The sequence below is a fragment of the Malus domestica genome, chromosome 05 (genome assembly GCF_042453785.1).
Source record: "Malus domestica chromosome 05, GDT2T_hap1".
NCBI classification, from domain to species: domain Eukaryota; kingdom Viridiplantae; phylum Streptophyta; class Magnoliopsida; order Rosales; family Rosaceae; genus Malus; species Malus domestica.
Window position 1 is genome coordinate 27721914 of NC_091665.1, and position 70512 is coordinate 27792425.

General features: G+C 37.5%; 6 protein-coding genes, 2 long non-coding RNA genes, 1 other non-coding gene and 1 pseudogene across 19 annotated transcripts; 8 read left to right on the top strand and 2 right to left on the bottom strand.

Moving 5' to 3' along the window:
* Positions 1–2750: 2750 nt before the first annotated feature.
* LOC114824877 (FRIGIDA-like protein 3) lies at positions 2751–6737 on the top strand. Of its 4 annotated transcripts, none has more exons than XM_029102391.2 (5): positions 2751–3036; positions 3288–3383; positions 4126–5186; positions 5758–5927; positions 6136–6737. In XM_029102391.2, the coding sequence occupies exons 3-5, from the start codon at positions 4136–4138 to the stop codon at positions 6529–6531; spliced, it is 1617 nt and encodes a 538-aa protein (XP_028958224.2). In that variant the 5' UTR covers positions 2751–3036; positions 3288–3383; positions 4126–4135; the 3' UTR covers positions 6532–6737. The 4 variants fall into 4 exon arrangements, with proteins under 4 accessions (XP_028958224.2, XP_028958225.2, XP_070677179.1 ...); XM_029102392.2 differs by having other exon boundaries at positions 2841–3036; positions 3288–3357; XM_070821078.1 differs by having other exon boundaries at positions 2849–3036; positions 3295–3383.
* An 815-nt stretch (positions 6738–7552) lies between these two features.
* Positions 7553–11133, top strand: LOC114824876 (TPR repeat-containing protein ZIP4). 2 transcript variants are annotated; one of them, XM_070822508.1, is made up of 6 exons: positions 7553–9021; positions 9135–9324; positions 9428–9460; positions 9551–10165; positions 10249–10987; positions 11035–11133. In XM_070822508.1, exons 1-5 carry the CDS (start codon positions 7679–7681, stop codon positions 10882–10884), a joined length of 2817 nt encoding a protein of 938 aa, XP_070678609.1. In that variant the 5' UTR covers positions 7553–7678; the 3' UTR covers positions 10885–10987; positions 11035–11133. The 2 variants fall into 2 exon arrangements, with proteins under 2 accessions (XP_070678609.1, XP_028958222.2); XM_029102389.2 differs by having other exon boundaries at positions 10243–11076.
* A 631-nt stretch (positions 11134–11764) lies between these two features.
* On the top strand, positions 11765–14399 carry LOC114824878 (rhodanese-like domain-containing protein 4A, chloroplastic; the record flags this gene model as incomplete). Its single annotated transcript, XM_029102395.2, has 4 exons — positions 11765–12447; positions 12946–13048; positions 13625–13870; positions 14108–14399. Coding segments are annotated over 4 exons (1038 nt in total), but the record flags the coding sequence as incomplete, so codon positions are not given.
* Positions 14400–14880: 481 nt separating this feature from the next.
* Positions 14881–31666, top strand: LOC103436053 (ubiquitin-like-conjugating enzyme ATG10). 3 transcript variants are annotated; one of them, XM_070820964.1, is made up of 13 exons: positions 14881–15460; positions 15561–15629; positions 15762–15861; positions 15980–16077; positions 16339–16494; positions 16867–16931; positions 30181–30235; positions 30461–30561; positions 30657–30775; positions 30954–31023; positions 31168–31223; positions 31319–31386; positions 31473–31666. In XM_070820964.1, the coding sequence occupies exons 1-9, from the start codon at positions 15242–15244 to the stop codon at positions 30718–30720; spliced, it is 927 nt and encodes a 308-aa protein (XP_070677065.1). In that variant the 5' UTR covers positions 14881–15241; the 3' UTR covers positions 30721–30775; positions 30954–31023; positions 31168–31223; positions 31319–31386; positions 31473–31666.
* On the bottom strand, positions 17095–29184 carry LOC114824879 (uncharacterized). The gene is made up of 5 exons (XM_070821081.1): positions 28975–29184; positions 18111–18192; positions 17780–17881; positions 17502–17657; positions 17095–17234 (listed from the first exon to the last, which is right to left on the bottom strand). The coding sequence occupies exons 2-4, from the start codon at positions 18122–18124 to the stop codon at positions 17513–17515; spliced, it is 261 nt and encodes an 86-aa protein (XP_070677182.1). The 5' UTR covers positions 18125–18192; positions 28975–29184; the 3' UTR covers positions 17095–17234; positions 17502–17512.
* On the top strand, positions 21100–28450 carry LOC139195735 (uncharacterized). Its single transcript, XM_070821080.1, has 3 exons — positions 21100–22703; positions 27310–27376; positions 28197–28450. Exons 1-3 carry the CDS (start codon positions 21227–21229, stop codon positions 28201–28203), a joined length of 1551 nt encoding a protein of 516 aa, XP_070677181.1. The 5' UTR covers positions 21100–21226; the 3' UTR covers positions 28204–28450.
* A 77-nt stretch (positions 31667–31743) lies between the features above and the next one.
* On the bottom strand, positions 31744–37169 carry LOC103420349 (eukaryotic translation initiation factor 3 subunit C-like; annotated as a pseudogene).
* Positions 37170–40711: 3542 nt separating this feature from the next.
* LOC114824881 (uncharacterized) lies at positions 40712–48965 on the top strand. 5 transcript variants are annotated; one of them, XR_003773382.2, is made up of 4 exons: positions 40712–40911; positions 43851–44062; positions 44575–45154; positions 47831–48228. It is a non-coding gene; the product is annotated as an uncharacterized lncRNA (long non-coding RNA). The 5 variants fall into 5 exon arrangements; XR_003773383.2 differs by having other exon boundaries at positions 43925–44062; XR_011581422.1 differs by lacking the exon at positions 40712–40911 and adding an exon at positions 48683–48965 and having other exon boundaries at positions 40918–44062; positions 47831–48539.
* Positions 48966–58686: 9721 nt separating this feature from the next.
* LOC139196474 (uncharacterized) lies at positions 58687–64258 on the top strand. The gene is made up of 3 exons (XR_011581425.1): positions 58687–59980; positions 60444–61023; positions 63813–64258. It is a non-coding gene; the product is annotated as an uncharacterized lncRNA (long non-coding RNA).
* Positions 59921–60003, top strand: MIR535C (microRNA MIR535c). Its single transcript, NR_120975.1, has one exon. It is a non-coding gene; the product is annotated as a microRNA MIR535c (primary transcript).
* Positions 64259–70512: the final 6254 nt, after the last annotated feature.

A 70512-nucleotide genomic window follows, 5' to 3' on the forward strand; every position in this document is an offset into this window, starting at 1 on the left:
ATCTTTATAGCATATCAATAATATGAACGGTTCCAATCATAAACACAAAGTTCTATAAGTCGGCAACAAACAATTTTGAGTAAAAACCCTATTCATTTTTTGAGTGACCAAATATTGTTCTTTTCTTAAAACACGAGGTTTGAAAAAACGAGACTCTAAAATAGAACAAGAAAGAGAATGAGAATCGAATGAGTTGGTGCTCAAGGTTCATGCTCGAACTCAGACCACGAGTCCGACTCACAAGGTCTATAGCTTGTAGTTTCAAATTTTAAGCTTCAAGTTTTTATGCACAACTAAATTGAATAAACATATACGCAAACTAAGTAATAGGAATTCCCTTCTACATCTATTAATTTCATGTTCATTCTACCAAAAGCAAATATCAGTATATCACCCAATAGATCACATTTTTCTCGGTAACAAATTATTGTTGGATTATAATCAACAATCAATTATATATATATATATATATATATATATATATATATATATATTAAATAGATAAACTAAAGATTGAGGCTTGAATACTGCAATGTCCTTGAAATAGAAATTTGCCCCTACTTTGTGCTTGTAGTTCCGTAGGTGTTTGCTTCACCAAGATTTAATGATCTAAACTAGGATTCCAACATCGAAAAACTTCAATATGTCTTGTGTTAGAAGGAATAATGATTTTCGGTGATTTGAATGATATGCAGATGCACCCTAATTTTTTTTATATTTTGAGTCAAGCAATAACGTTAGTAAGTTAGATGTTAGATTAGTCACCGATGAGGTTCGAAACCATGCCGTCATGCAAAGACACAACACATTTTAGTGCCACTTGCAAATGCACCCTAATTAAATAATAAATATATATAATCACACTCCAAAGCCCAAATCCAAGGTTCAAACACAATTTTGCTCTCTATGGTCTATCTTTCCAATCACTTTATAAGAGAAACAAAATGTTATAAAATGTTATAAAATGTGAGAAACTTGTAATGGTGAGTAATATGGGATAATAAGTTAGCAACGGATTTCTACTAAAAAACTTCAACAAGTATTAGAAGGTGTATTTAATTGAGAATTTGAGAGATTTTAATGAAATGGATTTTTATGGAGTTTAATTGATTTGTAGAGATTCCATATAAAATTTTGATTCAATTCCCTTGAAATTTCATGAGGAGATGTGAGATTTGTTTATGCTTAAAATATATTACGAAATCTCTTTAATTCTCTCTAACTCCTCAACTTTCTCAAATTCTTTAAAATCAAATTCTAATTGAATACACCTGAAATGTTATAAACTTCTTTAAAATCCTAATTGAATACTTCCGAATTTCTAAGATTTTTAATAAACTATCTTAAAATTCTAAATTGAATACATCTTGAATAATCACGTAACGTTGTAATTATATCGAAGCAGTGGTAGAAGACCCGGTTAATCAAATGGAAGCAGCAGCCCACAAACTCGTTCCATATATTTCCTTGTCGGCCATTCACAATCTATTTATAAAATTCTATTTAATCTATTTAGTTTACTAATTACTGCAGTTCAAGAACAATAATTAATTCCATAAACCTTTTGGACGATTGTTATAAAATTGGAAAGAAATCTAGTCTCCTTTGGGTCACTAAAAATTCCATTCAAACAAGACATAATTTTTCTTGTTACTTTTTTAATGTACAAAAATATTCTCTTTTAAAATAAAGAGTGGATATAAAGTTAATCCACATAATAGGACAATTATTATTATTTTTTGGTCATAGGGAAAAACTTGTTTAGAGACTAAGCCCAAAGAGAAAATAAACAAAATATAAGGAAAACGGGAAGAAACAAATACACATAACAGAGCACCCAGATGGAAAAAGAAAACGGGGGCAACCATAAGATATCTCGCCCGGAAGCTATAAGACGGGGGAGAAGAGCAGAGCACGACACGAAGTGGGCTATATGGTCTATTTTGCAAGAGAGATTATATTCACACATTCTAAATTACTTCTTCCGTATTTTTTTAATTTTTTAATATTTTTCTATCAAGTGTTAGTGGTGTGTAGAAAATATTAAAAAGGTTAAAAAGTGTGAGAGAAATAATTTAGAATGTACGAATATAATCTCTCATTTTGCAATCCTCACCCATTTCATCCACCCAAAAGCTTAAGGAGGGTGGGAGAGACTATTTTTGGATAGAATGTGAATGACAAAGGATGTGGGTCTTATGACCCAAGCAGCTGAACACATTACTCTTTTATAATGCGAAGCAGCCTAATTGGCTGCAAATCTCTTGATGCGGATGCGGAATCCACTAACAGTTAATCAAATGAAAGCGATAAGTGAGATTCAAACCGACTAAACATTTTACTTATAAAAGAAATATCGTCGAACCGTAATGATAAAAATTTAATTAAATTGAAACAATTGATGATAAAACTACAAATCAAAACATGTGAAATTAAACGACCAAAATTTGAACTTCGTCCAAACGCTATCTACATTCATAAGCAAGATTTTAGATTATTGCTTTCTGACCAGCATTACTTAAACAAAAGAAAACAATAATCTAAAATCTTGCTCGAATGTAGACAGCATTTAGTTTCAAAAAAAAAAAAAAGAGAACACACAAAAACCTTTGTACGACAAAGATAATTTTCGAACACACAAAAACCTTGTACGACAAAGATAATTTTCATACTCCTATCCATAGACGGCACGTGGCACAACCCAAACACCACTCCCCATTTCACTAACAACACTCCCGCGGCCCAGGCCCATTAATCTCGTTACACCCTCTCTCCCCATTCCCGAACGTGGAAATATCCAAAACGAGAGTGTCCCTTAAAAAGCAAAAGAAAGAGGGCAGGCTGCGACATATAACACTCTCGCTTGCTTGTCTGAACTTTCCTCTTTCTCTCTCGTCTCGCTTTCTCTCTCATCGACTCTGTATGTAGGGATTGCCGAGAGCAGCAGCCACACACTCGCACATCGACCGCCAGTCTCAGCAGCCATGGATTGATCGCCCCTCGTCGCAATTTCCACAATTGCATCGGGGCTTTTTGGTAAAGTTCCCTCCTTTACTTGCTGATGAACTCATTCGTCTTAATCTCGTACTGTAATCTTCAGATCGGCGCCGTTTCCTTTCCGCGGAAATTTCTCTGTTTTCCCGCGAAAATTGCTCGATTTTCCGGGAAAGTCGGGGAAATGTTTCCCGCGGGAACCGAGGGGATGTTCTGTCTGAAATTAGAGAGTTTCGGTTGCTAATTTTGTTGTTTAATTTCGATTTTTTAACTTTTTGTTTTGACCTTTTTAGGTTTTAGGGTTTTGGAGTGTCGTTTGCGAATCGGGCATTTGGAGATCTTTACTTGGACATCTTCACTGGGGTAATTTAAGCTTGCTGTAATTACTGGTGAGCTATTTTGTCTTAATTTGCTGTAGAAATTAGGGTTTTTGTGAGTTCGATTGACCGAGGTTAATGCTCCTCAAGGTTGCTGCTTTTGCTGTAAATTTGTAATCTTGTCGATTTGAGGATAATGTTATTAATATAATGATTAAGGAGGTAAATTTGTAGTGGATTAGTTGAGCTAACCTTCCCTTTTGATGATTCATGGGACCACGCATTGTTTTTACTTTATTTCCATGATGAATTGTTTTGAAGCTATGACGTTGGGATCATTTTATGCTTTGAGCGAAGCAAATCCGTCCCAATTTGAGGGTTTTCTTTGTATTGGGCGGTTATGCGATCTTTCGTCTGGTTTAACTTCATCCTTGAAGCTCCCCATTTCTGTTTGTCAAATTTAGTTACATAGGAAAAGTAATGACTGTCAATTTTTTTGTATCTTTAAATTTATTGTGCTGTTTGCGTATGGATGATTACTCAACCTATATATATTTGGTGTGGCTTGAGAATGCCATGACAACCAGTTTATCCTTCAGTTGAAGCAAACAATATTTTTGGATGCCTTTGCGGTTGGCAGACTATAATCTTCTTCTACATCTAATTATGCACGTATTGACATGTGTTTTGTTTAGGGGTACGATTTGTTTAAACAAGATGCTTTATCAGATCGAAGTTAGCATGTAGATTTTCTGCTTCTTTGACTGTCGATGGTTCAATATGTGTTGACATTTCTCTCTATTGTTGTCTCCAGATCCTTTGCCATGGATAATACCCATTCAGTTTCCACGTTGATAGATTGTACAACTTCTAAGATACAACAGCTTCAGAAAGCATTTGCTGAACTTGAGAGTCACAGAGCTGTAACCCTGAACCTGAAGTGGAAAGAACTTGAAGCGCATTTCCATGGTCTTGAAAAGTCCTTAAAGAGGCGTTTCGATGAGCTGGAAAACCAAGAAAAGGAGTTTGAAACCCGAACAGTTGAAGCTCAAAAAATGTTAGCAAAGCGGCAAGCTGCCGTTGTGGCCAAGGAACAAGCTTCACTGGACACTCTTCAAGCAAAGAGAGATGCTGCTACATATGCTATTACTAATGCTCGAGAGAAGCAAAGGAAGGTATCAACTGAGGAGCCTTCTGTTGTCACTGATGATGGCCAAGGTGAGCAGCCAAGTGTGGAAGAGAAACCACCAGATGTGATGGTTTCTGAAATTAACTTCGAAGAAGTGAAAAGTCCTGAAATGGGGAGTAGTATAGAGGTGATATCCTATCCCCAGTTAGTGAAACTGTGTGAACAGATGGACTCAGAAGGGCTCCACAAATTTATATCAGATAACCGGAAGAACCTTGCTTCCATAAGGGAGGAGATTCCACTTGCATTAAGAGCTGCATCCAACCCTGCCCTATTTGTTTTGGAATCTTTGGAAGACTTTTATCGCCTCGAAGGGCCCAATACGGACGGGAAGAAGGATGCAAACCTGTTGGGTGTCCGTCGAACTTGTATCATGTTGATGGAGTGTCTGAGCACACTGCTAGCAAACCCAGAATTAGCCTCTGCATCTGATATAATTACAGAGGAGGTTAAGGATCTGGCAGAGGCAATTGCTGAAGAATGGAAGCCGAAGTTGGATGCTCTTGACATGGATGCCAGCAATGGGAACTCACTTGAGGCTCACGCCTTTTTGCAACTTCTTGGAACTTTTGGTATTACCTCTGGTTTTGATGAGGAAGAACTATTCAGGCTAATACCGATGGTTTCACGTCGTCGCCAAGCAGCTGACCTTTGCCGTTCTCTTGGATTGACTGAGAGAATGCCAGGTTCGTGTTTTTCTTTATGAAAATCTACATTTAGGTGACATTTTTTGAACTTTTGTAGTTTGATAAATAAATACGTGGTCCTTAAAAATTGTCTATGTTAACTATCCCAAACTGAGGAAATGTTTTTCTTCTTTACATTTGTTTTTCCCCTTATCTTTGACTAGTTTGCATGTATCTTTGGCTTGTTTTTGTTTACAATTCTATAACTTCGTAATGTTCTGTTCCCCACTAGATCATTTTCATTATAACCACTGAGATAAGGTAAGAATTGCAACTGCGGTCAAACCTCCTTTCTGTTCATATGGGATGAGTTACTCGGAAGCCTATATAAGCTGGTCTTGCATTGCATTAGTGTCATTGTGTAAAAGTGCAGCAACATCATTCTCCTGGCATTTGCAGGATAATTCTAGCAAAATTCATTTAACTTCAACCTGAATATGACGCAGGCTTGGATTAATGGACCAATATTGAGAACATAGAACTTAAAAAAAAAAAATTGATTTCTTCCTTGAATGAACTTCAACTTTTGTGTTTTCTTGCAGTTGATTATGTTAATGTTGGCACTTGGCAGGTGTTATTGACGTTTTAGTGAATAGTGGACGGCAAATTGATGCAGTTAACTTGGCTTTTGCATTTGAACTGACGGAGAAGTTCCCTCCTGTGCCTTTACTGAAGTCCTACTTGAAAGAGGCAAGAAAAACTTCACCAGTCAAATCTGGAAATGCATCTCCCACAGCACAGGTACATTCATCTTTATTGGATGTTGTAATAGTTTTGATTGCAGTTATCGATTATCTGTGTAATATGAAGTTTAGTTTGATTTACTAATGGAAACCGATACAATTAACCTGAGATAGCATAACGCTGATATTTGATTGGATTTTGCCGGAGAAAATATGGCCATGTAGTTGCAAATTGGATGCCCCTAACAAATATTTCATTGTTTCAGAATGAAGTGAACGACCGTGAGTTGGCTGCCCTTAAGGCGGTGCTCAAGTCCATTGAAGAGCATAAGCTTGAGGAGCAGTATCCAGTGGATCCTCTTCAGAAACGGGTTCTTCAGCTGGAAAAGGCCAAGGCAGACAAGAAGAGGGTGGCTGAAGCATCAAAGCCTCAGCCCAAGAGACCTCGTGCTAACGGTGTTGGATATGCTCCCCGCGTCACTAATGCTGTTGCTGACAAGACTTTCTATCCCAGAGTTGCTGAAAACAGGTACCCGCAGTATGTGTACGACAGACAGTTTGTTTACCCGGGACCTGCTGACAACCATTACAACATGTCTCCTGCTCATGGAAACTACTTTGCAACCGGCTACCAGTATCAGCCTGCGGCGTATCTTCACTAATTTGATGGCCAAAAAAGTGACTGTGATCCTTCTCTGTTTAACGGTTAGTCTTTAACCTCTGAGTTCGTCGATGTTCAATGTAAGAATGATATTAGTATCCGAAAAAAGACCCCAAAAAAAGAAAAAAAAATGTCTTGTTAATTTTGTTAGTTGGATGTACAAGGAGATATTTGATCCTCTAATATGTACTTTGTTTTACTTTTGTATATGTTTTTGTCTGCCTTATGTTTGAGTTTGACTGCCTGCAAAATGCAAATACCCAACAGGTTGATCATTCATGGAGTTTTCGGACATACTGAAAACTCTGAAGGGATCATGTGCCAGTTTTAAGTAAGAAAACCTCTCAAGTAGAACATAACCTACCGGAAACGGTATTAATGCCCCGAGCCTCCGGTGATCGAATAACTGAAATTTTTTCACGGAAAATTTTCATCGGTAACTCGTGAGGAACCAATCGTCCAAATACGAAGGTGTTTTGCAAACATTTTTCTTTCAGAACAATTGGTCAAGTACTTGGTAGGTGCAGAGGTTATTATGAGTGAGACGATGAATACACACACATATGAAGCATGAATCTCTCTCTCCGAGTATTGACAATGTATTGACCGGGTTGTTCTAAGTCTGTTAATACCTACGTCATGTCCGAACATCATTTTAGAAATGAAGGATGCTAGATAGGAAAATAGCTCTTCAAAATGAAGAATCGCGATCAATTATTTGGTTTAATGACAATCTGTCTTCGTCTAGTTTGAAAAAATGCTCAATTCACATCTAATGAAGTTGAATTAGAAATGTTCATCCTTGTGCACATGTTAATGTCAGTTCTCAAAATTGTTTTCTATTTAACAAGGGAGAAAACTAGTGGCGAACCACAGAAATTCCCCACACTAAAATTGCATTACTTCAACTTTTTTTTTTTTTGGTCGTAATTATTTATCTTCTGATTAAACAGGATAAATTTGGTTTGTAGAAAACAAAGAGGGGTTTAAAAAGCCCAATATTTTGCGTCTCTTGTACGACCCTTTCCTTAGAGTCGTTTGATCGCACCGTAATTTTTCACCTTCCCCAAAATTTCAAAACAAAATCAAGAGGTTACTTTCCCTCCTTCACATTTACAGTTATTCATTCAAATTCCCGCCAAACACAAATGAGGATCGCCGAGCTGTCAACGCCGGAGCTCCGGAGAGGCCACGCCGACTCCCAACCTCAACACCAACCTCCATCGCAATCTCATCAACTTCTCATCTCCCAAATCGAGTCCTCAATCAAACAAATCGAGAATCTGTCTCCGGAAAAGCTCTCCCCGGACACAGTCTCCGCCGATCTCCGCCGATTCTCGACTAAACTGAGCCAACTCGCTCCCTTCCCCAACTCACTGAAGCTCCTCATCTGGAAGCTCAGTTACCGTCTCTGGAACGCCTGCGTCGACCTTTCAAACGCGGCCTCCCTCCGCTCCCTCAGCGCATCCAGAGCTGAAGATCATGCCAAGCTCCGCCATGTCGCCGCTGACCTCCTCTTCATATCCGGCGACGTCTCTGGTGTCCCTTCCCCGGTGATCAAGTCCGCCTCCTTCTACCTCAAGACCGGCCTCATATGGCACGACCTCCGGAGCTTCGATCTCGCTTCCTCATGCTTCGAGCGAGCTACAGATATAGTTTCGAAGATCGACATCGAAAAAGTCTCCGATTGCGGAGAGAGAAAGCTTCTCCTGGACCTGAGCATCGCGAGGTCGAAAACCGCATGGGACGTCTCCGACCGGAATGTCGCGATCGCGCTGCTGAACAGGGCCAAGAGCTTGCTATTCGGGTCGCCGGACCACCACAAGGCGCTCGCGAACCAGTTCTTGGCGTTCGGCAAGACGGCGCTTGCCAAGAGCGAGATTCAGGACCTAAACGACGCGTTGAAGCTGATGAACGAGGCTCTGGATCTATACGAGAAGGGTTTGCGTGTGGCGAGAACACGCGAAGAGATCATGGAACTCAAGGATCTGAGGTCGAAGACGCTGCGATTCATTTCGGCCGTCCATCTGCAGATGAACGAGTTCGAGAGTGTGATCAAGTGCGTGAGGGTGCTGAGAGAGGGGTGCGAGAGTGGGGACCACCATCCGAGCCTATCGGTTCTGGCGATGAAGGGCTGGTTGGGGTTGGGGAAGTACGCCGAGGCCGAGAAGGAGCTCAGGGGCATGGTGGTAAATAAGGGGATTCCGGAGGGCGTTTTTGTATCCGCTGTGGAGGCTTATTTTCAGGCGGCTGGGACTGCCGGAGCAGAGACGGCGAAGGGAGTGTTTCTGGGACTGTTAGGAAGGTGCCACGTCAGCGCCAGCTCGGCTGTTAGGGTGGCCCACCGGGTGATTGGTGACGCCGGTGAGGGATCAAGAATTCGGGCCAAGGTGGTGGCGGAGCTCGTATCAGACGAGAGAGTGGTGGCCCTCTTCAATGGTGACGCCGCTGCCCAACAGAGAACTGCAATGCATTCAGTGCTTTGGAATTGGTATGGTCATAGTTTCATACATTCCTAATTGAATTGCTTAATTGTTAGTTATTTGAAATTTTCATTTGATCAATCGTTTTATTGTATGAATTTTGTGATTTGACAATTGACAGTGGTGCCGAGCATTTTCGATCGAAAGATTACGAAACGAGTGCAGAAATGTTTGAGAAAGCAATGCTTTATATCCCATTTGACATTGAGAGTAGAATTCTCAGGGCCAAGGGATTTAGAGTTTTGTGTCTCTGCCATTTGGGTCTCTCCCAGCTTGATCAAGCACACGAATACATCAACGAGGCCGAAAAGGTTTGCATTCGCTAAATTATAGCTACAAGATCGGAGTTTTGGTTCTATGGAACTTAATTTCTCCACTAACTGGCTGTGGCTTCTCTGTTCTCTGTTTCTGCAGCTCGAACCGAACATTGCTTCAGCTTTCCTAAAGGTAATTAACCCTTAATAGCTTTAGCTTGATCCTAAATGTTACCGTTTTTACTCAGCTGAACATTAACACTTCCTGTGTGGGTTTATGCAGTTCAAGATTTTTCTGCAGAAGAAAGACCAGAATGGAGCTACTAATCAGATTCAGGCAATGGCAACCTGCCTCGACTTTACACCAAATTTTCTCTCCCTTGCAGCCCATGAAGCTGTTGCGTGCCATGTTCTTGCTGTTGCGGTTGCTTCTCTATCAAGTCTGCTGAGCTTCTATACCCCGGGAAAATCCATGCCAGCAACTGAAGTTGTGGTTCTACGGACCTTGGTCACAATTCTAACCCAAGAACCAGGGAATGAGGATGAAGCCCTCAAGTTTCTTAAGCGCGTCCATAATCGTGCTTCTGAGCTTGGTCCTGATTCCTTTTTCGGGACAGGGGAGGTCGGAAGACGGGAGAGGAACTGGTTTGCTGTGACTTCATGGAACTTGGGGACCAAAACCGGGAAAGAGAAGAACTATGAATTGTGTGGTGAATTCTTGAGACTGGCATCGGAGTTTTATGGTCTTCTGGTTGATGGGCAAGTAGAAGAAAACATGGTCTACAAGTCGTTAATTCTGAGTGTATCTGCAATTATAGCTTCAGAGAATCAGAGGAAGACTACATTGAATGAAAGTGAAGTCAAACAAGCTCAAGAACTTCTAGATAGGGCTGGGAAGGTATGAATTAGCAAATTGTATGCCTTGTTCGCATTCGATTTGCGGCCTCTCTAAATCCTAATTCGGTTTTTGTGTAGATGCAGATATTGAAGACAACCTCAGCCGGGAATCAACTTATCGGTGATCAATTTTCAACAACTGAGTCTGATTTGTTCTTCATCTACACCTTTTGTGCCTATGAGATACATGGAAGGCTCAATGACTTATCATCACAGCTAAAACTAGTGAAGAATTTTGCTACTTCAAAGGCCTGCAATCACAAAAACCTCCTTCAGATAGGCATCAGCGCTTCACAACCTCCCCGAACCAATCCTGAAGTCGCAGTCTTTGCCCTAAACGAGTGCCTATCGTCCTTCCTCTCTTCCTCCACGGCAGACTACCAAAGCGTGGCTCTCATTGTTCGGAAGCTCATTGGAGTGACCAGCATTCACAAGGGGGATGCAGACGACGATGCTGTTTATGGCATGTACAAGCAGGCTTACAGAGTAATGGTGGGACTGAAGGACGGAGAGTATCCGACGGAAGAAGGGAAATGGCTGGCCATGACGGCATGGAACAGGGCGTCGCTGCCTGTGCGGCTCGGGCAGATTGATGTGGCGAGGAAATGGATGGATGTGGGTTTGCAGCTTGCTAAACATGTTCATGGAATGGAGACTTACAGAGCGTGCATGGAGGATTTTATCAATGGTTTTGAGAAGAGATTTTCTGCACCAAGTTAATGGTGAAAAAATTGGACCTCAGTTAGTAGTGTGAATGTTGGTAGCTTTGTAATTTGAATGGTGGAGTTGGGCATTATTGTAGAGAAAATTATGGATTTGAATGGTGGAGTTGGGCATTATTGTAGAGAAAATTATGGATGAATGTGATAGTTAATTTCGTGTTAGACTTGTATTGCATCTAAATGTTTTGGGTCCATGAACATTTGATTTAACAACATCTCAATTAAGCGTTAATCAGTTAATAACTTACTACGTGTTTGTTAAGAGTGGAAGTAAATGTCATATTGACTCCTCAACTCCTCATGTCTACTAGAAGTGGCAATAAGTTCCGTTCTTGTTTAGCTACTTAAAATTATGTTGTGTTTGTGTTAATTCACTGTTGATCAACACATAAGACAATATAAAATAAGATAATTATTATGGGCACTTTAAAAATATAATTGTATACCTTTTATAAAAGTACTTATTTTTTCAAATATAGAAAGTTTGGAAGGTGTAATTAGACTTTTAGAGAGCCAATAACAATTTTCTAAAATAAAAATATAACAACTTATACTATTCATGCGAAAAAGGAGAAATATTTATGTACTAATTGTGCACATAACATATTGTATATTCGTGTAGGTTTTAAGTCGTGTAGCAAGGAATTAGGTTTTAAGTCGTATTACGTGTACTAGGAATGATATTATTAGACGTGACATGCTACACCCTAATTCCTTGCCCCCCAAAAATGTGGACATAATTGGGCTGGACTCTTGGGTCATGGGCTGCTTTTGTTCCAAAATCCACCATCCAATTCCGATGACCATCCTTTACCTTCTTGGTCTTATTTTCTCTCACCATCTCTCTCACTCCTCTCCGACGGAGTCTCTCTCTATGATCCTCTCCTTTTCTCCACCACCCCAAAACCACGTCCAAACCCAGAAACCACTCCCCTCACCACCCATCTCTCTTCCCCAAACCACCACCACTCCCGCCATTTCCACTTCCCAGCCACCCAATACTTCCCACACGCAATTTCCCTCCACCAAAAACATTCCTCATACCCCAATTTTCCTTCCCAAACCCACTCATTTCCCCCACAAATTACCAAAAACCCAACTCACATTCCTCCTCGCCGAGCTCATTGCAATCACTTGCATTCACTCTCCCTTCATCGGCTTCCGAATCCGCAGCCTCCGCACCGGAGCAAGTTTCCGACAAAATAAACCTGGAATCAATCTTGGTCTCGATCGATGACTTTTTCAATCGAAACCCATTTTTCGTTGCTGGGTGCACGTTCGTCTGGCTGGTTGTGATTCCTCTGGTCCGGGCGTATTTGAGAAAGTACAAGTTTGTACTTGTCATTGACGCGTTTCGGAAGCTCCGGGACGACCCGAACGCTCAGCTGCTGGATATTCGGGACGAGAAGAGCTTGGGGTATCTGAAGTCTCCGAATTTGAAGATTTTGAATAAGTGCACGGTGCAGGTTCCGTTTTCGGAGGAATATGAAGCTGGGTTTGTGAAAAGGGTTTTGGAGAAGTTAGGGAACCCAGCAGAGACTGTCGTTTGCGTTCTGGGCATGTAAGTGTAAAGATTTTGCTATAGCTTCGTTTCTGGTGGTTTGGTACTACTTTTTTAGAAAGCATTCTTCTTCTCCTAAGCGCTTATGCTAGAAGTGGTTTTCTTATGAACATGTAGAAATTTATATTAAAATTCCAAATGCTTCCTGAAAAAGCACTTCCACAACCAAGAAGCGCTTTTTAAGGTGGTCCATAGTGATTCTGGTTGTTATTAAGCACTGAAAGTGTATTCAGAAGCAAACCCAAGCATCCTTAGCTATGACTATGAGACTATGGATTGATTGTTTATGTCTATGATGAATATCTAATGCTAGGAGAGAAACCTGCACCGGAATGCTATTGTGATGGTATCCCAAGCCAATTGCGCGTGTTCATGTGTCACTTGATTGGCTTTAATACCGCCATAATGACATCCCGTGGAAGGAAGATAAGTTTATTTCATTTTTTGGATTTAAAGGTATGTATAATCTCAGTATCAGATTCTCTTGTTGGAAGGTAGTTTTGATGGAATTTCCATCAAAGTGGCTGAGTTACTGTTCAAGCATGGTTTCAAAGAGGCTTATGCAATCAAGGGTGGGGTTGGAGGTACAAAAGGGTGGCTGGTAAGCATCTTTTCTTCTCTTCTACTTGCCGCCTTTTTCGTGTTATCTGTGATTAATTTGAACTCTAGCTCCATTGAGTTGAGATCAGCCTTTGTGTTGATGCTTTTCAGGAGAATGTGGTTGGATTTTTTTTTATTGATTAAATCTTGGTAAAATATTTTTTAGATGTGTAAGAATCAGATTGAACCATCCGAATTCCGAATATAGTTGAGAACTCTATAACCCTAGAATGAGGAACAGTATCCATTTTCTGGATGTGTACCAGCACCATATAAAGGCAAGCATTATGCATATGTGCATAATTTGAATGCTGCTTAGTTCTTACGAACTCTGTGTTTTTCTGTTCTAGCGATAACGGCCTAACTAAAGCAAAATTTCCAAGCTGCCTAGTGAAATGATTTTCTGCATAGGTTTCAAAATTGCTTCTAGGGCGTTTTAAAGACCGTTTGACAAGTGCATTTAAGAATTCTGAAGCTGCAGTTCAAGTTTTAACACGAGGAATTGCTAAAGTGTTTTGGCTAGTTTTGTTATATTAGAATTTAGATGATGTGTTTACTCTACCTTTTTCCTCCTCAGGAGTCACAAGAAACTCTTTTGCCACCTTCTATGCATATCTACCCCAAGAAGAAGGTTAAAACTTCACAAGAAACTGTGACAAACGGAGGAGTTGTTCGGGGAAAGGTAGAGAGCAACGGTGCTGCCACTACTACATATTTGTCCGCGGGAGAAAGTCAAACAACGGACAATGGACGCACAACCAAGGCTACAGACTCTGTGTCAATTGTGAAAAATGGCTCTAGATCATCCTCTCCCTACCCAAGTGTATGTTCAGCTTCATTCTCATGAATCATTACTAGTTACAAAAGATTACCGATCTTACTTATGCTTTACCTTAAAAGATGGTTTAATCTCATTCGTTCTAGTTATGGCTCCCATTAACCAATGTTAGTGGGTGATTTGCACAATCCATAGGCAGTTTCAAGTTACTTTTCCAATTGGATCATGTCTGTTTGTTCATCTACTTTTTTTCATTTTGGTTATTTCCGATGCTGTACCAAGATTTGAAACCGCCATCTTCCCCAACTCCATCGAAGCCCTGAAATCGATGCTGTGACTCGTCTTGCTTCAGAAGTGGTGCCTCCGGTCGGGGGAAGCATATTTTTTTCAAAAGTTTTGCCGATCATTAGTTGTATATTCGTGATATCGAGGAGAGGTTATTGATAAATGACACGCATTGAATCTCTTGGTAGCAAACTTTTAGTTCCGGTTTTCATATCAGCTGTACATTTTGTAATATGTGTATTTGAAGCTAACATTTGTCCCATGGTAATAAAACGGTGATCATTGCAAAGGAATCGTCTTCTGAAACCATTTGAAAATGCACAAATTCTTCGTAAATTTGTATTTGTGACCATATGACCATTATATGCAGAATTTGGATCAAAATATCGATACAAATTAAAGATTGGTAATTAAATGATATGTGCGGAGCAAATTACAATTGTTGTTAAATTAATAAAAAATTATTAATTAATCAACATTTATGACCCGTTTTGTGGGCCGACTAGAATGGGCCATTGTATTTTGAATTTATTAGGCTTGGAATAAATGGATTGGGATATTTTAATTTTTGGTGCAAACAAATCAATTGGGATTGGTGGATTGAAAGGAAAGCGATCCTTTCCGGTATCCTTTTCACCTAACTCACTTTGTTCGGGTTTCAAATTGTTAAAGTTTGATTTAATTTTTACAAATAAAAAATTCTTTTAAAAGTAATAATAACTATAATAATTGAATTAAATTTTAATAATTCGGATCCTGATGAATTACTAAACTAGGTGAATTAGGCGGAAAAAGATCGGAGTGAAAAGCTAATCTGCAGTTACATCCCGACGACCCGACATCCCACGACGACCCACCCACCCACCTGTGACTCTGCAATTGCAATATCCCGACGACCCACCCACCTAGCCGCTGCTGGCGACTCGCAACGACTCGCGAATCACCCACGACGACACACCGCTCGCAATCCGTTGCAACAGGTCAGAACTGAAGTATCATAACATCAAAAGCGACCGTCGTATTTCGCCGCGACCATCAAATAAGCATATTCAAAATTTGAAGGACGGACGCGAACGAATTCCAGACCCGATCGAATTCTCAATTGCAAGGAAAGGAAATCAAGCGGATATCATGGAGGTTTTGGGATGGGATGGAGCCCTCTCGTCACGTGACTTCCACGTCGCGGCACGTGCTTTTGCCAACAACTGGAAAGAATTTAACTCCGCCTTTCCTCCATGGACGTGGGTTCCCTCTCCCAAACAGCCTCCTCATCTCTCCCGCCTGCACCAGCAGCAGCAGCAGCATGGCTACTTGTCGTTGGAGAAGATTTGCCTTCTTGGATCGATCAAGGTAAGACACGTGGCTTATTGGTTTTAACTTGCTTGTCATTGATGTAATTGATATTTGGAGCTCTACTAATCACACTTTGTGGATTAATGATCTGTCTTAGGAAGATGCTAATGAAGAGAATCACGCTTGGGACGAAGATGAGCCCGAGTCTGTTGACAATGCCACGCTGGTTAGTACATAGCCACCCGTATTGTAAAGATTTTGTTAGGGACAGCCGTTCACGCTCCATCGGTACATTGTGGGAGCGTGAGCGCCTAACCCAATCACTCATTCATCAATTTTGCTATTTCCTATTTGCAAGGTTGACACCAGCAATCTTCAAGTATGCTACTACGATTTTCATATAGTATACAGTGATTCATATCGAGTTCCCGTGCTGTATTTTCGCGGTTACTACATCGGTATGTTAATCTTTTTTTAGCTACATAAACGGAATTTAACGAATCACTTAAGGTCAATTCTGGTTAAGAAAATTCAAGGGTTAATCTTCATAACTCTTCCTTGGTGAATGATACATAGATGGACAGCCTTTGACACTGGAAGAAATAGAAAAGGACCTACCTGCTCGCTCATCAAAGGTTTTACTGGAATCAAAATGGACATTTATAACTCAGGAGGTACATTTTCCTCATCTTTGGATCCATGCTTCCTATTCTTGCTGAACTCGTTTGTGCAGTTAAATTTACATTTACAAGACTCGTATAAACGATGCATATACAGGTTAGGTCAATTGGCCATGGCAGTGTGCCCGCCCTTCAAATCCACCTTCCGTAGATTAGAATAATTTAGAACATATAAAGGGGACACATATAAAGGGGACACATGCTTTCTAGTTGCTAATATTGCATCAAGCATCTGAACATATATGGTGTTTGTAGGAGCATCCTTACTTGAACAGACCGTGGTACAAGCTGCATCCATGTGGAACCAGTGAGTGGATGAAGCTGCTTTTCCTTGGTGATAATTCTCAGGCTAAAAATGGAGTGGCAGTTGAACAATATTTGGTGTCTTGGCTCTCAGTTGTAGGTCAAGTGGTTGGTATTAGAGTCCCTTTTGAAATGTTGAATCATCATAAAACTAGTAATTGAAAGAAGAAATTCTAATCTATGAATCATGCAGAACTCTGCCTTCCTCACAATTATCGGGTCATCCGGAAAGAAACCCGAAATATCCGATCACATTATGTAGTTTGCTCATCCTTGCAATTGTAGAAAAGCCTTTTCATATAAGCTAATTGATGATATCAAGTATCACAATTGGTGATACAGCCAGATACGCAACTTACACAGAAAACAAACCCAAAATATATGTAAATTACGTGACATTGTTCCATGCATTGAGCACAATAAAGAGCAAGGAAAACTTATAAATGTGGACTTATCAAAGTCTGTCTGATCTTTATGCAGGGATTAGTATTTAGTGGTGCATACAAATGCAAAGGAAATACTCATTATTCTGGAAACTTCCAAAGGTAAATGCATAATGTTTCTCATGTTTCTCATGTCTTCCCAGTTCGCAAGGTTTTCTTTAAATATCAAATAGCAGTTGAATTGGCATTAATGTTGTAGCCCAGAAAAGGAAGGTAACTCCTTCCCTATATTGCCATATCTGCTATACCTTCTAATTTCTAGTAAAATAAACCCGAAATAGCTTCCAAAGGTAAGTACTGGTTGATGTAAGACTCTTACTTGTGATCTGCGAGCTTCGGTTTGAGGTTTAACCAGGGTGACCAATGTCGCCTCTTCCTTCATCACACTGACCATAGCAGCATGACCTACTTCCAAATTAAAAGAAGCCGTGACCAAGTGTAAAACCCAAAGGCGTAATAGTGAAACAAAGCTACCTAGCTTTCAACTTTTCTTAGAACAGATGTTGTTTTCCATGGGGGAATAGCACATAGAGAACATATAGAATTAGACAAGCAACGAATCCTCGGAATTTCCCCTAACAGAAAATAGAAAAGAGAGATTGAAACAGCTAAAGAACCAGATAACGATGAAAAATTTACAAAACTTGAATTACTAACAAATAATTGTATTACCTGCCCATAACCTACATCAACTCCATAAACAACGATGCACCGAACTGAAGTAAACAGTCAGTAAATCCACCGGTTGATAACCCTGAATCAAGAGCTACTTTGCCAGAAACATCGATACCTAGCTGTTCAATGGCTGCTTCTAACTTGTGTCCTGCTCTGGATAGGCAATATAAGAACAAATTAGCACTAGAGATCCCGCTGAAGTTACTGCACGACTCGATAGTTAATATAAATGAAGTGAAAGTTGGTTTGTCAAAGTGAAGTAATCACCTACATACATAGATATTGGGACTTCAGCAATTATCTGTACAAGAGCTTTGTCTGAGACTGGAGTCCCTGCTTTGTTGACCACCTTTCCGTCTACACACACTTTCCCTACACTACACCACCAAACATGAACAGCCAAAGTTAACTACGTCGTCCCTACTGACATCAGTTTGAATACAGGATGAAGCATTGTCCATCACAGATCTTTGCAAGCATACATTGAAGTTAAGAGTGTAGCAATAATCCCGAATTTTATGGCTGAATTTGACTGCAACCCAATTTTGAACCCTTCCCGCCTCTGTTTCTATGGCTAGGTTTTTGTAACTCAACTGTAAAGCTCACCTTGTAAAATCCATGACCGGATGAAGGTTCGACTATATTGCTGAAACCTATAAAGGCATAGCTCATCATCAGCCTCTTCCTCCTGTAATTTCCATTAATCAAACACAATGGTGAATATCAATGTCATACAGAAAGGGGTTTCTAGAGAGCAACTTATACGACATGGTACACCGCCACCTGGTGTCCCATGCCGAAAATATAAGGGACACTTTGCATGCAGTACTAGCTATCAATATTCTTTGACTGAAATCTTATTAATTTTTAATTTTTGATCGAAGTCCCTAACATTAATGTAATAATGTAAGTTACTATATCTTTTAAACTAAAAATTAAAAATTGTGTGTGTGTACATATATATGGGTACATTCACCAAAATTAACAAAAAAAGTTATTATACCAAAACATGGGTACATTCTTCAAAACCAAAGAAAAAAAATGATATCAGGTTTAATAACATTAGTAAATTTCTTCAATCAAATTTGATATGGATACATTCTCAAATCAACAAAAAAGAATGTACCCATATAAGTGTAAAAATAGATTAAAAATTTTGAATGGATTTTATATTAAAAAAGGGTACATTTTACATATAACAAATTGATATATTTAAGAATGAGTACATTTAAGATTAAAAAAATAAAAAATTATATAAATGGGTAGATTTAAGATTATAAAATTGAGAATCTTTTTATTTTAAAAAAAACTAATAGGTACAATGTCACAGCCCGTCCCAGAATTACTAAATACCGAGGACGTGAAATTACAGAAACGCCCTTAAACGGGATTAAGGTGCGTAAATTTGGTATTTGTTTTACACTAAGATCCTAAACTAGGGTTAGAATTATATTAGTATGTGTTAATTTAATTTGTGTTTGGACTTAGGGTGGGGTCCTACCCCCTAAATCCCTCCCCAAAACCCGTTTTTGTTGTCTCTCTCATCTCCCTAGTCACTCTCTTTCTCTTTCTTCATTTCAGAAACACTCATTCCCTCTCTCTTACTCTCATTCTCTCTCAAACTCTCGGACAAACACCCAAGACCTTGAAAACTTCACAAGTTAAGGTTGAGGAAGGTAGCATCGTGTTCGTAAGGACCATACGAACACATTGATATTATTTTCAGGTAAGATTTCCCACGATTCCATGTAGAAAACTTAAGCTCCGAAATTGCTACTGTTCATGAACTTAAATTTCGTTGTGTTTTAGGCTAAAGCAAGATCACCACGAGTCTTAGGAAGTCCTAAGGAGGCTCGGAGTGCCTCGTTTGAACAAAATGGACGTCGGGATCGTTGGATTCGAGTTTGGCCGAATTTGAGGAATTTTGGAAGGTATGATCTAGTTGTTTTTAGGCCCTAAAACCCTTCCAACGTGATAGTACATGTTAAATGCTTCATTTTGGTATAAAATTCGAAGAAATTGGTTGAAAAACGAAGGAGAATAGTGGATTTGAAATTTTTCCAAAAACCGGCGAACAGTCGCCGGCGACCGGCGACTCGCCGGAGAAGACAGGGAATCTTCCGTCAAGTTTGACGGAATATTCCGACGCCGTTAGTTAACTTTAACGGAAACCGTTAGTTTTTAACGGAATATACTAGGATTTGACGGAATATTCTCTAACGCCGTTCACTGTAGCCGTCAGTGTGCATGTCACGTGGCCGCGCGTGGGCCGCGCGTAGGTCCGTGCCACGTCAGGCGCGTGGGGGCGCGTGAGACCTCCAAAAATTATTTTAAAAATTTGGGAGTGATCCTGAGGTTGTGTAGGTCACTGTGGTATATTCATATACCCAATTTGAGCATCGTATGAAGAATTAATTACCTAGTTTGGTTTAGGTGCGTTAAATGTGCGTTAAATGATTGTTTTAAGTTATTTCACTTATAGGTGGAACTTTTAACGAGGACGAGCACATCCAGGGGCGTCAAGGGGGTTACGACCCGGCGACATACCAGTGAGTGGGCATTTGTTTTTATATATACCTATATACTCGATTTCCCCAGAAATCAAATTTAAATGAAAAGTATATTGAAATGAAATATGATGTGATTGCCATGCATAGAATATTATGGATATTATGAACTGTCGTATGATGCATATATGTATGATGGTGCTGTGGAAGCACAGGTAAGTATTTAATTAATATTATGATGATGATGATGATATATTGAGCTCATATCCTGCACCATGGTTTAGTGCTTATAGTATTCACCGCATCGCACGCTCGCCTTGGATCCAAGTAGATGCTGGTCGTACAGTCCACGCGGAGTGGGTACGACGGGCCAGTCGTAGAGTGTTAGTGAGATTATGACTGGTGGGTGACCTTAGGTTATTGTATACAGATGATTGATGAGAGAAGCACTAGAGCGAATATTACCATGAGTCGTTCAGACTACATTAGGTGGTTCCGACTTATGTGCAGAAGGCCGGACAGGTCATGCGGAGTGACTCCGGCAGAGAGTGAGATTGATAGATGTTGAGCTCTAGGTTCAATCGTTCAGGGCTATTAGAGGGCCTCCGATTGATTATTTCTTTTACCTGATTATATTATGTTAATGCATTCATACTAAACTGTTGAAATTGGCATGGTACATTCTGTATTGAATCTGTTATAAGATTGATGATTGAGACAGTTGAGATATATATATGCTATATACTATTTTTCTGGGAAAGTATACAGGTTTTCCAAAAAGGGGTTATAAATGTGGATTTATGAAATGATTTGGAAAAGCTTATTTTCGCCCACTCACGTTTTCTGTTTTTCGCCCCTCCAGGTTCTAGTTGATAGTTGAGGCGTTGGTGGCCTACGAGGACTGCTTCGGCGTTCTGACAGACTAAATAAATGTAGGATTCACCCGAGGGTGTTGTAAATTAGTTATGTTCCTACTTGACTGCACCTAGATGCTTATGCTCTGTTTATGTGTGTTTAGTACACTCTTATGCACATAGAATGCTAGGTTGTAAATAACTGAAATTAGTGGTTTTCGTTGACTCGTATTTTATTATTAAATCGTTTCCGCTTGCGTTATGGTTACGTCACACTCACGTGACGGCCAGCACGTCCTAGTCTTCGGGTTAGGGTGTGTCAGTTTGGTATCAGAGCATAGGTTGCAGTCCTGTATAACTAATGAGTTCTTCTATTGATTTTGTTATGTTTTCTGTCAGAATTATGCCGCCTCGTAGAGATCCTCGCCGTGCTGCTGAGCCTAATTTCCCCGATATAACTCAGTTAGGGGCAGCAATGGCTCAAGCTTTTCAGGCTAATATCTGTCCTCCTCAGAGAACGCCCGTAGAGACGATGTATAATCTGAAATTGGAAACTTTTGAGGGAAATGAAGGTTATGAAGGGGCAGAAAAGTGGTTGGATCGAATTGAGCAGACCTTTCAAGTGATGCAAAGTCAGGGAAACCTGCCAGCTAATAGATGGGTGGAGACTACCACCTGGTTTTTGGGCCGTGAGCCAGCTGCGTGGTGGATAAATCAGTCGAGGCACATGGCACCTGAAAGGGCAGCCGAATGGGAGGTATTTAAGGAAAATTTTATGAAGAGATTTGTTCCTCCGGAATATATAGATCGCAAGAAACAGGAATTCACCAGTCTGAAGCAGAGAAATATGTCTGCACATGAGTACTACAGGAAGTTTACTGATTTATCCCGTTATGATTCTGATTTAGCGGGTAATCAAGCAGAAATGCTTCGTCGTTTCAAGCTAGGATCTAAGAAGAAGTACAGAACGTTTGCCAATGCACTTCCCTGTGCCGATTATCATGAGTATTTTGAGATTCTGGTCCGGATGGAAGACTCTGATAATCTTCCGGACAGTGAGGATGAAGAGGATAAGGGTAATGGTCAGAAGAAAAATGAGAAAGGTAAAGGTGTTTCCATTCCAGGACCTCGTCAAATGCAGAATTTCAAGAAAAGTGGAATGAGTTCGAGTTCTTCCAGTGGTGGATTTAGTGCCACAGGTCCGAGGAGAGGAGGTGGTAGGTTTGGTAATGGACCTAGATTTTCTGGTCAGAGAGGCTTTAGTGGTGCTGGTAATTCGGGTTCTCCGTTATGTCGCCGTTGTAATTTCCGACATCATGGGGAATGTAGGAGAAGCAGTGGTGCATGCTTTACATGTGGTCAGACAGGACATAGAGCTATGTATTGTCCCCAGAATCAGCAGAGGCCCCAGCAGCCTGTTATGCCAACATCAGCACCGACTCAACAGAACTTTAATTCAGGCAGTTATGGCCAGGGTGGTCGTGGTGGTGCTTATCACTATCAAGGTGATGCTGCTCCTTATGCTCCGGGACAGTATCACTATTCCCAGGATCCTTATTTTCAGAGTGGATATTCTCAGGATCAAGGAGGTTATACTTCATATCCGTCTATGCCAGCTAGCGGATCTCAGTGGTATCAGGGGGGTCAGCCCCAACAAAGCGGAGTTGCTGCTAGTAGTACAGGGTCGTTTAGGCCGCCTGCCCAGGCAGGTCAAGGACGTACTCATCAGGGACGAGGTAACCAGAGTGGCAGAGGTCGTGGAGGACGACAGCCAGCTCAGGGACGTGTTAACCACATCTCGCTGCAAGATGCTCAGAACCATCCAGACTTGATTATGGGTACGTTGAATGTTCTTGGTCATTTTGCTAGAGTCTTGATTGATTGTGGTGCTACACACTCTGTGATTTCTCATACATTTGCTCAAATAACGCAACCTCATCCTTCACCTCTAGGGTTTGATTTAGAGTTTGCTATGCCTAGAGGGGATAAATGTTATGTTGATAGTTTTTACTCTGGGTGTCCAGTGATGGTAGATAATGTCATTATGCCTGCTAATCTTATCCCGTTAGACATCGTGGATTTTGATGTGATTTTAGGGGCGGATTGGTTGCATTATAATCGCGCCCATATAGATTGTTACGGGAAATCAGTTACTTTTCTTCGTCCTGGACTACCCGAGGTTACATTTGTGGGTGAAAGAAGTGGGGTGAGGCATGGTGTTATTTCAGCCATAAGGGCAAAGAAGTTGTTATCCAAGGGTTGTCAGGGATACTTGGCACATGTGGTGTTAAATGATGTTGATTCCGGTAGTGTGGAGGAAGTCGGAGTAGTCAGACACTATCCTGATGTATTTCCAGATGATTTACCTGGGTTGCCTCCAGATAGAGATGTGGAATTTTCGATTGATTTGCTTCCAGGTACGAACCCTATCTCTTTGACTCCTTATAGAATGGCACCAGCGGAATTAAGAGAGTTGAAAATTCAATTGCAAGAGTTAATTGATAAAGGTTTCATTCAGCCTAGTTCTTCACCTTGGGGAGCTCCAGTGTTGTTTGTAAGAAAGAAAGATGGAACTTTGAGATTGTGCATTGATTACAGGCAATTGAATCGGGTGACGATTAAAAACCGTTATCCCTTGCCTCGTATAGATGATTTGTTTGATCAGCTCAAAGGTGCCTGTGTGTTTTCTAAGATCGATTTGAGGTCTGGGTATTATCAATTAAAGATTAAAGATGAGGATGTTCATAAAACAGCTTTCAGGACTCGTTATGGGCATTATGAGTTTTTGGTGATGCCATTTGGATTAACGAACGCTCCTGCAGCTTTCATGAGATTGATGAATGAAGTATTCCAGGAATATCTTGACAAGTTTGTTATTGTTTTTATTGATGACATCCTGGTATATTCTAAGTCGGAATCAGACCATATTCGACATCTTAACTTGGTGTTAAGGAAATTGAGGGAACACCGGTTATATGCCAAATTTAGTAAATGTCAATTTTGGCTGGATCAAGTGGCATTTTTGGGACATGTGGTATCAGCTCAGGGAATTCAAGTGGATCCTCAAAAGATAGCAGCAGTGGAAAATTGGGAACAACCTCGAACGGTCACTGAGGTGCGGAGTTTTCTTGGTTTGGCAGGTTATTATAGACGGTTTGTTCAAGACTTTTCTATGATTGCCTTGCCATTAACGAAGTTAACCAGGAAGGATGTTAAGTTTGAATGGGATGAAAGTTGTGAGCAAAGTTTCCAGCAGTTGAAGTATTGCCTTACTCATGCACCTGTGTTAGTACTTCCTGATGATGATGGTAACTTCGAGATCTACAGTGATGCTTCTTTGAATGGTTTGGGTTGTGTTTTGATGCAGCATAGTATAGTGATTGCCTATGCTTCTAGGCAGTTGAAGACTCATGAAAGAAACTATCCGACTCACGATCTTGAGTTGGCAGCTATTGTGTTTGCTTTGAAGATTTGGAGACATTATCTCTATGGCGAGAAATGTAAGATCTTTACCGATCATAAAAGCCTTCAGTACCTTTTCACTCAGCATGATCTTAATCTTCGTCAGAGAAGATGGTTGGAATTGTTAAGTGATTATGATTGCACGATTGAGTACCATCCGGGTCGTGCAAATGTGGTAGCTGATGCTCTGAGTAGAAAACCTCAAGGGCGACTTAATGCTTTGTATGCCAGTCGTGTTCCTCTTCTGGCAGAGTTGAGATCTACTGGAGTAGAGTTAGAATGGGAAGAGCAAAGTGAAGCTTTTCTTGCCAATTTTCAAGTCAAGCCAATTTTAATTGATCGGGTGCTTGCAGCTCAATCGTTGGATGAAGAAATTCAAGAATTGATCAATTTAAGAAATGAAGGGAAGAAGAAAGATCTCAAGATCCGAGGATCAGATGGTATGCTTATGCAAGAGAACAGGATGTATGTGCCTAATAATGAGGAACTGAAGAAAGAAATCTTGGATGAAGCACATTGTTCGGCTTATGCTATGCACCCAGGAGGAACTAAAATGTATCATACCATTCGACCATTCTATTATTGGCCGGGTATGAAGAGGGAGATTGCGGAGTATGTGAGTAGGTGTATTGTCTGCCAGCAGGTTAAGGCTGAAAGAAAGAAGCCGTTTGGGAGATTGCAACCACTTCCCGTTCCCCAGTGGAAATGGGAGAATATAACGATGGATTTTGTGTATAAGCTGCCACGTACACAAAATGGTTTTGATGGCATTTGGGTGGTTGTAGATCGACTTACCAAATCAGCACATTTTATTCCAGTAAGGGAGAAATACTCTTTAAATAAGTTGGCTCAGTTATTCCTATCGAAGATTGTAAAGTATCATGGTGTCCCAGTGAATATTATTTCTGATCGAGATCCAAGATTTACTTCTAAGTTTTGGATAGCTTTTCAAGAAGCTTTGGGTACTAGATTGCTTTACAGTACAGCTTATCATCCACAGACAGATGGTCAGTCAGAGAGAACTATTCAGACACTCGAGGATATGTTGAGATCCTCTGTGATGCAATTTGGTGATTCTTGGCATGATCGCTTGGATTTGATGGAGTTTGCCTACAATAATAGTTTTCATTCGAGTATTGGAATGTCTCCATTTGAAGCACTTTATGGTAAAGCTTGTCGTACGCCATTATGTTGGTCAGAGGTTGGTGAAAGAATACTTGAAGGGCCAGAGATTGTGGATGAGACTACTCAGAATATTCAGGTAATTAAATCTAACCTGAAAGTGGCCCAGGATAGACAAAAGAGCCTAGCGGATCGACATACCACGGACAGAATGTATAATGTGGGCGACTATGTTTTTCTGAAATTATCGCCTTGGAGAGGGGTGGTTCGCTTTAGAAAGAAAGGAAAGCTAAGTCTCAGGTACATTGGACCTTATGAGATCACTGAGAGGATTGGTGAAGTTGCTTACAGGTTGGAGCTACCTCCAGAGTTGTCTAAGGTACATAATGTGTTCCATGTCTCGAAGCTTCGGCATTATGTGTCAGATCCTTCACATGTGATTCCTCCTCAACCATTGGAAATTAATCCGGATTTGACGTATGATGAGGAACCAGTGACTATACTGGATTGGAAAGATAAGACTTTGAGGAATAAGACCGTGAGCTTGGTAAAAGTATTGTGGAGAAACCATTCAGCTGAAGAAGCTACATGGGAAACAGAAGAACGAATGAGAGATATGTATCCGAGGTTATTCTATGACTTTTGATGTTCTGGTTAGTGATTGGAATTTCGGGGACGAAATTCTATAAGGAGGGGAGATTGTCACAGCCCGTCCCAGAATTACTAAATACCGAGGACGTGAAATTACAGAAACGCCCTTAAACGGGATTAAGGTGCGTAAATTTGGTATTTGTTTTACACTAAGATCCTAAACTAGGGTTAGAATTATATTAGTATGTGTTAATTTAATTTGTGTTTGGACTTAGGGTGGGGTCCTACCCCCTAAATCCCTCCCCAAAACCCGTTTTTGTTGTCTCTCTCATCTCCCTAGTCACTCTCTTTCTCTTTCTTCATTTCAGAAACACTCATTCCCTCTCTCTTACTCTCATTCTCTCTCAAACTCTCGGACAAACACCCAAGACCTTGAAAACTTCACAAGTTAAGGTTGAGGAAGGTAGCATCGTGTTCGTAAGGACCATACGAACACATTGATATTATTTTCAGGTAAGATTTCCCACGATTCCATGTAGAAAACTTAAGCTCCGAAATTGCTACTGTTCATGAACTTAAATTTCGTTGTGTTTTAGGCTAAAGCAAGATCACCACGAGTCTTAGGAAGTCCTAAGGAGGCTCGGAGTGCCTCGTTTGAACAAAATGGACGTCGGGATCGTTGGATTCGAGTTTGGCCGAATTTGAGGAATTTTGGAAGGTATGATCTAGTTGTTTTTAGGCCCTAAAACCCTTCCAACGTGATAGTACATGTTAAATGCTTCATTTTGGTATAAAATTCGAAGAAATTGGTTGAAAAACGAAGGAGAATAGTGGATTTGAAATTTTTCCAAAAACCGGCGAACAGTCGCCGGCGACCGGCGACTCGCCGGAGAAGACAGGGAATCTTCCGTCAAGTTTGACGGAATATTCCGACGCCGTTAGTTAACTTTAACGGAAACCGTTAGTTTTTAACGGAATATACTAGGATTTGACGGAATATTCTCTAACGCCGTTCACTGTAGCCGTCAGTGTGCATGTCACGTGGCCGCGCGTGGGCCGCGCGTAGGTCCGTGCCACGTCAGGCGCGTGGGGGCGCGTGAGACCTCCAAAAATTATTTTAAAAATTTGGGAGTGATCCTGAGGTTGTGTAGGTCACTGTGGTATATTCATATACCCAATTTGAGCATCGTATGAAGAATTAATTACCTAGTTTGGTTTAGGTGCGTTAAATGTGCGTTAAATGATTGTTTTAAGTTATTTCACTTCTAGGTGGAACTTTTAACGAGGACGAGCACATCCAGAGGCGTCAAGGGGGTTACGACCCGGCGACATACCAGTGAGTGGGCATTTGTTTTTATATATACCTATATACTCGATTTCCCCAGAAATCAAATTTAAATGAAAAGTATATTGAAATGAAATATGATGTGATTGCCATGCATAGAATATTATGGATATTATGAACTGTCGTATGATGCATATATGTATGATGGTGCTGTGGAAGCACAGGTAAGTATTTAATTAATATTATGATGATGATGATGATATATTGAGCTCATATCCTGCACCATGGTTTAGTGCTTATAGTATTCACCGCATCGCACGCTCGCCTTGGATCCAAGTAGATGCTGGTCGTACAGTCCACGCGGAGTGGGTACGACGGGCCAGTCGTAGAGTGTTAGTGAGATTATGACTGGTGGGTGACCTTAGGTTATTGTATACAGATGATTGATGAGAGAAGCACTAGAGCGAATATTACCATGAGTCGTTCAGACTACATTAGGTGGTTCCGACTTATGTGCAGAAGGCCGGACAGGTCACGCGGAGTGACTCCGGCAGAGAGTGAGATTGATAGATGTTGAGCTCTAGGTTCAATCGTTCAGGGCTATTAGAGGGCCTCCGATTGATTATTTCTTTTACCTGATTATATTATGTTAATGCATTCATACTAAACTGTTGAAATTGGCATGGTACATTCTGTATTGAATCTGTTATAAGATTGATGATTGAGACAGTTGAGATATATATATGCTATATACTATTTTTCTGGGAAAGTATACAGGTTTTCCAAAAAGGGGTTATAAATGTGGATTTATGAAATGATTTGGAAAAGCTTATTTTCGCCCACTCACGTTTTCTGTTTTTCGCCCCTCCAGGTTCTAGTTGATAGTTGAGGCGTTGGTGGCCTACGAGGACTGCTTCGGCGTTCTGACAGACTAAATAAATGTAGGATTCACCCGAGGGTGTTGTAAATTAGTTATGTTCCTACTTGACTGCACCTAGATGCTTATGCTCTGTTTATGTGTGTTTAGTACACTCTTATGCACATAGAATGCTAGGTTGTAAATAACTGAAATTAGTGGTTTTCGTTGACTCGTATTTTATTATTAAATCGTTTCCGCTTGCGTTATGGTTACGTCACACTCACGTGACGGCCAGCACGTCCTAGTCTTCGGGTTAGGGTGTGTCATACAAACTTAATCTAATTTTATTTTTTATTATTTTGGAATGTTTGAATTGAAAATTAATTAGGAGTTTAATAGAAGTGTGAGTATTAAACCTTAAATTAATTAATAATTTTTATATTAAAAAAATATGTAATAAACATGTAAATTCATTATCACATTAATGCTAGATTAATCAAAATCTAAAAACTAATAAAATCTCAATCAATGAATATTAGAAACATACTAATTTTTCCAAAATATAATGACATGAGACTGAGAGGCGTGTACCGTGACCATCTCAGGGTTTCTGGGGACTCGACACGGATATAAAAATTTACAAACTGGGTTGGAGTGAAAAAACAAGATTAACTCCGTCTCTTTGGAGGCTGAACCTTTGCAAACTTCACAGCAGCAAAGGTTCCATGCATTGGCACTCCGACCCATCTTGCTGAACACCAAATCCAATTTAGAATTAGAGATACTCAACTGTTAGAGCTCAAAAACGGAAGCTTTTGTAAGTTGGGTTGCGAGAAGAGAAGAGAGAAGCTTCAAGTTGCTCTACCAAAACGGCGGGAGATTATGGTGTGATTTGGGAGCTTGAGAAGCTGAAGCGCCATCTCTGATCCCCAATCTGCCCGTCCGCTTGTGGAGGCTGAACCCGTTTCGAGTAGTTTGCTCTTGGCGGTTCAAGTGGGTCGGGTCTGGATTGGTTCAACCCAACAAATTTTAGTTCAAGGTTTGGATTGGGCTTTAGTTTTTCATGGTTGGCCCAAGATTGGCTTTTGCATAGCAAAGCATGAATATGCTTTTTAGCTTTAAAACCTTGAAAAAGATTCTAAATCTTACTAAATTTCCATCCATAATTTGTACACATATATACATCTATATGGTTTAAGTTGCAGACATAAGCGTAGCCACATTAGTTACATACTTATAGCAGATGTCTTGCATATGCGTTTGAGGTTAAATCTCACGCTCTACAGTTTTATGGATATTTTGAGTTATATATATCGCTTGCATGTAAAAATATGGTTTAAAGTGAATTTATTTAGCTAGTAATATGTTTGTTGTTTGCATTGTTACATGACTATAGATAAACCATCCACAATTGTTAATACCAAGAGCAATAAATTTAGAGAATTCTGTTAATCTCGAGTGCAATAATAGTCGACTGCATTCAGAGTAGGGTAAAATTTTTCTTTCCCTAAAGAATCCCAACCAAATTCATAACATAAAAACCTGGACGTTGGGAATATGTGTATGGTGTTACACAGCAGATGAGGACCAGAAAATGTCTATCCTCAAAAAACCCTGTCCCAACCCATTTTTCAGTTTATGTCAAAACCAACAGTTAGTTAAACCGACCACTCTCTCCCGCCATTGCTACCGTTATTACAGTTTACACAGTTAATTAAGCACAAACTACCACACCAAGCAGCAGCAATGGCAGCAACGCAAGCCAAAACCCCTTCTCTTTGTTATTATTCTTATCAACTTCACAACCATATTCCTGCATCATCCCTACCACTTGTTGGTAATAATCTTAAATCCCACAAGAAGACCCTCAAATTCACCTGTAGATCCAACGGCCAGGATGTAATGACTCGTTCTTTGATCTTTCATTTCAGTTTTTTGTAAAGTTAATTTCTGTATTTTTTTTTTCATTGATTTGTCAATATATTTTCTTTGCCAGGATTATTACATTGATGCTCCTGTTGAAGTGGGTGATGGGTTTTCCTTCAGTGGAGGTGCTTGCTTAATTCTGGCATTTTTCGAGGGAGTTGTTATTTGCGCTCCAACTAAGTCATCGTGCAGGATAACCGTTTTAGAGTGCTAATACAATTCCATTTTGTTGATAGTAAAATTTTCCGTGTGTGTGTTTGTTTACAAAGTTAAGTGGAAATGTGCACTGGGTACGACCTTTAACCATTTGAAGCTTATTAAAAACCACCATAACTTTGATTTTCCTCTAGGTGAAAGCTTATGCTGCTTTTGGTTCCGGCGAGAAGGCAAAAGACCCGATTTTTGGACTCGCAATGGGTGCTGATTCTCAGGCCTTCACTGATGTTTTCAGGTGAACTTACAAATTATCTTTAGACATTTGATAGTTCAATGTTTTTGTTTAAATGTTTCTGTGGAATGCAGACATTGAGATTGGATTATTTGCAGGGTTTACCAATTGAACCATGCTCTCTATATATATGATTTTGTTCCATGGATGGTTTTGCGTTGAATCCGGAAGTGCTGATAATCCTTCAGTTATATTGATTCACGGTTAACCTTCTCAGGTGAGTCGGTCTTAATTTGTCAATGTAATAGGAAAGTCTTCTACCATCTTTGTGTTGTTGCATCTGTATGATAGATCGATGCATGTTAAAACGCATGTTTTAATTGTGAAATCCATTTTCAATTTCCCATCTGTCTTAATATTCTTCTGTGTATTCATACATGTGTTCAAATCATCAGGCATACTCTTACAGCAAAGTTCTTCCCATACTTTCGAAGGACTATCATGCGATCGCTTTTGATTGGCTTGGTAAGAATCAAGATCACAAGTTTAGCTGATATCCATTCCTGAATGCAGTTGAAATTATCAATATAAACTACTCACGTGCGATTTTAGTTTTGCTTTGCTTGAAAAGCATTATCAGTTGATTATTGCATCTGCCTTCAATTGCAGGTTTGGATTTTCAGATAAGCCTCAACCTAAATATGGAGTTGACTACACTACGAATGGTAATCGTTTTTGGTCTTATCTCATATGAAGGCAGGCAGATAAAAGCAAAAATTACTCTTGTTTATGTCGTCGAGTTTTTTTCACGGTTTTGCAGAGTTTGTAGCATCCTTGGAGTCATTTATAAACGAAGTTAGCGTTAACAAGGTCACGCTCATTGTCCAGGTATATTGCTTCGCCAGTGAATGTATAACCATGTAATTCGAAGCCTGCAATTGAAAAGAACTTCTGATCTTTGATGTGCGTCTCAGGGATACTTTGCGCCTGTTGTAGTTAAATATGCTAGCAGTCATCAGGAAAAGATTGACAACATAATACTCTTAAATCCTCCGGTATGTGCTCTCCCGAAATCCACCATTGGTTTCTTTGTTTTTTTTACTGATATATATGCTTTATCATTTTGAACAAACTGTGGAGTTTTCGCAAAGGTTTTCATATTTAAGAATTGCTGTCTTATTTCTCAAGAAGACTAGAAACAGAATTATAAAGATTTTAGGCTTTAGAAGACATAGAAGTAAGAGATAACACAAGAAGCGATGATAAATTTCATTCATCATCAAGTCTGACTTTACTAAATATAAAAAACAACTTAAAAAACTAAATTAAGATAACTCTAATTTAATATTCTGCATCACCTCGGTGACAAGAACTTGACTCTGGTGAGTGAATTGAGGGCTTAAACATCACTGAATATAACAAACGAAATAGTAAACTAAACTAGAATACTGCCTACTCCAGCACCATAGTTCTGACTGTCTCCACGCCTCAAAGGCAAGTCTAGTCCACCACCGCCTATCTTCAACTCCGCTGCCCTTTCTTTACTTTCTGCAAGGATTGACAACTTCTCAGTTAATTGGAATGCTGGGGCTTGCAGCCTTGTGTGCTCAAAGTCATGGAAGACACTGCAGTTTGTCGACTGATCCCAACTAGCACGCAGCTCATTGTTGACCATCATTTTGCTAACAATGCAATGAGTCCGTGCTTCTGAGAGCTCAAACATCTTGGCGATTTGTTCCAAGCTTAAAGTCTTGTATGACGGTGAGTAGGTCAAAAGGTAGGTTCTCAAAGCCGCCTCCTTGATCTTAGCCTTGATCATCTCAAGAACACACTCACGATTCCTGAGGAGCATCCAGACAAGAAGGGAATTGATGACATTAAGGGCCTTTTGGAAGTCGCTTTTGCTGAGGGCTTTGGTAGCAGCCACTATATGATCCCTGACATTTTCAGCGGGTCCTACGAACAGTCGCTTCTCATTTGATTCAAGCAACCGCCTGAATGTTTTACTAATCACTCTGCGATTTGTGTCGTGGACCTAGCTGCCATATTAGGCACTTCCAGCAGCATGGCACATATCAAATGAACTGCCTCCAGGAGCTCAAGGTTTATGTGCATATAGGAGGGCATCTGCCGGCTTCTCTCCAGCCTTTCCTGTTCTGGAGTTTTCTCGTGAAATCTACTTCCCGGGACACCTTGTGCAAGCAACTCCCTTACTCTTCCACCCAAATTTAAGTCAGAAAGGCAGCTATTTCCTTCAAGGATTAGTCCATTCCAAAATGCACATAGACCGAGTTGTGCCACGGCCCTATTAAACAATATTTGGGTTGAAATGTCCATATGCTGAATACAATCAGGCAGGTGACTCATCAGCAACAAGTCGTGCACAGTAGAAAACTCGTCCAAGAGAGCATGGTGGTAAATGTCACAAAGCATTGCTCGTGCTTTAGTCTGATCATCTCCATGCTTGTATATCAATCAAACCAGAATATCCATGAAGGCCCTACTGCTCTCAGTAAAAGTGGGTTTCCGAGGAACAAGTTGAGGAGTTACAATAAATGCCATAGGCTCCTTGCCTGCACCATCTTGTGTCTGCTGATCAGCAAGACTTCTTATGGAATCATAAACTTCCTGTGGTTTATAATATACTTGTTCAACCCGCCTTAGGGCTACCTTTGCAACATCTTTGAAATTCCCAACTTTCTCTAAATACTCTTGAACATTTTGAGCAAGAGTAAAAAACATTGGTTCATCTCTGAGTCTTTTGATGTACTCATTGGTGTGAGGGTCCGCGCACTGCAAGCTGTTGAAGAAGTCAGTGTCTATCCTTTCCACAAAGGCCGCCAAGTTTCCCCAAAGCCTGATTGTCCCATTGTAGTCCAGTCCCATCTGGGATTCATTCTCATCTGGCTCCGCAATATCATTCACCACAATGTTTGGATATTGCACCAGAATATCAAGTACAACAAGCATGTTCCGCACACACTTTTTCCCACACATTTATAGGCATGTGCCTGCTGAGACCCGGGTTGACATCAAATTGAGCAGAAACAGGACGGAAAAGAATCTCAAGCTTTTGTGCGGGTGTTTTAGCAACTGTTGTCAAGAAGGTAAGCTGCTCAAACCTTCCAGTTCCCTTCCTTCCTGAGCTGCCACTACCTCTTTCAACTTCTTATTTATCACATCCCATGACATCTCGTGACCATCATCTTCCTCATCCGTCATTGATTCAACATCTGTCTGATATGAAGTTTCAGAATCCGTTTAAGAAGACTCATCAGAATCCTCCTCGCTCTTCACGGGATTCTCCCTAAACAAACTAATCAAGTCCTCATACTGCCTATTGTTCTTCTTCAGTTTCTGTTTCATCACGGTCAAGGCCTTGGCATTGCTGCTAGTGATCTTCTTCTTAGCAGCCTTTTTTTCCAGCGCTTCAGCCAAAATGCCCTCCAGCAAAACAAGCGCTTTGATGTAGAGAGACGGTACTTTTTCCTTCTTGGTCATGCGCATCACCTTCTCGAGCTGCTTATTAAGTTTCTCAAAGCAATCCTCCATGCTGATCCAATCATTGACATTCTTAGCCGCATTCTTTAATTTGTCAAACGTAGCATCATCTCATCAAAGTGCTTGACTTTTGCTGATTTAAGAACACGCTTCGGATCATCCTCCTTGTCATCAGAGGCATCACTGACATCTATTCTGTAGCAGCTTCCTTCGGTGGAAATCTCAGTAACAACTGCAGTTTCAGATTCTCTATCAGTATCAATATCCGAATCGCTGCTTGAAGTACTCCGCTGGCTCCAGAACTTGGACTTGAAGGAATACCTAATGAATAATGTACTCAGAATCAACAATTCCGATATGTAAAGGATTGCTTTGGACGTATGAAAGTTGTACAAGAGAACAGGTGAAAAACAGTAAGAAAAATGTAATTTACAAGATGGAGAAATTGCCTGTGCACAATAACCCGGCTGGAAACCCAAAACCCAAGCATGAACTAAGTCATTCTGCTTATCAAGGAAAAAAAAGTCACAAATGAGATAATTAACTGTTATAACTCTTATCCATTAACCAAAACCAGATTATATTAAGGTTTAGTTTCTTATTTATCTCATCCTTTTTTTATAATACAAGTTAAAACCCGAAGCTAATCTTATCATTAAGCAATGATGAAGACTTAAACCTCGCCGTACCTGAATAAGATGCCATATGCAGCGCCAGGATGCTCTTGAATAAACAGGAGCCATCATTTCTACAAACCTGCCATACGTGTAATTAAGACGTGCAGGATACACGGACCTATATCTGTAACACGCATGCACGCATCCATGGATTGATGCACGCGTGAGTAAACCATACGTGTCTGTATTTGTTTATGAAAATTTTGTACCCTGTGCATGAAGGATCTGTGCTGTTTTCATCACACTTCCTTCCACCACGAAGTGTCTTGTTTATGTTCCTGTTAATGCACCACCAACCAAAAGAGTGGTGAAGAACACGTAAGATCGGAGCAAGTAGTGAAGAATTTACTGAGAAAGAATCATTAGAGTCTGCTACCAAATTTCAAATTAGGTTCTATATTAGTCTCCTTAGTTTAGACAGAATACCTGTGTACTTCTGTTCTGTTGTCTCTCGCCATAAGAAGATGCACCTCGGAGTTGGCAGGATCAAGTGCTGGCTGTGATATCTCAAGCCCCTCTTTTCTGATAATCAACAAGTGTCTGCATATGCAAGAAATCAAGATGAATACATACTGAAACAATATCAGGATGCAATGGTTTTACATAAATGCACGAAAAATGTATGAATTGAGGGGAGTAACTTCCAGCATTGAAATTTTCGATTCCCAGGTCCTCGTCCCAGAGGTAGATGTTAAAAAGGAAACCAAACCAGGTTACTAGAATTTACTAGGAAAATTTACATGTGCGAATCTCAATTACAATTATGGCTAGGGGCAGTTACCACTAGTTTGATTCATAGCAGACACATGTATAGCCCTACTACTCCATTCCTAATCCCTCCACTCGTTTACATGACCGCGTAATGAAAAAAGCACGACAACAAAATGACTTGATGGGAACTGAGAAATCGAAGAACAATGAGAAACCAAATCCATGAATTTGAAGATACAAAGAAACTAAACAACGGGATGAGAAACAATTGTGTTCTCCTTTGGTTACCTTCTTTACAATCTTGTTCACACTTTTCTTTTGCTTTAATTCAACTGCAATGGCCAGTAAGTCTGTTGATGACTTTGAGTTCTAAAACAAAAGGAGTACATAACATATATCAGCATTAAAACCCGATTTCTTACAACCCTAATTACCATATCCTTCGAGCTGCCTAATCAAAATTTAAGATTATCACTACAATCAACACAGAAACAACGGCTTACCTTTTTGTTTTAGGGACCCCATAAAGGGTTGCATTAGCAAGTCAAAGGTCTTGGAAACCATTCCTTTAGGTAGTGCCTCAGTTCCTTCAAGCCTGCATTGAGCCTAAACATGTAGGAGAACATCAATCACAACTACAAATTTTAACCATTGTACATATAAATTATAAAGAAGACTGATGCACCATTTAAGAAAACCTGCAACTTTTCGAAATTGTATGTTGCATAGCATTAACTGATCCTTATGCTAAAAACTTCTGTGAATGAAATGTCTAAGGAGTACTAAATATGCCAAGGAAAACATATACATATAGTCTTTATGGCGTACGTTTAACAGCACTTTTTGCAAAATGTAGTCAATTAAGTTTGTCGATGATATCTTGACCATATCAAAATGTAGTCAACTATATTAGCAATTGTAGGTCGAAGTATCAACAATATCAATAATATGAACAACATATCCACGTTTTAAAAAAGTTCAGTTAATATATATGTATGGTGAATAGTACCTCTTAATCAGTGACAACAAACTGGCTCCGAAAGAAGAGAACTGCACAAAGCATGGCAATGGTAGAAAGGAAACTGCAACTAAAGAACCTCCTTCTTGTTGGGTCCTTGTGAGAAATCTGAATGCAAGAGGAAATAACAAAAACAAATATAAACCAAAATAATTACAAATCAAAAGGGTAGGCATTCATAATTCTCTGCTATTAAGATTGGACATTAAAAAGCCTCATAAACTTTGTGTAAAAAAAAAGCCACATAAACCAATTCAAAAACCAAATTCTGCTGCATCATACAAAGAATGTGAAAAACTGGACTTGAGTAAACCAAAGGAAAATCACTGCAAAAGGAGAAAACAACAGTGCGAAAATCACTGCAGGAAGAAGGTGAATATCATGCTATGAAATCGAAAGTCGATAAACTTTAAGAGAGCTATTGCAAAGAGGGGCTTACAGAAGTTGGGGTCTTCATCATCATCATCATCATCTCCAAGTTGAATAAAACTAGAACAATTTCTGAATGTTGAGAGATTGAGAAATGAGATTATGGTGATTGCAAGGAAGGAAGCAAAAACTACGAATTATGATGTGAGATATATTTATGAGAATTAAATTTAATTAAAAAGTTTTGTCAACGGACCTTCAAAAGCAGTGCATCAAGTGAAGCGGCCTACGATACTTGAAGCTGCAAAAGCCAATTTTCAAATAAACAGAGCTACTGATCCCACATGTCCTTCTAAATCCACCAAGACGCGGGAAGGCTGCCTAATGCGTTGGGCTCAAACCCACTTCGATGTCTCGGTACAATGCCTTTGAGTAATGATTGTAGTATGTATCTCAAAATTTAGACAGTGAGAGTTGTTATCAGCACTTTCAGAGCTGATATGTGATGTGTGATAATCGTCTTTTATCTAAAGTTGAATTAAAGGCCTATATAATGTAATAGTTAAATTTAATGAAAATAACAATTGATCTATGTGATGTGACATGTAGCTAGAATGATCTTATGTACAAACTAAGAATTTGATGGTAACTCACACAACTTTTATGTTCTTACTATGTGTATGAGTTTTGATTAGAAAAGATAGGCTATTTTAGAGTTTCCTGAATGTGAATAGACACTTTCATGTGAGGATAGTAAAGATAGGGTTTAGATTTAATTAAGTTGTACATTGAAAGATTCTTTGTTGACGACGTCGTCACCAACCATCTTGTTACCCTAGAATTAACATAAATTAATTAGCTGGAAAAATAGAGGTTAAAGAATCTGTTGATGAGTCTTACTTATTCCGAGGTATTTTCTTACTATAATATCTTGTTATATTTTATGATAAAACAAAAAATGGTAAACTCTTCATTCTACGCTCAAAATCTTAGTCTTTAACAACCCAAAGTCCTGCGTAAGAAAAACCTTTGTTTGACATTACACTATAGACAATTGTGTGGGTGACTGTTTCTACGTTGTAAAATCCATATTCATCAACAAACAACCACTAACCAAAATAAAGATAGGCCTACAACTTTATCCACAGATGACCCTAAGTCATTATTATATTATAAAATCCACATACATCAATCAACAGGTAACCACTAACTAAAGGGAAAAAGATTCTGGTCGGATTTTTTTTGTTTTTGAATTCTATGAAATTCGTGATTGAAATCGTTTATCGTATATCGTGCTGTTAGAAATTATTTTAAAATTTAAAATTAAATATAAATAATACTTAATAAAAATTAATGTATGATCAATGGTTGCGATTATGAAATTCTTAGGATCTCAAGAAAATGATCCAAAGAGGATCCTTTTCCTTCAAGTAGACAGGGCTTGTAACCTTATCGACAATTGACGCTCGACACAAAAATCAACATACATCAAAAGGTGCGAGGCATCAATTGTCCTCACCTGCAACCTTATCCAATAGTTGATGAATTGGGTAGGAAGTTATACAGCACGTATGATGTAACGTGCAACACTATTATTGCTGGTCAAGGCCTTTGTCAAGTCTCAGGGGAGGCCCGGAGAAGGGTGCTCCAAGGACAAAGGACACTTTTAGGCGTTTGCAGATTGCAGTGATTCTCGAGCTACATGGAGAAGGAGCAGAAAATTTTCATTATGATCGGAATACGAGAGATATATTATATGTTTTTATAGAAATTGAGAAAATTTTTAATTTTTAAATTATTAAATTTTTAACACACATATCATATCATTTGTATAGTAATATGTTATGTATCATCTTATGTACCGATCATATTAAAAAATGTATTGAGAAAAAGACACGGCATCCGACACAAGGACGAACCAATCCAACCAATCAATTTGATCAAAACACCACACACGCACCGTAACATGTGCCCTCATCACCCAATTAGCCCCACCACCACACCCACTTTCCCTTCATTCTTGAGTCGTTTGTTTCACGCGCTTCCAGCATGCCTGACTGCAGGTAACCTAACAGTGGAAAATGGAAAATGGAAAATGGAAAATGGAAAATGACATACATCCTACAATGCTAAACCTGGTTGCAGCGGAGTCGCTGATACATCCTACAGTGCATAAGGGTTTTCATGGAAAATGACATACATCGAAAGAGTTTATTGTTATGTTGGATTTTGATTTAATACTATATTGTTACGGTAGGTTTATTTTTACATGATAATATATTTTGGAATGCGTTGCCGCGATGACACGAATTTATATAAGTTGTTTTCATTTTTGTAGTTTGCTAACATTGTCAAATGTGTCTTCTAGCATCAATGATCCAAGAATTTATACATAAAATTTTACCATTGATTGAAAACGCATATTTATATCATGTAAATTGTTCATCTACAAAAAACACCCTATATTTAAAGAAAACATCAATTCACCTCATAGTAAATTTTTATTGAAGTCGAGTATTCTCGTCTACAATGACTGAGTTGCAAGAAAAGATTTATCCTTAATTTTTTTTTTTGGTAGAAGATTTCTCCTAAATTTGGTTGCCCTAGCTTGAACCTTTTATCGTCTGCAGAGTTTAATGCTGATCACAAATGGAAAATGATCTAGTTTGGAGATCCTAGGGATTATGTGATTGTGACATTTCATCGTACATTGTGAGATCAATTTTCGTTAGTACTATTCATATTTAATATAAAATTTTAAAATTTGAAATTATTTCTGACCGCACGATGTACGATGAACGATCACAATCATAGGATTCCTAGAAAAAGGATCCGGCAAGGATCCTTTTCCATCATATATTCATTGGGACAGATGTACATGTGTTCAGTTTTTGACCGTGCCGTAGGACTAGTGATGGACTCCTCAAACTTGTAAGTGAAAGGTTTTAGGTTCGATTCTTGCCAAAGGCAAATTTAAACCACGTTATTGCTAGTTCATTATGAGGCTAAACTTTCATCTTCTCTTTAATGTAGATAATATCGTTTGTTAAAAAAAATAGTACATTTTCTTATCAATCAAACAAAAGGAGACATTTTTTCTTACTTTTTACTTAAATTATGGTACCCTCTCTAAATCCATAACCATAATCATGATATGTAGTGCTTAATACTATAAAATAAGTGGTAATTATTTCGTTTAATATAATTTATTTGTTTTTAGTTGTCCAATGTCTGTGTGTGTCCATCGACATTCTTTCTGGTTCTCTTCTAAATTTTGTATAGACGGTAATACTAATAACACCACCAATTTAAATTATTCTTTAATAAATAATATTATCTATACGAAATAGGCAGGGAGCTAGCTTTACGATAGATTAGTAATAATATGGTTCAAATTTGCTTTTTGTGAGAATTGAACTTAAGACCTCTCACGTACAAATGAAAAGAAATATCACTATATCGTAATACTAAGTAACACTATTGGTTTAAATTATATTTTGTAAATTATATAATGTAGTTGTTAATATTAAATTATTACTAAAAATATTAATTAACGTATTTATTTATTCTCGATGACACATTATATGAATATAAATTTTTACTAATTAATAACACACTCATTGTCAACCAAAATCATATGAAATTACCAGTTTAATATTCTAATTAAAATAGAACATGAATAAGAAATATGAGGCAGAAATATAATTTCACACAACCAAATTTTAGTTTTTTTTTTCAAAGCCTCATCTACATATAATCTTAAAATATCTCTAATTAAAAAAAATAAAAAAAACAAAAAAAAAACTTTCCACTAGTACATTCTCTATCACTCTCCTCCTCTCTCATTTTATTTAAAAAACAAAAATAAAAAATATTCTCACACACTTTATATATATCTATATGCTAGTATGATCTAAAAATTGATCCACCTAGCATGTGGACTTTGTGTGGTGGAATCTGTTTATGATTGATAATAAGTTATTAACTCTTGGTCTTCTCGAGAAATTCAATTTTTTTACACTATTTCGTCCTTTTATTTTTGAATGCAGTGTCTTTGCTTTTAAGTGGCTCTCTAGTTCTTCTCTCTCGGGAACTCTCTCTCTCTCTCGCTGGTTTTTGCAGCTTCTTTATCTGAAAGTGGGTTTTCTTTCCTTTGCATGTTACTATTTTATTTATTTATGTTCTTATTTTTTTGGCTTGGTGTTTGTTTAGTTTGTAGGGTTTCGCTTTGGCAATTGATGCCTAGGGTTTTTTAATTGCATGCTTGAATTCCTTTTGTGTTTTCATGTGCTTAAGTTTGAGTTTTTATACGGTTGTTTTCTTCTGGGTTTTTGTGGTTGTTCTTGTGTTTCTGACTTCAGAATTAAGAACTTATTCATGCACCAAAACATAGTTAAGAAACAATTGGAAAAAAAAAAATTGAATTATTAAATATTAGATTCAGCTCAGCTTACATGTTCCAGGAACATCTGCGTGAAAGATTTATCCTTTTCTGTACATCAGTCCCAATTTGTAAGAATTAAGGTTAAAAGTTTGTATTTTGACTATTTTCTTAACCCTTTTTATGCAAAAAATTTGGCCTGAAGTGTAAGCTTGACTTTCAAAGCATTTGGAATTTACTTTGTTTTCAAGATGGAGATGTTCCATGCTCACAAGAACTAGTTTTAGATTTTTCCATTAATTTCTCAAAGCTTTTGTACATTTTATTCGGTGTTGTATAATTTATGACGAATATTTTCTACCTCTTGGGTAGCAGTTTAATTTCCATTGAAAATTAGATAGTTTCTGGTTGTAGATAGTTTTCTTAGAAATCTCTAGATGAGGTTTCTGATAGTATTTTGCATGTTATGTTGTGTTCTTACTTCTTAATTTCATGTTCTATGTGTCCCTGAAAGATCATTCTTGATCTGTAATTATAGGGTAGGTCCTAGATATTCTCTAGTCATACTTTATAATTTTTCAACCCAGCACCATAGTTCCGGTATATGTCAGACTTCTTTGGAGTCGATCATGATACTACTGTACTAGGTCTGTATTTTCTGTGCTAACAATCTAGGTCAGTTGGTGTTATTGGGGATATCAGATATTTGGTTAGTATTTTATATAGATGTGTATGTATGTATGTATATGTGTATAAAGTTCATTTTAATTTCTCACCTTTTATTTCCCCCCCCCCCCAATTTATGTGTGGAAATTTGATCGCATGTGCAAGATCCCTTGTTGTGATTGTTAGAACATTATAAGCTGCTCTTTTCCGTAGCTACTGATGTCTAATTTGAGCTATGGTTTGATGTTGTGTGACAACGAGAGAGAGCACGCTTGTCATCACGCATGAAAGGATCATGGTTGTTTACGGGCGTGCCCTCTCTTGTTGTCATTCGGTCCACCTGCTCTATCTTTGGCATATGATATTAATTTGCAGGTGATTTTGATCTCTAACTATACATGCCAGAATTCGCATATGATATATATATATATATATTACTTGTTTTTACTTCAATTTGTTGTAAATTTTTTTGTGGAATCATTTTTTATGAACTTATTGAGTCTCATGTTTGAGATCCAAAATAATGTGCTCATTCAACAATTGTTAAAACATTTTGACAAAACAAAAAGCTATTGGTAAAACATAATATACGGAACTTCAATATTCATCCGTAGCACATCAATTAATCATTTACCTCAACCAATTAAGTTTGTTTAGCGGCAATCCACTTTGTGTTACCGTTTAGTGGTATTCTTTTTACTTGTAAGTGAAAGGTCCTAGGTTTGATTGTTGCTAAAGGAGAGTTCGAACCAAATTATTATGGCTAATCCATTGTGAGGTTTAGCCCACTCCCCCACCCCTTTAGTTTAACATCAAATGTATTAAAAAAAGTTTGCTTAGTGGGGACTTAGGATGGGGTTGAAAAGATTTGTGCTGATCATGATGAGTGCTTGTTGTGTTGTGCATATTGCAGATGTTGAAAATTTTTGTGAAATTTACTAATTATTGATCTTGGCAATCTTGGCTGATTTGCCTCCTTGTTTTAATGATAATTCCGCCCAAAAACCATAATATGTTCTTTACACATATTAGAACCGAAAAAGATAATCAAGTTAGATTTTAAGGAAAACTAATGAAAAGGGCTTGAAAACTTTGAGTTTTAATTATAAGGACAAAATAAAGGGTAAAGTGAATAGTACCAGGATTGACTTTTTAGTGTAAAAATGTGGTTTTTCGTTAAAGTGAACAGTACCGGGAGCTTTTCGTTAAAGTTCCCTAGATTCTAATGAGAATCTATAAGTTGAAGGTTTGTTTTATTTAAAAAGAAGGGTGGTTTTCACATATGAGAAAGTAGAAGTTGAAGATTTGTTCAATTTGCATCCATTACTATGTTTCTAACACTTCCTAAAATAATTTTTAAATTTTCCTTTTGATTTTATTAGATATTTTATTTTCTAATTTAAAAACATAAATTTATTAAACATAAAAGCAAAGAAAAGGGTCTGTTTTGCATATGGGATAGGGCAAATTTGGATACTTTTTTTCTTTGCACTCATTGTTGTGCTTTTCAAACTTTTCATAGTATATAAACATTCTCAGCATTTAGTTTTATTCAATTTTCTCTTTTGTATATGGCCATTGTGCCATGGGATTGTGGAGGAACCAAAAGGCCACAGTGGCATGATCAAGATCGTCATTGTGGTTGCATGGCCAAATACTCTCTTATTGTTCTTTGTTCCTGCATTTATATATTACTCCCAACATATTTTGCTTAACTATTTATTAGCTTGTGTATTTCTTCGTTTATGTGCCATATATAGGCATTTTGTTGTTATATTAATGAAAACTGTGAAATAACGTTAATCTGTAATATGTATCCAAGAAATCAAAATTTGAAGTGATTAGATTAATCAAAAAACACTTTTAGATACCATTGTTTCATTTTAAGAGTTTTGGATTTTTGGACTCATGTTATATTGTTATTTCACTATCTGCGATGGAGATGTAGTTTCATTTAAGGGAAGATAATTCAACGACGGCACTGTATTTGTATATGTGTGAGATATCCATTTTCTTGTCAAATTTTCAGAGAAGAAATGTGATTAGTGGATTGAAATGTTAAGGAGGGACAAATAAATGGGTGATCTAAGCATGAAATTGCAGGGTTGCTGATGCTATATATACCAGTGGTGATGGTGAACTCAATGAACAGATCGTATTTTGGCAATGCTAACTTGGTATTTGTGGGGTTGACGGTGATGGTGAGATGTGGTTTGCCAGCTAGTAGATTGTGTTTTACTGGTAAGTGGATTGACAGCGGTTTCATATTGCATTGAGATTGTATCTTAAGTCTAACTTGTTCTTGCAGTTTCTTTCTCACAAAGGATGAAATAGATCCTCTATATTTTGTTTTATACTGAACTTTCAACTAGCACATGATGCTGATCTCTAATAGCAGATTGAATTCATATATTTATGACTTGTTTTTACTTGGAAGTATGTGTTGTTTCCCATTAAAATTATTCAGCATTCGGAAAATCTAATGTAATTGCAATGCAGTAGTTATGCGTAAATCATTTTTGTCAGTCATGTTTGGTATGTGGTCGTAATGTAACTGGTTAATGGGTATATAAATTGTTGCACTTTAATAGAATAGGCTAAAAATTGTTAGATGCTCTTGATGTACATGAGATAAATAAATGAAATTTTCTGATTGAGCAATACTTTCAGTTCTGTTTGCTATTTGGAATTCAGAATTTGATTTTAGTGGTGCTTATTTTACTCTTTTTACTTTTACTTCTTGTGTAATGTAGGAAAGGATGAATATGGCTGGAGTTGGGTTGATGAGGATTCCATTCCCCTTATTTGTTCCTGCTCGTACCAGTATTTTTACCATTTTCTCACCCTTTTATCGTTAAATTGAATGGTAAACTGTAACGCTATCAAGTAAACCAAAAAAACATGTGCTAAGGGACTGGGCATGATTTTGTTGTTAATATGATTGAATGAGTCCATTACTGGATACAGAAGCAAAATATATGAGCACTCCTTTTATCTACTAATAATAAGTGGAAGACTTAAGAATGAAGAGAAACATTGCTAATGCAATAGCCGTGACAATGGCAAATTGGCTATGCATACAAAGCTAATTTTGGTATGGGCGGTGTGAGAGTGAAGGTTGGGGATGCAATTTTGCGGCTGTTGGTGTTACCTTGGTTGTGAGTTGGTTGTAGTTTTTTGCCTATTTTTTATGTCATTTTTGTACTCTTTCCCATATGAAGGATGAAAAAACTCTTATTTCTCAAACTTCAGGCGTAGAAGACTATGTAAGATGGGGTGCGTAAGTCTTTTCCGTTGTTTGAACCCACGAGTCTTCTCACCAAAAAAAAACAGGTATATATTTGGATTGCTTGTTATAACACCATGAACATTTTTTTTTCTTGAAATTTTCCATTATCTAAGTTTCATTTTATGGACTCGTGTTTTCGATATTGTTAATTTTGTGTCCTTGTTAAAGTGTGGATGATGGGGCCCTAAAGTATCATGAAACTCTAGACTCAATTGTTAAAAATGCATTACAGGAACTCTAGGACTCCATCTACTTAAGCACTACAAAACTACTACTTAAACATTACAAATGCACTACGTAAACACTTTTCCTATCGAATGTATTGCATGGTCATTTTTAAGTATCTCTATCTATATTTTGTAGTGCATTCCTACCAAATTAAGCTTAAAATCCATGCAACTTTAAGTCCTCATCCAAATGTCTTTCACCGGTATCAAATATTTCTACAACAACTCTAGTAGTTGCAAGGGAGAGGTAAAGTTGTTAGAGTGTTATGTTTTAGGTGAGCACCACTCATGTGGGGGGAATATTACCGTTGCACATAGGAGAGCATCTCTCTTACATCATCAACTCATCTTAACCATTCACGTAATCTACACTATGAGACAGTTACAAGTATCATACTCTATCACTTAATGAAATTACCTCTCCACAGCACACTTGGAGCATATTTCTGAAAATTCACTTATAATTCAACACTCCCTTCTAGGTGTTTTGCAGAAATCACTCTCAAAGACTTCCTCAAATACTTAAATCGATCCTTTCCCATGCTTTTGTGTTTGCATTACACCAAATCAATTTCCCCTTCTTGCAGTGCATCTTTGATGACGTATAGGATTCTTAGATATAGCAATGGTAGAGGTATTATCACACAAAATTTGAGTTGGTTCAACTTGTTCTTCCCCAAAATCTGAGAGAACAAACCTTAACCCGATTGCTTGCACAGTAGCTTCAGCTGCACTCACATATTCAGCCTCTGCAATTGACAATGCTACACTATTTTGCTTGATTAATGCCCAAGAAAGCACTCCAAATCCTAGACTAAAGTCATATCCAGAAGTGCTTGTCATCCTCACTTTCAACCCAGTCACTGCCACAATACCCAATTAGCACAACATTCTTCCCCTTTTCACTTGCAATTCCATACTCCAAGGTGCCTTGGATATATCGTATTACCCTTTTAGTAGTTCCCATGTGCTTCCTGGTGATAGTGCATGAACCTAACAAGTAGGCTTGCTGCAAACATAATGTTTGGTCTTGTAGCGGTCAAATACAAGAAACTCCCAACAATCTTTCTTTACAAACTTTCATCAGCCATTTCACTTCCATCCACTTTAGACAATTTTTCATTAACAGCCAATGGAGTTGCAACTAGTTTGCAATACGTCCAAATTTATCCAATAGAGCCTTTGCATATTTCTTCAGATGTAAGAAAATGCAACTCTTAGTTTGAACTACTCCTCGACCCAAGAAGTGATGTAATAATCCCTAGTCTGTTATCTCATATTGCTTCATCATTTCACTTTTAAATTCTGAAATCAACTCATTTGAACTCCCTAGTGTAAATGATATCATCCAACCACATACAAAGAGACAATGATAATACCTGCCTCAGTTGTCTTGGTATACAATATGGCTTCACTAGGACTTCTGTGAAACCCAACTTTTGAGAAAAATATGAATAAGTTTCTTCATACCAAGCTCTACGGGCTTGCTTCAGACAATATAGTGCTTTCTTGAGTTTGCAAATCTTGTCTTCCTTGCCTTCATTCACAAATCCAAGAGTTTGATCAACATATACCTCTTCATGGAACACTCCATTGAGAAATGCAAACTTCACATCCAATTGCTTTGAACCTCTTTGTGCAGCTAGAGCTTCAATGTTCTTATGGTGTTAGGTTTTGCAACTGGAGCAAATGTCTCATTAAAATCCAATCCAGGCTTCTGGAAGTACCCCTTTGCTACTAACCTTGCCTTATTCTTCTATACAGAGCCATCTAAAGGGGAACCTTCTAGGAAACTCATTTACAGACGTGTCTAAGCATAAATTTCAAACATCTCTGGTGACTCTTAGCCTTAATATTATGCTATTGTCAACATGTTTAAGATTTATGAAAACTTGTGTTCCTGTTTTCATGGAATCTGGATGTGAAAACGTTTTCCTTCCCCAACCCTCGCTTTCTTTTCTATCACTCTGATGATATCTTCGCTATTCTTTTTGGTACTTGGCTCATGTGTTTGCAATGGAGGACACGTGCTTCTATTTTCACCTATTCGCTTCCGTTTGTCTCTAAACTGACTAATGGATTTCTTGTTGATGGAGTTTCACTTATAGGTTTTTTATTCGTTAAGATGTAAAGGCCTATTAATGATTTTTCTTGTAAATTGTAAGCACTATATCCATGATGAGCTTTTAAAGCTGAACTTCTTTCATAAGGATTCGACGTGATCATGGAGTGCCGGCTGTCGACTACCTGACGCCCTCCCCCTCCTCCTTTATCCTGCGTCTGCTTACCATGCGAATGGTGTACGTTATAGAAGATAGTTTGCTACTGTTTAGGTTGTTACTGCTTTACCTATTCTGTTTATGTGCTTGCCTTGCTACCGTCTAGGTGGTTACTGCTCTACCTATTCTTTTTAATGTGCTTGCTTTTATTGTTAACAAGAGTCAAAGTATGACACCAGCAATTGATTCACACTTACGGTTAAATATTGTTCAGAGTAATTCCGAAGTGCTTGAATGATCACCAGGAGTTGAATCTGAAGACCGAGTAAGTGTTTCCTAGATACGTCTGCTTCAACCAGCTTGCAACTCTTAAAGAGAATTTGATTTTACGTCTGTGCTTCATCACGTATACTGTTTAACATTCGAAGGGATCCCTGGCATATTCTAGTTTAGCATCTCATTCAAGCTCATATCAAAACTGGGATCCGCCGTTATGAAGGCCGGCTTTTATCATTGAAACAGATCACTCTCCCAGATTGGACATTACATCCTTTTGAGTTTAAACCGAAATTTAGTATATCAATCTGCATTATTTTTACTTGGATTTTATGTATATTCTGACAATTGGTCCTTCGATATTTGTTCTTTTATCAGATGTTTTTCAGCATCTCATTTCCTCTGGATTGTGTGTTCTTTTTCAAAACAAGTGGGATTTGGAAGTCATGTCATCCCCTCAAAGAGAATTTTTAGCTGAGTGAATGAAATGATTCCAACGTTATTCACCGCTCTGGTCAAATTGGGGCTTAAGCGACTCTTCATGCTCGTCTCACCCTCTTGGCCCGCCTTTTCCTGAATCCAGGATCGAGCTTATTCCCCCATCTGTGGTTGATGCCCACGGTGGATGACATAGCAGTGGTTTAGTGTGCCCTTATTTCAGCCAGTACTTGGCATGGCCTGGTGGGAAAGTACCATCCCTTTCAACGGTAAGACCACCTCCAATGGTTGGGGAAAATTTAGTTAAGATAAATAGTGCAATTGAAATCCGAACTTTAGACTATAGTAATGTCCTTCAAATCAAATGATGTATTCTCTTCCCTATATCCCTGCTGTTGCTCATTGTAAGAAGGCACTGAAGAGCTCTTTTGAGATCACTGCTCAGCATGGCCAATTCAAACTCCAACCTACAAAAAGGGATGACAATGATATACTGTTCAAATTGGGATGAAACGGCTGCTGCTTGGATTTGAAGATAAAAAGAAACTAAACAACGGGATGAGAAACAATTGTGTTTTCCCTTACCTTCTTTGCAATCTTGTTCACTTTCCTTTTGCTTCAATCCAACTGCAATGGCCAAGAAGTTTGTTGATGATCACTTTGAGTTCTAAAAAAAAAAGGAGTGAAACTTGAAATCCGATTTCTTTGAATTCAATTAGAAGTCTCAAATATTTCCGATTTGGTTAATATTTTGTAAGGATAATCTATGAGGTGAAACTTGAAAAACAGATTATTTGGATCGCTAAACTTCAATGTGGTGTGGGCCTACAACTTATTCCCATTTTTATAAAAACAATAATAATAATAAAATAGGGATCCCTTAACTTAAAGCCCTCCATGAACAACATATCCACGTTTTTTAAATGTTTAGTTAAAACAAATTGGCTCTTTATAACCTGTGACAACAAATTGGCTCCCAAAGAAGAGAACTGCAGAAAGCATAGCAATGGTAGAAAGGAAACTGCAACTAAAGAAGCTCCTTCTCGTTGGGTCCTTGTGAGATATCTGAATGCAAGAGGAAATAACAAGAACAATGCAAACCAAAATAATTAAAATTCAAAAGGGTAGGCATTCATCATTCTTTGCTCTTAAGATGAGACATTAAAAAGCCACATAATCATTGTGTAAAAAAAAGGCACATAAACCAATTCAAAAACCAAATTCTGCCGCATCAGTACAAAGAAAATGAAAAAAAAAAAAACTGGACTTGAGTAAACCAAAGGAAGATCAAGAAAATAAAAAGTGCAGAAGGAGAAAACGAGGGTCCGAAATTTACTGCAGGAAGAAAGTGAATATCATACTACGGAACCGGAACTCCATAAACTTTAAGAGAGCTATTGCAAAGAGGGACTTACAGAAGTTGGGGTCATCATCATCATCATCATCTCCAAGTTGAATAAAATTAGAACAATTTCTGAATGTTGAGAGATTGAGAAATGAGATTATGGTGATTTGAAGGAAGGAAGTAAAAACTATGAATTATAATGTGGGATATATTTGTGAGAATTAAATTTAATTAAAAGTTTTGTCAACGGAGCTTCAAAAGACAAAAGCAGTGCAACAAGTGAAGCGGCCAACATTATATGAAAGCTGCAAAAGCCAATTTTCAGGTGAAGAAAGCTACTGATGCCACGTGTTCTTCAATGGCCACCAAGACGCGGGAAGACTGCCAATGCGTTGGGCACAAACCCAGTTCGATGTCTCGGTACAATTTCTTTTAATTAATGTATTTCGCTTCAAAGATAGTAAGAGTTGTTATCGTAGTTGGTATTTGACATGTGATAATCGTCTTTCATCTAAAGTTGAATTACGAATTTATATCATGTAATAATTAAATAAAAATGAAAATAACAAGTGAGTTTATGTTGAAATGTAGCTAGAATTACTTATGTACAGACTAAAAACTTGATGGTGGCTTTCATGTTCTCACTCTCACATACACAACTTTTACATTCTTACTATGTTGTTGAGTTTTGATTGAAAAACCTGAACTATTTTAGAGTTTTCTGAATGTGATAGAGGCTCCCATGTGGGGATGGTAGAAATAGGATCGAAATTTAATTAATTAGTACGTTAGAAGATTTCCTGCTGACGACATTGCCATGAACACTAAAAAGCTTAAGAGTCTTTTTTTTTTTTTTTTTTTTTTTTTTTGGAAAACAAAATTTTTAAAGAGTTTTAACAACCCAAAGTCCAATGAAAGAAAAACATTTTGAGACATTACCCTAGGGCCAATTGTGCAAGTGGCTCTTTAAGTCATTTCAACGTTGTGGAAGTAGAACCCACTTACATCAATATGCAATCACTAACTAAAGGAAAAGGATATCCTTTTTCTAGGAATCCTAGGGATCACGCAATCATATCCGTTCATTGTATATCGTACGGTCAGAAATTATTTAAAATTTAAATATAAATAATACTTAACGAAATTTGATCTCACGATGTACAATGAACGGATACGATTACAGAATCCTTTTTCCTAACTAAAATAAAGATGGGCTACAACCTTATCAACACGTGACCCTAAGTCATTCATATGTAGTAAAATCCACATGCATCAACAGGTAACCACTAATCAGTGTGGAAATGCCTACAACGGAAAAGGATCCTCTCTGGATCCCTTCCATCAAATCCACCTAATCAATTAATCCGATCTTTGAAATTTGATCAAATGACTACAAATATGAGACCCCTTTAAAGTTATAATAACTTTGGTCATTGGATTAAATTTCAAAGGTTCGAATTGATTGATTTGGTAAATTTGGTAAAAGGAATCCGGAAAGGATCCCTTTCTGCCTACAACCTTATCGACAAATAGTCATTAACACCTTGTAAAATCCACATACCTCAAAAGGTCGGAGGCATCAACTTTCCTCACCTGCAACCTTATCCTATAGTTGATGAATAGGGCAGTAAAGTTATACAGGACATAAAATAGGATATAGTAATACGCAATAAAGTAGGATTCACTCATCTTTTATTCTCATCTCATTCTCTTCTGTCCTCTAAGTTTGATTCTCGTCAAAGGTGAATTTGAACCACATTATTGCTAGCCCATTATGAGGCTAAGCCCGTCCCCTTCCCTGTAGTGTAGATAATATCGTTTGTTAAAAAAAAAAGTAGAAAATAAGGAAAGGAAAAAGAGATTAGGAGGAAGAGAATCATCCTCTGTATGCAACACTACTATTGCTAGGACTTGGATCCTTTCTTGAGCCCAAGGAGATGATCATCTTGACCAAAGTACTTAGGCCGTTGGATGAAAATCCAACGGCTACAAACATGAGGTCTCTTTAAAGTTATAATAATTATAGTCGTTGGATTTTCATCCAACAGTCCAAGTCCTTTGGTCAAGAGGATCATTTCCTTGGGCTCAAGAGAGGATCCAAGTCCCTATTGCTAGTCAAGGTTACACCAAGGTCAAAGGACAATTTTAGGCGTTTGAAGTGGAATGAGGATCCTCTCTAGATCATGTTTGTGAAGATCTCAGAGATCCTCCAATCACATCCATTCATCATATATTGTGCGGTCAGTTTTTATCAGATACTGTTTATATTTAATTTTAAATAAAAAAATTACAATGATTTTTTATTACACGATATACGATACACGGATGTGATTGAAGGATTTGGAGATGATCCTCATTCTTTGAATTGATCCTTAAGCACCATAGAGAAAGAGACACAACATCCAACACAAGGACGAACCGAATTCAACCATTAAGTTTGATCACAAACATGGAAAAGGATCCCTCGCCGGATTCTTTTTTTGGAGATCCTAGGAATTTCGTGATCGTGTTCGTTCATTGTACATCATGCGATCATAAATCATTTTAAAATATAAAATTAAATATAAATAGTACTTAACGAAAATTGATCGCACGATGTACGATGAACGGACACGATCGCAGGATCCCTAGGATCCCCAAGAAAAGGATCCGGCTCACCACCAACACACTATAACATGTACCCTCATCACCCGACCATTTAAGTTTCTTTCGTTTTCGTACTTTACTAAAACTGTGAATGTGTTTCCTTGTATCAATGATTCAAAAAACTTATACATAAAATTGTATCATTAACTTGTATCACGTAAAATGTTTGTCTACAATAAAAACTCTATATTTGAAAGAAAAGAAAAAAAGAACTCTCCTATCATCAATTCACAACATAATAAATATTTATTGAACGCGAGGGATTCTCGTCTACAATATTTGAGTTGCAATAAAAGATTTCTCCAAAATTTAGTTGCCCTAGCTTGAACCATTTTCGTCTGCAGAGTTTAATGTTGATCATAGATATATTGGGACAGATGTACACGTGTTCAGTTTTTGACCGTGTCATAAGACTAGTGATGGACTTTTTAGGCCATTTCCACCAAATCCATCTAGTCCGGGATCTGGACCGTTAGATTTTGATTTAATGGTTACAAACAGAGGGTCCCTTTAAAAATTATAATAACTGTAGTCTTTGAATCAAAATCCAATGGTCCGATTAGGAAATCAAGGGAGATACAATGTCATTATCTAAGGTGGAGTGATTTCATTATCATGACTCTTTTATACTTTATTAATAAGAGCAACTCCACCCATGGAGCCCTTCCCCCTGGCAATCCACTATTGAATCTACCATTTTGAACAGTAACTGCCTTGAATGAATAGTAACTACCATTAATGAACAGTAATTGCCATTTGCATCTCCACCCTTGGAGCCCTCCCCCTGGCAATAGGCAATAAAATATTAGTTTTTTTTGTTTGTTTAAATAATAGAAAATAAAATTATTTGTAATTTCGGATAAGATTTTTTAAATCGTTCTCGTTGCGCCACGTGTCATTTTATAAAAAAACAATTATTTAGTAATGGATTTCGATAAGATTTTTATCCAATGTCATCGTGCCACGTGTCGTTATCTTTTGAGAATCTTTGACGATAGATTTCGATCAGATTTTAACTCGTTCAAAATTGCGCCACGTGTCATTATCTGAAAAGATAATTATTGGAGATCGATTTCAATAAGATTTTTATCCAATACGATCGTGCCACGTGTCATTATCTTTTCAGAATCTTTGAGGATAGATTTCGATCAGATTTTTAACGAATGACGGCATGCCACGTGGCCTTATCTACAATTCAATCCTTTCTGAATCGTCCATATAATCCACCATCCATCCTCACAAATCTCACACCAATTTTCTCAACATCTCTATCTCATTATTCATAGTTTCTGCTTCTTCTTCACCATTCATCATTACAATGTCTTCTTCTTCATTAAGGATGATGTGGGAAATCGATCAGCAAGAGGAAGAATTGTTTAACTAATCTGAAGGAATGTTCAACCTTCAGATAGCCGAAAATGAGATGGAAGAGGATGAGGAGCGTAGAAGGAGAGATGACGAAACAAGAATGGCCAGAGCCTCACATTCCCGTCGAGTTGTCCAGACTGTTGCTCAGATATGCATGCCCAACCGTTCAAGAAACCTTGATAGAAGCAGGCAGCGACGGGGTGAAGAGCTGTTGGACGATTACTTTGTCCATAACAGTGCATTTCCTGATACGTACTTCAGACGTCGTTTTAGAATGGAACGACATTTGTTCAACAGAATCATGACTGATGTTTGCAACCATGATTCTTACTTTGTGCAAAAGAAGGATGCTTGTGGTGTTATGGGTCTCCTACCTGAGCAAAAAATCACTGCTGCATTGCGGATGCTTGCGTATGGAGCATCTGCAGACCAAGTGGATGAGATAACGAGGATGGGGAAATCAACCATTCTTGAGGCCCTAATGAGGTTTTGCGGAGCAGTCGAATCTTTGTACACCACAGAGTACCTCCGAAAACCTACTCACAGAGACTTGCAAAGGCTTTTGAAGAAGGGCGAGATGCGAGGTTTTCCTGGGATGGTAGGAAGCATCGATTGTATGCACTAGATGTGGAAAAACTGTCCAAGTGCATGGCAAGGCGCATATGGGGACAGAAAAGGATCAAAATCTATCATTTTGGATGCAGTGGCATCTTTTGATACATGGATATGGCATGCCTTTTTCGAGGTTCCGGGGGCTCAAAATGATCTCAACGTCCTTGCCCAATCCTCAGTGTTCAACGACGTCCTGCAAGGAAAGGTACCAAAAGTCACGTACGTCGTCAACGGACGTAGGTACGACGGGGCATACTACCTAGCTGACGGCATTTACCCACGGTGGGAAACATTTGTCAAAACAGTGCCACGTCCGTGAAGTGCAAAGGAAAAACACTTTGCAAGCTGTCAAGAGGGGTGCAGGAAGGATGTGGAGCGTTGTTTTGGTATCCTTCAAGCTCGTTGGGCGATCGTCAGGGGTGCTGCCAGAATGTTCGATGTAGAGTCACTTCGATCCATCATGATGACGTGCGTCATTCTTCACAACATGATTGTGGAAGATGAGTTCGATTATGATGCGGTTGATGAATATGAGCCAGAGTCAGACACGATGAACAATTCAAGAACACAGATATATTGGGCGCATGATGCCACCGAAGAACCTATGCAACACGAGCCATTAGAAAGGGATGGACGTTACAATGAAAGGGTCATTCAACAATATACTGCACTTCAAAGGTCATCTATGCACAATGATCGACAAATTGACTTGATAGAGCACCAGTGGGCATTGAAACAAGCTGAAGATACTTAAGTTTATTTAGTATGTTTGTTTGTATTTGGTGTGTTTATGTAATTTTATTTGGTGTGTTTTTTGTAGTGAGTTTTTTATTATTTCGTATGTTTATGTAATTTTATTTGGTGTGAATTATTTGGTATGTTTATGTAATTTTATTTGGTGTGTTTTTTGTAGTGAGTTTTTTATTATTTCGTATGTTTATGTAATTTTATTTGGTGTGAATTATTTGGTATGTTTATGTAATTTTATTATGGAAACAACATAAATAATAAAACCCTATTCCGATTACAAAAGTACCAAATTCCGATTACATGGAAACAACATAAATAATAAATTACAACCCAAAGTGATTGGAAAACTATGGGCTCCGATTACAAAAGTACCCTATTCCTCACCACTTAACCAATCTGTGGTGCTAGGATCATCTTGTCTTGTTGTGCTAGGACCATCTTGTCTTGATCTCGCTTCTCTTGCACGCCTCCTTTGCACCACATCCGCTTTCTCCGACTGCCAAAAATATTTAGAATTTGGAGACATCCCTTCTAAACGCGTGTTCATAATGTCACGATCTCGTTGTGTAATTCGTTCTTCTCTAAGCAACTCCCTTTCTTGCCTAAGTAGCTCTCTTTCCCTCTGTTCAGCTTGAAATGCTTGTTGAATAGCTGCAGCTTTTACCTCATCTCTAGCCTTATCAGCCTCATATTTCGCCAATTCCCGCGCCAACGTCAATTCACCTTGACGAGCAAGTTCTTGCATGTACTTTCCATAATCATTCTTGGAAGCACTCCCTTTCCTCTTTGAAGCCTTCTTACCTAGAGGCCTAATTGGATAACGGGTCGACCCCGACGCTTGTTCTGGAATGGGCGTTTCAGGCACTTCTTCTCCATCTTTTTCATTAACATGGGAGCCATGATCGGGTGTAGAGTGTGGAGGGGTGCTGTGTACAAAAGTGGTGTGTAGAGGGATGATGTTCATGCATACTTCTGGACCAACAGGCATAACTTTGAATTTAGGACAATCTTTAACAATATTCCAACATTCCCACTGGGTGAATGATTTGTTTCTTGATTTGATTTTGGCAGCATACCATGCTTGTGCTTGAAGTTGCTACAAATAATAATAATGAAATTATTAGGTAACAAATAAATAATACAAACAAATAATAATAATGAAATTAGGTCACAAATAAATAATACAAACAAATAATAATAATGAAATTAGGTCACAAATAAATAATGCAAACAAATAATAATAATGAAATTATTAGGTAACAAATAAATAATACAAACAAATAATAATAATGAAATTAGGTCACAAATAAATAATACAAACAAATAATAATAGTGAAATTAGGTCACAAATAAATAATGCAAACAAATAATAATAATGAAATTAGGTCACAAATAAATAATGCAAACAAATAATTATAATAATGAAATTAGGTAACAAATAAATAATACAAATAAATAATAATAATGAAATTATTAGGTAACAAATAAATAATACAAACAAATAATTATAATCAAATTAGGTAACAAAATAATAATACAAACAAATAATTATAATATATTCTTACCTCATCCGCATAATTTGCCCCACTTCGAACATTACTACTAGCTTGTGTCAATGCATCTCTCCACGTACTAAAGGAATGGCTAAGTATTTTCCAACGACTGGACATCGATTCTTTGGTTCTTTTCCCACTCATTTGCTCAAGAAATTTGGTATGAATTAAACTTCATATTTCTCGCAACTGCATCTCATTATCCGTAAGGGAATTATGAGTAACTTCAACCCAGCTAGTGCACAACGCAACATCTTCAAGAAGCGACCAATTCGTACATGCATCAGTAGTCATTTTATGGAAAAAAATTGGATTGAAACTTTGAGAGAAATATAGGAATTTGATTGAAAGTAGTTGAGAAAATATGAAATTGTGGTGAAAGGTAGATGGAGAAGAAGTGGTATTTATAGAAAAGTAAAAACAATTTTTTACAATTTTTTTTCAGATTTTTTACAATTTTTTCGGATTTTTTCCATTTTTTTTAATTTTTATTCAAATAATTAATCTCTACCGTTGGATTTAAAAAAATTTGAATTCCAACACTCCAGATTGTGCCACGTGTCACAACGGTAACTTTTCTTAATTTTAAAACTATTTTTTCTTTATTTATAAAGCATATTAATATCGACCGTTGATCTCAGATTGAACGGTTGATATTAAATAAGATTTTTTATTTTTTTTTACCGTTGAGATCCAACGGTCCAAATGAAAGAGCCGTTGAGATCAAACGGACCGTGGGAAGCCACGTGGCTTCCCAACGGTAACTGAGACCTTCTGAAAAGCGGACTGCTTTTCTGAAAAGTTGTCGGGCGACGCGCCCCCACGCACGAGTGGGGTGCACGTGCCTGACAGAAAAAAATAAAAAAAGGGCTGGGAGCTCGGGTTGCCGGGCTGTCACAAATTGACAGGCCTCTTGCTCGGGCCTTCTCCACGAGCTCAGGCTCTTCATGGCTGGAGCTGATTGACAGGCCCTCGGGCCCTTTCTTCTCCCCTGTCCCCCGGCCTACATGTAAGGCTGGACTTGCTCTAAGAGGCATGTGTATAAGGTAATGACATTGATAGTTTGTATATCAAATAATCATATAGCATCATGGCAGTTACATCGAAAAAATTCGTTGTATGTAAAAGAAGTATGTAACAGATCCCTTTTCGACTTTTCAAACTAAAATGGTACTTTTCTTAGTTACCAAACAAAAGATGGTACATTTCTACCAAAAAAAAACAAAAAACAAAAGATGGTACATTTTTCTTACTTTTTACTTTATAATCGTACCCTGTCTAAATCCATAACCATAATCATGATATATAGTACTTAATACTAAAAAAATGCGTGGTAATTCTTTTGTTTAATATATAATTAATAATTAATTTGTTTTTGGTTGATCCATTATCTCTGCGTGTCCAATGACATTCCTTCTGAATTTATCTTCTTCATATTTGTATATACGAAAATATTAAATATGAAAATTTTAACGAAAAGTTTCTGATAATGTTCATTTTAAAAAAAAATCACATTTTTACACTAAAAAAATCAATCTTAGTACTATTTACTTTATCTTTTATTTTGTCCTTATCGTTAAAACTCAAAGTTTTCAAACCATTTTCTAGTTTTTCTAAATATTAAGGGGTTTATTAATTTAAATTATATCATGTGTTTATTGATGATAAATGATTAATTAAGTGTTAATTTTTACTAGTAACACATCACACGATTTACAAGTTTAATTTTTATGTGAAATACTAAGGTGACTCACTCTTTATGGATTCTCCGTCACCTCATCTTTCTAGAACAGTTTCCATGCCAACATTATAAAACAAAGAAATGCTAAGGAGACTCTCCCAAAAATGGGTTCATAGACTCCTAATCACCTCATGTTTTTAACGCAATTCTTGTGATAATATTATAAAATATTATGTATATAATATGAGGCGGTGAGAAGTTTAGAAAAAATCTTACTTTGAATTAATTTTTTAATATTTTTTATATAAAATATTATGCTAAAAAGATGATACGCGGATACACCCACTTTTTTAGTCTCATTTCTCCTTATCTTATCGACGGCAATACTGTTTATGATTGATAATAGGTTATTATCTCTTGGTCTTCTCGAGAAATCCAAATTTTTACACTATTTAGTCCTTTTTATTTTTGGGTGCAGTATCTTGGCTTTTAAGTGGCTCTCTAGTTCTCCATTTTTCTCAGGAACTCTCTCTCTTACTGGTTTTTGCAGCTTCTTTCCCTGAAAGTGGGGGTTTTCTTTCCTTTGCATGTTGCTATTTTATTTGTTCATTTTAATTTTTTGGCTTGGTGTTCGTCTCGTTTGTAGGGTTTGCATTTGGCAAGCCTAGGGTTTTTTAATTACATGCTTGAATTCTGTGTGTTTTCATGTGCTTAAGTTTGACTTTACCTGTTTTCTTCTGGGTTTTTTGTTGTTGTTGTTGCTTTTCTGACTTCAGAATTAATAACTTATTCACGCACCAATACATAGTTAAGAAACAATTGGAAATTTTTTTTTGTTAAATATTAGATTCAGCTCAGCTTACATGTTCCAGGAACATCTGCGTGGAAAATTTATCCTTTACTGTACGTCAGTCCCAATCTGTAAGAATTAAGGTTAAAAGTTTTTTATTTGATGAAATTTAGCATAATACTTAAGCTTATACTTTTGGTACTAGATTTGATGAAATTTACTTTGTTTTCAAGATGGAGAAGATCCATGCTCACAAGAAATATATTTAGAGTTTTCCATTAATTCTTCAAAGCCTTTGTACATTTTATTGGGTGTTGTATAATTTATGATGAATATTTTCTACATCTAGGGTAGCAGTTTAATTTCTATTGAAAATTAGATGGTTTGGGGTTGTAGATAGTTTTCTTAGCAATCTCTAGATGAGGTTTCTGATGGTATATTGCATATTATGTTGTGTTCTTACTTTTTAATTTCATGTTCTATGCGTCACTGAAAAATCATTCTTGATCTGTAATTATAGGGTAGGTCCTAAATATTCTCCAGTCATACTTGATAATTTTTCAACCAAGCACCATAGTTCTGGTATATGTCAGACTTCTCTGGAGTCGATCATGATACTACTGTTCTAGGTCTATAATTTTCTGTGCTAACAATCTAGGTCAGTTGTGTTATTGGGGGTATTAGATCTATGGTTGGTATTTTATATATATATGTAAATGTATGTGTATATAGTTCGTATGTATAAAGTTCATTTTAATTTCTCGCCTTTTATTTTCCCCCAATTTATGTGTGGAAATTCGATTGCATGTGGAGGATTCCTTGACAATTGTTGTGATCGTTAGAACATTATAAACTGCTCTTTTCTGTAGCTACTGATGTCTAATTTGAGCTATGGTTTGATGTTGTGTGACAAGGAGAGAGAGCACGCTTGTCATCACCCATGAACGGATCATGGTTGTTTACAGGTGTGCTCTCTCTTCTTGTCATATGGTCCACCTGCTCTATCTTTGGCATATGATATTAACTTGTAGGTGATTTTGATCTCTAACTATGCAAATTCGCATATGATAAGAATATTATTTGTTTTTACTTCATTTTGTTGTAAATAAGTATGTGTTGTTTCCCTTTAAAATTATTCAACATTCGGAAAATCTAATGTAATTGCAATGCAGTAGTTATGCGTAAATCATTTTTGTCAGTCATGTTTGGTATGTGGTCGTAATGTAATTGGTTAATGGGTATATAAATTGTTGCACTTTATTAGAATTAGGCTAAAAATTGTTAGATGCTCTTGATGTACATGATGATAAATAAATGAAATTTTCTGATTGAGCAATACTTTCAGTTCTGTTTGCTATTTGGGATTCAGAATTTGATTTTGGTGGTGCTTATTTTACTCTTTTTACTTTTACTTCTTGTGTAATGTAGGAAAGGATGAATATGGCTGGAGTTGGGTTGATGAGTATTCCATTCCCCTTATTTGTTCCTGCTCATACCAGTATTTTTACCATTTTCTCACCCTTTTATCGTTAAATTGAATGGTAAACTGTAATGCTATCAAGTAAACCAAAAAAACATGTGCTTATGGACTGGGCATGATTTTGTTGTTAATATGATTGAATGCGTCCATTACTGGATACAGAAGCAAAAGATATGAGCACTCCTTTTATCTACTAATAATAAGTGGAAGACTGAAGAATGAAGAGAAACATTGCTAATGCAATAGCCGTGACAATGGCAAATTGGCAATGTATACAAAGCTAATTTTGGTATGGGTGGTGTGAGAGTGAAGGTTGGGGATGCAATTTTGCGGCTGTTGGTGTTACCTTGGTTGTGAGTTGGTTGTAGTTTTTTGCCTATTTTTGATGTCATTTTTGTACTCTTTCCCATATGAAGGATGAAAAAACTCTTATTTCTCAAACTTCAGGCGTAGAAGACTATGTAAGATGGGGTGCTTAAGTCTTTTCCGTTGTTTGAACCCACGAGTCTTCTCACCAAAAAAAAACAGGTATATATTTGGATTGCTTGTTATAACACCATGAACATTTTTTTTTCTTGAAATTTTCCATTATCTAAGTTTCATTTTATGGACTCGTGTTTTTGATATTGTTAATTTTGTGTCCTTGTTATAGTGTGGATGAGGGGACCCTAAAGTATCATGAAACTCTAGATTCAATTGTTAAAAATGCATTACAGGAACACTACGACTCCATCTGCTTAAGCGCTACAAAACTACTACTTAAACATTACAAATGCACTACGTAAACACTTTTCCTATCGAATGTATTGCATAGTCATTTTTAAGTACCTCTATCTATATTTTGTAGTGCATTCCTACCAAATTAAGCTTAAAATCCATGCAACTTTAAGTCCTCATCCAAATGTCTTTCACCGGTATATCTAATATTTCTACAGCAACTCTAGTAGTTGCAAGGGAGAGGTAAAGTTGTTAGAGTGTTATGTTTTAGGTGAGCACCACTCATGTGGGGGGAATATTACCGTTACACATAGGAGAGAGAGCATCTCTCTTACATCATCAACTCATCTTAACCATTCACGTAATCTACACTATAAGATAGTTACAAGTATCATACTCTATCACTTAATGAAATTACATCTCCACAACACACTTGGAGCATATTTCTGTAAATTCACTTATAATTCAACACTCCCTTCTAGGTGTTTTGCAGAAATCACTCTCAAAGCCTTCCTCAAATACTTAAATCGATCCTTTCCCATGCTTTTGTGTTTGCATTACACCAAATCAATTTCCCCTTCTTGCAATGCATCTTTGATGAAGTGAAATCTTCTGTTGATATGTATGGTTTTATGATGACGTATAGGATTCTTGGATATAGCAATGGCAGAGGTATTATCACACAAAATTTGAGTTGGTTCAACTTGTTCTTCACTAAAATCTGAGAGAACAAACCTTAACTCGATTGCTTGTACAGTAGCTTCAGCTGCACTCACATATTCAGCCTCTACAATTGATAATGCTAGTCGGTTTTGCTTGATTAATGCCCAAGAAAACACTCCAAATCCTAGACTAAAGTCATATCCAGAAGTGCTCATGTCATCCTCACTTCCAACCCAGTCACTGCCACAATACCCAATTAGCACAACATTCTTCCCCTTTTCATATGCAATTCCATACTCCAAGGTGCCTTGGATATATCGTATTACCCTCTTAGCAGTTCCCATGTGCTTCTTGGTAGGATAGTGTATGAACCTAACAAGTAGGTTTGCTGCAAACATAATGTTTGGTCTAGTAGCAGTCAGATACAAGAAACTCCCAACAATCTTCCTTTACAAACTTTCATCAGCCATTTTACTTCCATCCACTTTAGACAATTTTTCATTCACAGCAAGTGGAGTTGCAACTAGTTTGCAATACTTCCAAATTTATCCAATAGAGCCTTTGCATATTTCTTCAGATGTAAGAAAATGCAACTCTTAGTTTGAACTACCCCCAAACCAAAGAAGTGATGTAATAATCTCTAGTCTGTCATCTCATATTGCTTCATCGTTTCACTTTTAAATTTTGAAATCAACTTATTTGAACTCCTAGTGTAAATGATATCATCCAGCCACATACAAAGAGACAATGAGAATACCTGCCTCAGTTGTCTTGGTATACAATGTGGCTTCACTAGGACTTCTGTGAAACCCAGCTTTTGAGAAAAATATGAATCAGTTTCTTCATACCAAGCTCTACGGGCTTGCTTCAGACAATATAGTGCTTTCTTGAGTTTGCGAATCTTGTCTTCCTTGCCTTCATTCACAAATCCAAGAGTTTGATCAACATATACCTCTTCATGGAACACTCCATTGAGATATGCAGACTTCACATCCAATTGCCTTGAACCTCTTTGTGCAGCTAGAGCTTCAGTGTTCTTATGGTGTCTGGTTTTGCAATTGGAGCAAATGTCTCATTAAAATCCAATCCAGGCTTCTAGAAATACCCCTTTGCTACTAACCTTGCCTTATTCTTCTGTACAGAGCCATCTAAACTCAACTTTGTTTTGTAAACCCATTTAACACCAATAATGGTTTGTCAAATGGTTTGTCAACCAGTTCCCAAGTGCAATTCTTCACTCGGGAACTTCTTTTTTATTGTTTGCGTTGTCAAAGGGAACCTTCTAGGAAACTCATTTACAAACATGTCTAAGCATAAATTTCAAACATCTCTGGTGACTCTTAGCCTTAATTTTATGCTATCGTCAACATGTTTAGATTTATGAAAACTTGTGTTCCTGTTTTCGTGGAATCTGGATGTGAAAACGTTTTCCTTCCCCAACCCTCACTTTCTATTATGTCACTCGGATGATATCTTCGCTATTCTTTTTGGTACTTGGCTCATGTGTTTGCAGTGGAGGACACGTGCATCTATTTTCACCTATTCGCTTCCGTTTGTCTCTAAAGTGACTAATAGATTTCTTGTTGATGGAGTTTCAGTTATAGGTTTTTTATTCGTTAAGATGTAAAGGCCTATTAATGATTTTTCTTGTAAATTGGAAGCACTATATCCATGCTGAGCTTTTAAAGCTGAACTTCTCTGGTAGAAAAATTTGTTCTGCGTCTGCTTACCATACGAATGGTGTACATTATAGAAGATAAGTTTGCTACTGTTTAGGTTGTTACTGCTTTACCTATTCTGTTTATGTGCTTGCCTTGCTACCGTTTAGGTGGTTACTGCTCTACCTATTCTGTTTAATGTGCTTGCCTTTATTGTTAACAAGAGTCAAAGTCTGACACCAGGAATTGATTCACACTTAATAGTTAAATATTGTTCAGAGTAATTCCGAAGTGCTTGAATGATCACCAGGAGTTGAATCTGAAGACCGAGTAAGTGTTTCCTAGATACGTCTGCTTCAACCAGCTTTTAACTATTAAAGAGAATTTGATTTTACATTTGTGCTTCATCACATATACTGTTAACATTCAACACTTTTGGATCAGCCTTTCTAGTTTAGCATCTCCTTCAAGCTCATATCAAAACTGGGATCCGCCGTTATGAAGGCCGGCTTTTATTGTTGAAACAGAACACTCTCCCAGCTTGGATATTATATGCGAAACCTGATGGTTTGGGAGGTGGGGTGTCAAACATCCTTTCGAGTTTAAACCGAAATTTAGTATATCAATATGCATTATTTTTACTTGGATTTTATGTATATTCTGACAATTGGTCCCTCGATATTTGTTCTTTTATCATATGCTTTTTCAGCATTTCATTTCCTCTGGATTGTGTGTTCTTTTTCAAAACAAGTGGGATTTGGAAGTCATGTCATCACCCATCCCCTCCCCTCAAAGAGAATTTTTAGCTGAGTGAATGAAATGATTCCAACGTTATTCACCGCTCTGGTCAATTTTGGACTTAAGCTACTCTTCATGCTCATCTCAGCCTCTTGGCCCGCCTTTTCCTGAATCTAGGATCGAGCTTCTTCCCCCATCTGGGGTTGATGCCCGCGGTGGATGACATAGCAGTGGTTTAGCATGCCCTTATTTCAGCCAGCACTGGCATGGCCTGGCGGGAAAGTACCATCCCTTTCAACAGTAAGACCACCTCCAATGGTTGGGGAAAATCTAGTCAAGATAAATAGTGCAATTGAAATCCGAACTTTAGACTATAGTAATGTCCTTCAAATCAAATGATGTATTCTCTTCCCTATATCCCAGCTGTTGCTCATTGTAAGAAGGCACTGAAGAGCTCTTTTAAGATCACTGCTCAGCATGGCCAAATCAAACTCCAACCTACAAAAAGGGATGACAATGATATACGGTTCAATTTGAGATGAAACGGCTGGTGCTTGCATTTGAAGATAAAAAGAAACTAAAGAACGGCATGAGAAACAATTGTGTTTTCCTTTACCTTCTTTACAATCTTGTTCACTTTCCTTTTGCTTTAATCCAACTACAATGGCCAATAAGTTTGTTGATGATCACTTTGAGTTCTAAAACAAAAGTAGTGAAACTTGGAATCCGATTTCTTTGAATTCAACTAGAAGCCTCAAATATTTCCGATTCGGCTAATATTTTGTAAGGATAATCTATGGGATGAAACTTGAAAAACAGACGGTTCAGATCGTTAAACTTTGATGTGGTGTGGGCCTACAACTTATTCCCATTTTTATATGAAAAAAAAAATAGGGATCCCTTAACTTAAAGCCCTCCATGAACAACATATCCACGTTTTTTAAATGTTTAGTTAAAACAAATTGGCTCTTTATAACCAGTGACAACAGACTGGCTCCCAAAGAAGAGAACCGCATAAAGCATAGCAATGGTAGATAGGAAACTGCAACTAAAGAAGCTCCTTCTCGTTGGGTCCTTGTGAGATATCTGAATGCATGAGGCCATCTCCAACCGAAGGGTCCAGAGGGCCAGAGGGCCGAAAATAGCCCTAAAACCGTCTCCAATCGAGGGCTAGGCCAGAGGGCTTTGGAATCTGGGAGGGCCCCACGGGATCGGAGAGGGCTGGAGGGCTGGAGGGCTGGCTGCTTTCGGCTAGCCAGCCAGCCCCGGGCTGGCTATTTTTTTTTTTAATGATTTCCTATTGCTGTCGGTTATAGCCGACAACATTAAAGATATATATTTTTTTTAATAGTTCTACTATTAGTGTCGGTTATAACTGACACTAATAGTTTGAAATGTTTTTTAATATAACGGCTAGTAGCCGTTGTATTATTAGGCCTCTTTTTTTTTTTTTTTTTTTTTTTAATGAATTTAAACTTCTTTTTTTTCTTTTTTTTTTAATGAATGTAAACTTCTTTTTTTCCCCTTTTTTTTTCCTTTTCATATGAATCAAATTTTGTTTCATATTTTTTTCCTATAACTTTTATTTCACAAAATTTGTTTCATATTTTTTTTCAATTCTATTTTTTTCGTATAACTTCCTAGGCCATTTATACAACATTAAATTGTAGTTTTTAAATAATAAATTATGTTTGGCCCTATGACCCTTTGGCCCTCGGTTGGAGACGGTTTTTTGTGACAGGGCTAAAACGAGCCCTTTGGCCCTCTGGCCCTCGGTTGGAGACGGAGGCAAATATGGCCATGTACTGTTCATTAAAATATTAATATCTTGGGGAATCTTGGAGGGCTAGAGTGCTCAAACGAGCCCTCTGGCCAGCCTTCGGTTGGAGATGGCCTGAGGAAATAACAAGAACAATACAAACCAAAATAAATAAAATTCAAAAGGGTAGGAATTCATCATTCTCTGCTCTTAAGATGAGACATTAAAAAGCCACATAATCTTTGTGTAAAAGAAGGCACATAAACCAATTTAAAAACCAAATTCTGCTGCATCAGTACAAAGATTATGAAAAAAAAACTGGACTTGAGTAAACCATAGGAAGATCAAGAAAATAAAAAGTGCAGAAGGAGAAAACGAGGGTCCGAAATTTACTGCAGGAAGAAAGTGATTATCATACTACGGAACCGGAACTCCATAAACTTTAAGAGAGCTATTGCAAAGAGGGACTTACAGAAGTTGCGGTCTTCATCATCATCTCCAAGTTGAATAAAACTAGAACAATTTCTGAATGTTGAGAGATTGAGAAATGAGATTATGGTGATTTGAAGTAAGGAAGCAAAAACTATGAATTATAATGTGGGATATATTTGTGAGAATTAAATTTAATTAAAAGTTTTGTCAACGGAGCTTCTAAAGACAAAAGCAGTAAAACAAGTGAAGCGGCCAACGTTATATGAAGCTGCAAAAGCCAATTTTCAGGTAAATAAAGCTACTGATGCCACGTGTTCTTCAATGGCCACCAAGACGAGGGAAGACTGCCAAAGCGTTGGGCACAAACCCACTTCGATGTCTCGGTACAATTTCTTTTAATTAATGTTTTTCGCTTCAAAGATACTGAGAGTTGTTAACGTAGTTGATATTTGACATGTTATAATCATTTTTCGTTTAAAGTTGAATAACAAATTTATATCATGTAATAATTAAATAAAAATGAAAATAACAAGTGATTTTATGTGAAATATAGCTAGAATTACTTATGTACAGACTAAAAACTTGATGGTGGCTTTCATGTTCTCACTCTCTCACATACAAAACTTTTACATTCTTATTATGTTGTTGAGTTTTGATTGAAAAACCTGAACTATTTTAGAATTTTCTGAATGTGATAGACACTCCTATATGAGGATGGTAGAAATAGGATCGAAATTTAATTAATTAGTACGTTAGAAGATTCCTGTTGACGACATCGCCACGAACACTAAAAATCTTAGAGTTTTAACAACCCAAAGTCCAATGAAAGAAAAACATTTTGAGACATTACCCTAGGGCCAATTTGTGCAAGTGGCTTTTAAGTCATTTCAACATTGTGGAAGTAGAACCCACGTACATCAATATGCAACCACTAACTCACGGAAAAGGATCTTGGTCGGATCTTTTTTTCTAGGAATCCTAGGATCACGCAATTGTATTCGTTCATCGTATATCGTGCGGTAAATTTTTTTTAAAAAATTAAAAATTAAAAATAAAATATAAATAGTACTTAACGAAAATTGACCTCACGATGTACGATGAACCGACATGATTACAGGATCCTTAGGATTCCTAAGAAACGGATCCGGCGTGGATTGTTTTTCCTAACTAAAATAAAGATGGCCTACAACCTTATCAACACGTGACCCTAAGTCATTCATATGTAGTAAAATCCACATACATCAACAGGTAGCCAGTAATTAGTGTATAAATGCCTGCAACGGAAATAGATCCTCTCTGGATCTTTGAAATTTGATCAAACGGCTACAAACAGTGGACCCTTTTAAAGTTATAATAACTTTAAACATTGGATTACATTTTAAAGGTTCGAATGAATTGATTTTGTGAATTTAGTAAAAGGAATCCGGAAATGATCCCTTTCCGCCTACAACCTTATTGACAAATAGTCATTAACACCTTGTAAAATCCACGTACATCAAAAGGTGGGAGGCATCAACTTTCCTCACCTACAACCTTATCCAATGGTTGATGAATTGGGCAGTAAAGTTATACAGAACATAAAATAGGATATAGTAATACGCAATAGAGTAGGATTCACTCATCTTCTATTCTTATCTCATTCTCTTCTCTCCTCTCATACTTTATTTTTTGGTTTTTTTTGTCCCTATAATAAAAATCAATATAAAATATTAACGTAGTTTAATCATAACTGTTCAAGTAAGAAAGAAGGAATGTCACTTAGTACTATGGTTTAGTGGTATTCCTCTTTATTTGTAGGTGAGAGGTCTTAAGTTCGATTCTTGCCAAAGGCGAATTTGAACCATATTATTACTAGTCCATTGTGAGGCTAAGCCCGTCGCCTTCTATGTAGTGTAGATAATATATTTTGTTAAAAAAAAAAGTAGAAAAGAAGGAAAGGAAAAAGAGATTAGGAGGAAGAGAATCATCCTCTGTATGCAACACTACTATTGCCAGTCAAGGTTACACCAAGGTCAAAGAACAATTTTAGGCGTTTGAAGTGGAATGAGCATCCTCTTCAGATCCTATTTGTGAAGATCCCAAAGATCCTCCAATCACATTCGTTCATCGTACATTGTACGGTCAGTTTTTATTAGATAATGTTTATATTTAATTTTAAATAAAAAGATTTACAATGATTTTTAACCACACGATATACGATGAACGGATGTGATTGAAGGATTTGGAGATGATCCCCATTCTTTGAATTGATCATTGAGAACCATAGAGAAAGAGACACAACATCCAACACAAGGACGAACCAAATTCAACCATTAAGTTTGATCACAAACATGGAAAAGGATCCCTCGTCCAATCATTTTCTTGGGGATCCTAGGAATATCGTGATCGTGTTTGTTCATTGTACATCATGCGGTCATAAATCATTTTAAAATTTAAAATTAAATATAAATAGTACTTAACGAAAATTGATCGCACGATGTATGATAAACGGATACGATCGCAGGATCTCTAGGATCCCCAACAAAAGAATCTGGCGCACTACCAACGCACTATAACATGTACCCTCATCACCCGACCATTTAAGTTTCTTTCGTTTTCGTACTTTACTAAAATTGTGAACGTGTTTCCTTGTATCAATGATTCAAAAAACTTATACATAAAATTGTATCATTAACCGAAAACGTATATTTGTATCACGTAAAATGTTTGTCTACAATAAAAACTCTATTTTTTTTTTTTTAAAAAGCTCTCCTATCATCAATTCACAATATAATAAATATTTATTGAACGCGAGGGATTCTCGTCTACAATAATTGAGTTGCAATAAAAGATTTCTCCTAAATTTAGTTGCCCTAGCTTGAACCATTTTCGTCTGCAGAGTTTAATACTGATCATAGATACATTGGGACAGATGTACATGTGTTTAGTTTTTGACCGTGCCATAAGACTAGTGATGGACTTTTCAGGCCCTTTCCACCAAATCCATCTAGTCCGAGATCCGGGCAGTTGGATTTTGATTCAACGGTTACAAACATGGGATCCCTTTAAAAATTATAATAATTGTAGTTTTTGAATCAAAATCCAACGGGCCAATTAGGAAATCAAGGGAGATACAATGTCATTATCTAAGGTGGAGTGATTTCATTATCATGACTCTTATACTTTATTAATAAGAGGTATCACGGAGGTGGATTGTCTGTCCTCCCATTTCCATACTCTTCCCATCCCCTCATGTTTGTGTAGTCAAGGTTAAGTTACGTTAACATTTTATATTGATTTTTTTATAAAAATAATAAAACAAAAAGTAATAAGAATATAAAATGTTAAAGTAGCTTAATCGTGACCACACAAAATAAAAGGGAATGAAAAGAGTATGGAAATGGAAGGATAGACAATCCATCTCCATATGTATAAGGTAATGACATTGATGGTTCGTATATCAAATAATCATATAGCATCATGGCAGTTACATCGAAAAAATTGGTTTTATGTAAAAGAAGTATGTAACGGATCCCTTTTTGACTTTTCAAACAAAAATGGTACTTTTCTTAGTTACCAAACAAATGATGGTACTTTTCTTAGTTACCAAACAAATGATGGTACATTTTTCTTACTTTTTACTTAATAATCGTACCCTGTCTAAATCCATAACTATAATCATGATATATAGTACTTAATACTAAAAAAATACGTGGTAATTCTTTTGTTTAATATATAATTAATAATTAATTTGTTTTTGGTTGATCCAATATCTCTGCGTGTCCAATGACATTCTTTCTGAATTTATCTTTTTCATATTTGTATATACGAAAATATTAAGGGGTTTATTAATTTAAATTATATTACGTGTTTGTTGATAATAAATGATTAAGTGTTAATTTTTACTAGTAACACATCACATGATTTATAAGTTTAATTTTTATGTGAAATACTAAGGTGACTCACTCTCTATAAATTCTATGTCATCTCATATTTCTAGAACAATTTCCATACCAACATTATAAAACAAAGAAATGCTAAAGAGACTCTTCCAAAAATGGTTTCATAGAC

Bases quoted from the DNA above. Each gene is read 5' to 3' on its own strand.
- LOC103436053 (XM_070820964.1), top strand. From the start codon at position 15,242: ATGGAGGTTTTGGGATGGGATGGAGCCCTCTCGTCACGTGACTTCCAC. The intron at 15,862-15,979 runs GTATGTTAATCT...AATGATACATAG, and splicing joins TTTTCGCGGTTACTACATCG to ATGGACAGCCTTTGACACTG. The intron at 30,562-30,656 runs GTGAACTTACAA...GATTATTTGCAG, and splicing joins GCCTTCACTGATGTTTTCAG to GGTTTACCAATTGAACCATG.
- LOC114824876 (XM_029102389.2), top strand. From the start codon at position 7,679: ATGAGGATCGCCGAGCTGTCAACGCCGGAGCTCCGGAGAGGCCACGCC. The intron at 9,022-9,134 runs GTATGGTCATAG...GACAATTGACAG, and splicing joins CATTCAGTGCTTTGGAATTG to TGGTGCCGAGCATTTTCGAT. The intron at 9,461-9,550 runs GTAATTAACCCT...GGGTTTATGCAG, and splicing joins TTGCTTCAGCTTTCCTAAAG to TTCAAGATTTTTCTGCAGAA.
- LOC114824879 (XM_070821081.1), bottom strand. The intron at 17,658-17,779 runs GTATGTAGGTGA...TTGCCTATCCAG, and splicing joins GCTGAAGTCCCAATATCTAT to AGCAGGACACAAGTTAGAAG.
- LOC139195735 (XM_070821080.1), top strand. From the start codon at position 21,227: ATGAGTTCTTCTATTGATTTTGTTATGTTTTCTGTCAGAATTATGCCG. The intron at 22,704-27,309 runs GTACGTTGAATG...TTTCACTTCTAG, and splicing joins CCATCCAGACTTGATTATGG to GTGGAACTTTTAACGAGGAC.
- LOC114824877 (XM_029102391.2), top strand. From the start codon at position 4,136: ATGGATAATACCCATTCAGTTTCCACGTTGATAGATTGTACAACTTCT. The intron at 5,187-5,757 runs GTTCGTGTTTTT...GGCACTTGGCAG, and splicing joins ATTGACTGAGAGAATGCCAG to GTGTTATTGACGTTTTAGTG. The intron at 5,928-6,135 runs GTACATTCATCT...TCATTGTTTCAG, and splicing joins ATGCATCTCCCACAGCACAG to AATGAAGTGAACGACCGTGA.